The 72,089-nt window shown below is 36.5% G+C and overlaps 1 long non-coding RNA gene across 1 annotated transcript; it reads right to left on the bottom strand.

The window, feature by feature from the left end:
* Nucleotides 1-36,836: 36,836 nt before the first annotated feature.
* LOC122225816 lies at nt 36,837-49,264 on the bottom strand. Its single transcript, XR_006205372.1, has 4 exons — nt 48,925-49,264; nt 43,477-43,624; nt 37,301-37,440; nt 36,837-37,019 (listed from the first exon to the last, which is right to left on the bottom strand). It is a non-coding gene; the product is annotated as an uncharacterized LOC122225816 (long non-coding RNA).
* Between the last annotated feature and the right edge of the window lie 22,825 nt (nt 49,265-72,089).

Below are 72,089 nucleotides of genomic sequence, written 5' to 3'. Positions count from 1 at the left end.
TAAATGTATTGTTGAATTCAATTTACTAAAATTTTTTTGAGCATTTTTGCATCTATGTTCATTGGGGATATTGGCCTGTAGTGTGTGTGTGTGTGTGTGTGTGTGTGTGTGTGTGTGTGTGTGTGTGGTCTGCATTTTCGTCTGGTTTGTCTGGAATAAATCCCACTTAATCACTGTGTATGATCCTTTAAATGTATTGTTGAATTCAATTTACTAAAATTTTTTTGAGCATTTTTGCATCTATGTTCATTGGGGATATTGGCCTGTAGTGTGTGTGTGTGTGTGTGTGTGTGTGTGTGTGTGTGTGTGGTCTGCATTTTCGTCTGGTTTGTCTGGTATCAGGGTAATTCTGACTTTGTAAATGAGTTTGGAAGACTTCCCTTCTCTTCAGATTTTTGGAAGAATTTGAAAAGGATGTGTTAAATCTTTGAATATTCACTAGAATTCACCACTGAAACTGTCTCCTCATGGAATTTTGTGTGTTGAAAGGTATTTGATTCCTGATTCAATCTCCTTACTGGTAATTTGTATATTCAGATTTTCCATTTCTTCCTGATTAAGTCCTTGAAGATGGTAAATTTTAAGACATTATTCCATTTTTCTAGGTTGTGCAATTTGTTGGTTACAATTATTCGTAGTAGTCTCATGATCCTTTGTATTTTGATATCCCTATGTCTTATGATCCCTTTGTATTTTTGTGGTATCAGTTGTAATTTCTCCTTTTTCATATCTGATTTTAATTATTGGAGCCCTCCTTTTTTTTTCTTGGTGAGTCTGACTAAAGGGTTATTTTAGTTTATCTTTTTGAGAACTTGCTCTTAGCTATTTTGATACTTTCTATTTTCTTTTTCGTCTCTATTTCATTTATCTCCACACTAATCTTTACTATTCTCTTTCTTATGCTAACTTTGGGCTGTGTTTTTCTTTTTCTTGTCCCTTCAGGTATAAAGTTAAATTGTTTATTTGATCTTTTTCTTCTTTCTTGGGAAAGACCTGTATTACTATGATCTTGCCTCTTATTGTGGTCAGAAGAAATGCTTGACATAATTTCAGTCTTTTTGATTTATTGAGACTCATTTTGTGGCCTTACATGATCTATGCTGAGGAATGTTTCCATGCACTTGAGAAGAATGTGTATTCTGCTGATTTCGGATGAAATGTTCTGTGTATGCCTATTAAGTGCAACTGGTCTAATGTGTCATTTAAGGCAGATGTTTCCTTGTTGATTTTCTGTCTGGATGATCTATCTATTCATTGATGTAAGTGGGGTGTTAAAGACTCCTACTATTATTGTATTGCTGTCAATTTCTCCCTTACTCTGTTAATATTTGCTTTATATATTTTGGTGTTCTATGTTGTGTCCATATACGTATACAAATGTGTCTTGCTGGATTGACCCCTTTATCATTATTTTGTGCCCTCTTTGTCTTTTATTTTACTCTTTGTTTTAAAGTCTACTTTGTCTTGTATGTGTATTGCTATTACAGTTTTCATTCCCATTTGCATGGAGTATCTATTTCTATCCCTTTACTTTCAGTCTGCATGTGTCCTTACTTTTGAACTGAATCTCTTATAGGCAGAATATAGATGGGTATGTATGTATGTATTTATCCACTGAGCTACTCTACATCTTTTGATTAGAGAATTTAGTCCATTTAAAGTAACAGTTGATAGGTATGTACTTATTGCCGTTTTGTTAATTGTCTTGTGTCTGATTTTAAAATTTCTCTCTGTTCCTTTCTTTCTCTCTTCCCTTGTGGTTTGATGGTTTTATTTAGTGTTATATTTAGATTTCTTTTCCATCTTTTGTACATTTACTATAAGTTTTTGCTTTGTGGTTACTGTAAAGTTTACACATAGTATCTTATGTATGTAACAGCCTATTTTTAAGTTGATAGCAAATTAATTTGAACACACACCAAGACCTAACTCTTTTACTACACATTTTATGCTTGTAATATTATATTTTACATCTTTTTATTTTATGTATCCTTTGACTCATTGTACTTTTAATTTTTTTACATTTATCTTTTAAGCCTCTTAGTAGCTTTATAAGTGATTAATTCACCACCTTTACTAAGTATTTGCCTTTTCCAGTGAGATTTTTATGTTTGTATGCTTTCTTGTTATTACTTAGTGCCATTTCTTTTCAGCTTAAAGAAGTCCCTTTAATATTTTTTGTAAATCTGGTTTGGTAATGATGAACTTCTTTAGTTTTTGCTTGTCTGGAAAACTCTTTATTTCTTTCAAATCTAAATGATAACCTTGCTAAATAGAGTATTTTTAGTTGGAAGTTTTTGTTTGTTTTTGTTTGTGTTTGTTTTCTTTTAGCACTTTTAATGTGTCATGCCATTCACTTCTGGCTTGCAAACTTTCTACTGAAAATTATGCTGCTAGTCTTAAGGGGTTTCCCTTGTATGTAACAATTTGTTTTTTTTCTTGTTGCTTCTAATGTTCTCTTTTTATTTTTAACTTCTGAAATTTTAATTATAATATATCTTGGTGTGGCTCTCTTTGAGTTCATTTTATGTGGAACTCTCTGAGGTTCCTGGATCTGGATGTCTGTTTATTTCCCCAGGTTAGGGAACTTTTCACCCATTATTTCTTCACATGAGCTTTCTTCCCCTTTCTCTCTCTCTTTTCTCCTTCTAGTACCCCTATAATGCAAATGTTACTCCACTTGATGTTTTCCCAGATGTCCTTTAAGTTATCTCAATTTTTAAAAACTCATTTTTTGGGTTTTTTTTTCTTTTGCTGCTCTGTCTGGGTGAGTTCCATTGCTTTAACTTCCCAGTCATCAATCTATACTTCATCTAGTCTGATGTTGAAACCCTCTAGTGTATTTTTCAGTTGAGTTATTGTATTCTTTTTCTCTGTCTACTGTTTGCTACTTTCTTACATTTTCTATCTCCTTGTTGAAGTTCTTATTGTTTTTATCCATTCTTATCCCAAGTTGGTGAGCATCTTTATGGCCATTACTTTGCATTCTTTGTCAGACAGATTACTTAACTTTGTATCATTAAGATATTTTTCTGAGGTTTTTGTCTTATTCCTTCATTTGGAATATACTTCTCTGTTTCTTTATTTGGCTTGAATCTCTTTGTTTTTATGTATGAGGTGAAACAGCTACCTCTTTCAGTCTTGAAGACATGGCCTTGTGTAGGTGATAATCCTTCTTGTTCAACCTTTCCCTAGTGCTTGCTTGTCTCTCAAACATTTGTGATTATGTGAACCACCTGATTTATTCTTGATTATGTTCTCATTGTTAGGGGTGTGCCAAGGTCTTTCAATGATCAAAGGGGAGGAATCTCATTTAATACCTAGTTTTAGGCTGATTGGAAGACAGACCCTCAGGTAGAAGCTTTTAAAGTTATAAATATATACAGTACTGTGGGTTTGCAGTCATAATCCCTGTGGGCCTTTGAACCAAGGGGATTGGAGATAGTGCCTGGTCAACAGTTAAAAACATCAGGGCTCTAGAGCAGTATATAAGCTCCTTCCTGAAAAGTCTGGTTAAGCTGTAGTGATGTCAAGGGGGTGTGCAAGGATATGTCTTTTCAATTATTTTCCCTGAATATGCCTCCTTAGCCTCGGGATGTGGGGGAAACCTGAAGCCTGTCCTTCAGGCTGAAGTTTCAGGCTAAGGAAATAGGCACTTTTCACAGGAAGACTAGGCTGATGTTTAAGTCTGCTATTTGTGTAGTGCTTGGGGGTTGATGGAATGCCCAGATCTGTCTTTCTATTTGTTACAGTCCCATAGAGCTCTGGAACTTGAGTCCTCTTGGCTGCCACAACCATGCAGTTAAGGGGTGTTCTCTATGTAGATTTCACATGCCTTCTGGCTTTAGCAAGGCAATGGACAGTGTAGTGGGTTGGGCATCTCATTGGCTTCAGAAAGGCAGCATGAAAATGCCTTGTGTATGGACACCTGTGAGCTTCAGTACTACAGCAACAGATAGCCTTGTCGGTGCATGCACACTTGATTTAGGCTGCAAGTGGCAGCCACAACCAGGTGACAGAGGAGGGTACAGTTACCCACACCCACAGATTTTAGCTAGGGAACAGAACTCTAGGACTATTTACATTCACCCACACAAGCCAGGGAGTGGGGGAGCACTGCAATCACCCATTCTCTCCAGTTTCAGCAAGTGCTGCTGCCATAAGGTGGTGGGAGGATGCCAGATTTGAGCTAACCCATATGTGCTAGCAGGCTTTGTAGAGAATACAAGAATTGTGTCTTCCAGGGCTTTGTCTCCAGAGAACATCTCAAATATCTCCCACCCCTCCAGCCAATGCACCCAGATGAACAAATGAATCTTCCTCACAAAAAATCTAGGTACTTTTCAAACTGCTCCCTCCTCCACCCCAGGTCTCAGAACAAGTAGGACCACATGTGAGCCCTCTCACAGGGAAATCTCAGTTTCTTATATAGTACTGTGGGATCCCTGGACGTCAGCCCCATTGACTTTGCAAGCCAGATGTTCTGGGAGGCTTATTCTTAAGGTGTAGATCCCAAAGAGGCTGGGGTCCCCTTTGTGGGGTATCAACCCTTTTCTCCTCTAGGAGACATGTCTTTCTGTTGAGATACCTCCACATTGTGTATCACCAGGCCAGGTTTGAGTTTTCTGCAAGACTATGTCTATGCCCCTTCCTTGCCTTGATATGGCCCTTTTATCCTTTGTTACGGAAAGCAGTTCATCTAGTTTTAAAATCTTTTCAGAGGGAAATGATATATATGTACCTATAGATTTGGGTCTTCCTCCTTGGGTTCTTAATATATTTACTTGATTTATTTTTGAGAATATCAAGTTATTGCCTTTATAATTGAGTAACATTGGTGATTATCATTCTGTCAAAATTTTATGATTTTTTTTTCCTTAAAGGGTTGCCCCATACTTCTTGGTAAAATAATTGTATAGCTTTGTTTATTGGTTTCCAGACACTTTGTGATTATTACCTTTTAATTGCACTTTCACAATAATCCTTTATGGGACATACTGTCATCCTTATTTCATTGATCAAGAAGTTGAGATTAAGAGGGGTTAATAATTCTCAGGGTCACAGACGAATAGTGGAGATATGATGTATATAGGTCTGTTTCCAGGGTCTCCTCTCTTTATCCCCTGCCATACTGTCTTCTCCTAGCTGTGGAGAGTCTGGGGATGTGGTAGACATGGAGCAATGTGAGGTGTGGTCAGTTTGGTGAATGGGAAGGAAAAGAAAGATGATTTGCCTTCTAAATTCTGTTACTAGATATGCAAAGAAAATTGTACTTCCAAGAATCCCGAAGTTGAAAGTAAATAATGTTAGTGAAATTGGAGAATATTTCTTAGCTCTGTGCTCTTTGGAAGATTTCTTTTCAGGTTGACAGTTTCTTGGAATTCTAGCGGCCTGGCATAATGTACTTTGCTCTATCATGTTACCATAAAAAATGTCTCCTGTTTAGGAAAATTAAAGATATTATATCAAATCCATATTCCCATGTCAGCTCCATTATCTTGAGTCACATTTAATAGCTGTAATATTTGATATCTGTTGTTATAAACTCTCCTTTGGGGTCGGTATTTAAAATATTCCTTATGCCTAATCAATTCGTGTGATTCTATTCCTGACACAAGCAGGCACCTTCAGTCAAATGGCAAAGTGGTGAGCATCTATGAGCAGAGTTCAGAATAGCTATGACAAAGCTCATATTTACATATATAAAATCTCATAAGATTTAATGGTTTGTATATCACAAATGGGATACATGATTCTGGTAGATTGGGGCCATTTCCTTATTTACAGTTTAGGGGGAAAGTATAGATATTAAACTCTATGATGTACAAAACCCAAAAGGATCTCTTTCATGTAGGAAACTAAATTTGCAAATTATGAGTTTCCACTCAACACAATCATAAAGGTTGTCTGTGTCTTCAGGATGAACTTAAGGACAACCTGACAATGATGAATGCTCTCCTCTTCCCTCTATGACCTCCCACAGCACTCATCCTCTCTATTACCTCTTGGCACCTCATCAATTCATAGCATTAATTTTTTAAATGATTAGTTTCTTATTAACATCCACCACTAGATGTTAGCTCTGGAAGGAACCATGTATACCCTCCACCTTGTATAGTTCTTGGCACATAATAGGCATTCAATACATATTTGTTAAATATTGTATTTCCTGTAAGTCTTGTCTTCTGAACTAAATTATAAACTGCCAAAGGACAGAGTTCACAGTTTATACTCTGAATGGTCCACTGTACCCAATAATGCAGAGGGGACAGCGGGATCTTGACAATTTGTTATACTGGGTTGAATTAATCAGATGGACTATGAAAGGCTGCCTTCCTGGCTTCTGGCTCTGTACTTCCATGGTAAGTTTGTACATGCTTGTTTTATAGCCTCTAATCAACCCTCCTTTAACTTTTTATTTTAACATCTGGCTATCTCTTCATTTTGTATTCTCTAAAAAAGTATTCATTTCTCATTCTTCTTTGAATAATTTTGCACATAACAAATGATGTGTAAAGAAGAACTAACATTCTATTATTTAGCTACTATGCCAAGCATGTGACTGTTCCATGTGCTTTACAGACATTAATTCAATTAATTTTCACAAATGCTATGAAGTTGGCAGGTTAATTTCATTTTGTAGCTGGAAACACTAAAACTTGATTGCCCTACATCATGCATGTGGCAAGATCAAGACCAGAAATAAGCAATCGGATCATTACAACTCTAAAACCCTTACTCATTCTTCTATTGTGCTGACTCACTTTTGCATTATTTAATGAGCTAACTAATGGAAATAGCCATGGTAGGCTACAAGTAGAGCTCTTCTGCCTACCTCACAATAAAATCTGAATATTTGGGATGTTCTCACAGGGAATCATTTTCATATCAAACTCTTAAGTTTAAGCAATACTTCTTACTCCTCTTTATCAATATTGCTTTATTTAAGTATAACATTCCTCATGTTAGTAAAATTAGAATAAGATACTACACTAGAAAAAATTTATGTTTTCATTTTTTTTCTAGTGAGATATATGCCAGAAATCTTAATTTGAAATCAATAAAGATAGCCATGTCCTTTCACCAGCTTTCAGTCCCAAAGATTAAGTGTAGACAACTTGTAATGACTTGGGCTGCCTCCCTTAGAAAGATAAATCACTTTGAGTTACAAGGATGACTTCCCTAAAAAGAGTAGGGATAAGCCTCCTGGAGTCTCTGATGACAGCTCCCCTTGGCAGGATTAGTGAGTAGCTCCATTGTCAAAAAAAAAAAAAAAAAAAAAAAAGGCAATGTCATAAGACCCTTGAATTAAGGAGTTCAAAAAGAAGTTGTACCCCAGGGAAGGATCTTGAGGGGTTATTCTGGGTCTGTCAAGTGATGAGTACTCAAATAACGCAGTTTTTAAACTTGCTTAGAGCTACTTATGAACATGGCTTTAAGGATATCAATTTCCAGATTCTTAATTTCTAGATGTGTATATACATTTTTCCTAAAGCTTATCTGCCTGAAGAACTTGCCTATGCTTAAAATAATGCTGCTTTCACTTTATTTTAAAAAGGCCTATCCCTGGGGCCCCTGGGGGGATAAGCATCCAGCTCTTGATTTCGGCCCAGGTCATAATCTTGCAGTTTGTGAAGAGCCCTGTGATGGGCTGTGTGCTGATAGCATAGAGCCTTCTTGAGATTCTTAATCTCTCTCTCTCTCTCTCTCTCTCTCTCTCTCTCTCAATAAATAAATACACTTAAAAAAATGTTAGGTTGATAGACTTGTTAGATAGAAAATATTTGGGGCTGTATTGCGGTTTCTGATTTCAGGTACATGGTAAAGCAGGACAGTGGGACTAATTACAATATTCATATAGTGATTTTACCTTGTGTACCCTTTACATATTGTCAAAGAATGCATTTGTCTTAAAGCAGCAAAGCAAAGAAACTATCACTACGAAGCACTGAACACGAAAACTGGCTTTTCTTCCCATGTTTTTAGAAGCAAGCATTTCTTTTCAGCTCTTATCAACACTTATTGTTATGATCTGCAATGTGTAGAAAGAAAAACACCTTTAAACACCCAAAGAACTAGAGATTATTTTAAATGATTTGAAATATGTTCAAGAATTGCAAAAAATTCAGGTTATATTCAATAAAATCCACCAACTAAAAAGAAATAACATGATTTCTTTCATGTAGTTTTTTTAAAATCAAATTACAACATTAATATTTCTTTTAATTGCAGGCATTCTTGATTATATTTAAATTTTCTATGTCCTATTATCAAGATATAAATATGTACTAGGCTTTAGTAGTTTTAAATGGCATATACTTTATTACAAACTATGTCCCAAAACTTAGATTTAAGAATCTTAAAAACAGATTGAGTTATTTCTGGTCTATAGATGCCACATAGTATTTATATTTAATTATTATTACTTTTAAATGTTTATTTATTTTTGAAAGAAAAAGGGCATTAGTGGGAGAGGGGAAGAGAGAGAGGAAGTAGAGGATCTGAAGCAGACTCCGTACTGATGGCAGAGACCCCAATGCAGGGCTTGAACTCATGAACTAATGTGAGATCGTGACCTGAGCTAGTCTGATGCTTAACTGACTGAGCCACCCAGGCACCCCTATATTTAATTTTTTTTAAATCCGTGCAATAGAGTTAAATATAAAGTATTTTAGATTTACATAATTTTAATCAGATTCATTTTGTTTATATTTCATAATGTGATCTGCAATTTATCTCAGTAGTTTTTATGATGTTTCTTTCAACTATTATAACATTTTTGCTATTTTGGTAGGAATTGGATTAAATGTGTAGATTGAATTGGGTAGTGTAGACATTTTAACAACGTTTGTTCTTCAAATCCATGAGCATGGAATACTTTTCCATTTGTGTGTGTCCTTTTCAATTTTTTCATAACTGTTGTATAGTTTTCAGGGTATAGATCATTTTCCTCTTTCATTAGGTTTATTCCTAGGTATCTTATTGTTTTTGGTGCAATTGCAAATGGGATCCATTCTTTGATTTCTTTTTCTGTTGCTTCATTATCGGTGTATAGAAATGCAATAGATTTCTACATGTTGGCTTTATATCTTGCAACTTTGCTGAATTCATGTATTAGTTCTAGCAATGTTTTGGTGGAGTCATTCTAGTTTTCTACATATCATGTCATCTGCAAATAGTGAAAGTTTGGCTTCTTCCTTGCCTATTCAGATGTCTTTGATTTGTTAATGCAATCCCTACCAAAATAACTCTGGCATTTTTTGCACAGCTAGAACAAACAATTATAAAATTTGTATGGAACCACAAAAAACCCAAATAGCCAAAGCAATCCTGAAAAAGAAAAACAAAACAAAACTGGCATCACAATCCATATTTCAAGCTGTATTATAAAGCTGTAGTCAACAAGACAGTATGGTACTTGCATAAAACAGACACACAGATCAATGGAACAGAATATAAAACCCAAATATGGATCCACAACTGTATGGTCAACTCATATTCTACAAATCAGGAAAAAATATCCAATGGGGGGTGGGAAACAGTCTCTTCAACATTGTTGGAAAAACTAACTGGGTGGCGACATGCAGAAGAATGAAACTGGACCACTATCCTGCACTATACATAAAAATAAGTTCAAAATAGGTGAAAGACCTAAATGTGAGATAGGAAACCATCAAAATACTATAAGAGAACAAAGACAGAAACTTCTTTGGCCTTGGCTGGAGCAACTTCTCATTAGACACATTGCTGAAGGCAAGAGAAACAAAAGCAAACATGAACTACTGGGACTTCATCAAGATAAAATCTTATGCACAGAGAAGGAAACAATCAACAAAACACAAAGGCAGCCTACAGAATGGGAGAAGTTATTTGCAAATGACATATCTGATAAAGAGGTAGTATCCAAAGTCTATAAAGAACTTATCAAACTCAACACCCAAAAAAAAAAAAAATAACCCAGCTAGTTAATGGGCAGAAGACATGAATAGACAATTTTCCAAAGAAGACATCCAATTGCTAACAGATACATGAAAAGATGCTCAGCACCACTCATTTTGAGGGAAATTTAAATCAAAACCATGATGAGATACCACCTCACACCTGCCAGAATGGCTAAAATTAAGAACACAAGATAGAAAAGGTGTTGGTGAGGGTGCAGAGAAAAGGGAATCCTTTTTCACTGTTGATAGGGATGCAAACTGGTGCAGGCACTCTGGAAAACAGTATGGAGGTTCCTTAAATAAAAATAAAACTACCCTGTGATCCAGGAATTGTACTGTTAGGTATTTACCCCCAAATTACCTAGATTCATAGGATACATGCACCCTAATGTTGATAGCAGCATTACTAACAATAGCCAAACTGTGGAGAAAGCTCAAATGTCCATCAACTGATGGATGAATAAAGAAGATGTAATTAATATATATATATATATATATATATATATATATATATATATATATATGTATATATATATGTGTGTATATGTATGTATATGTATGTGTGTATATGTATATACACAAACACATATACACACAATGGAATATTAATCAGCCATCAAAAAGAATGATATATTGCCATTTGCAATGACATAGATGGAGCTAGAATGTATTGTGCTAAGTGAAATGAGTCAATCAGAGAAAGACCAATACAATATGATTTCACTTATATATGGAATTTAAGAAACAAAACAGATGAACATATAGGAAGCAGGGGGGAAGAGAAGAGATGGAAACAAACCATAAGAGACTCTTAATGATAACAAATTGTGTTGATGGACAGAGGTGGGAGTTGCGCTAGATGGGTGATAGGTACTAAGGAGGGCACTTGTTGGGATGAGCGCTGGGTATTCTATATGATAAATCACTGAATTCTCCTGAAACCAATATTGCACTGGTTTAAGTCAAGTCAATTTAAACTAAAATTTAAATTAAAAAAGGAAAAAAACAAGTAATCAAAACATTTTTTGAACTAAAAATTTTAGTCTGGTTTGTGGATTGGCTTGAAAATGAGAACTAGCTTAGTGAAACTCAGTTACATGTTATTCAATATTGTTAGGACATACTAATTTATTTCCATGCAATGGCTGAGCTGAATCAGCAGAACCACAATTTAGATGAAAATATTCTTTTTTTTAAATGTATTTTATTTAAAAATGTTTTAAGCTTATTTATGTATTTTTGGGAGAGAGCAAGCAGGGTAGGGGTAGAGAGAGAGGGAAGAGTGAGAATCCCAAACAGCCTCTGCTCCATCAACACAGAACCGGATTCGGAGCCTGAACTCACACACCGTGAGATAATGACCTGAGCCGAAGTTACCAGTCAGAAGTTTAACAAACTAAGCCACTCAGGCACTCCTAGATGAAAATATTCTTAAGACATCTGAAAACATAAAATATTGTGCCAAAAATAATGTTTGAAATAATTAATGAAACTAATCATCTTCCCCAAACCTTTCTCAGAATGTTAGGTTATACAGGTGACTCTAAAAGAATAAAAGGTATAAATAACAAATCTTGGTAGAATTGGATAATCAATAAAATGAGTAGATAGCAAGTCCTTTTGCTAGCCACATGGTTTTTCTAATTTGTTTTCAACAACCAGAGAGTGGGATATTGAACCTTTCTCCCCTGAGGCAGTGGATTAATTAGGAAAATGAGAGATTTGGTTGTGTCCACACCCTGAGTTAGCAGAGTGGTAAGGATTCAGTTACATAAACAGATAAAGAATTGTCAGTTAATTAATCCACTGGCTCCATGGAATAAGTGGTGTCTAAATCTGCTGTTTTGACATCTGATAAGTGCCTAATTAACATAGTAAAAAACTTCTAACATTTACCCCATAAATATCTTGAAAGTTCACTACATAGAAGTTGTCCCAGGGTTTTGTGGTGTTGCAGTATACGTCAGAGAAAACGTCAGTCCACAGGGACTCCTGTTGAGTGGGCAGAGTTAGACAATAACAGAAAAGTAAATAAATAAGATTCTTTACGATTATGGTATTCATGAGGAAGAAAATAATACAAGGGAATATGGTAAGGAATGACTAGGTGCGAATGGAGAAATTCCCTTAGCATGGGCAGTCAGAACAGTTGGAAACAAGGCTGAGTCCTTTATGACATGAAGTAGCAGCCAAGTGAGAACTTCTCAGTAAAGGGAACAGCAAGTGCAAAGTCTTGGGGTGGGGAAAAGCTTGACGCTTGCTCAGACTTACATCTCAGCTGCTAAGAACTGCCTTCATTTTAACAGCTCTTTATGGTGTCTACAGACTTCCCACTCTTGATTTTTCTAACTTCCGTACCTTGACTTAACTTCTTATTCTGCAAGAAGATTCTGGAATCCTCACGGCCCATAGACTCTGAAACTGGAATTTTTCCCCTGTCAGCTCTCAAAATTAGATGTTAAAGAAATGCAACTTTTATTTTTGTCTGATCATCAAATAATGTATATCTATTGTGAAAATATTGGAAGCATGAAAGACAAAGAAAACCATAATTAAACAAAGAGTGAAAACTTTGGTGAAAATACTAAAATATGTTGAAAAAATTCTAAAGAAAATATAATGAAAAGTATAAGGCCAAAAGGGAAAAGCAATAGAATCCCCATTCGTGTAATGAGTCACTATCAACACTTGCATGAATTTCTTTTCTTTATTTCTAATCTTTTTTTTTTTCAGAAGCAAACATGCACATATATATAATTATATGTATATATTCATAATAGTACATTTTATTCCTTTAATTTTAGTCAAATACATGTCTCTATCATATATCTCTATATCTGTCTATCTATCTATACACACACCTGTCTGTCTACCTAGTTATTATTATACATAGAAGCAGGGAAGGTAGTGACTAACTTAGCCAACAAGGGTGTAGTTTAGTTTATTCAGTATTGTTAGGGTACTACTTTAATGCATTATAAATCACTCTGTCTTTACCCAGAATTACCTCTTCATATTGGTCTGTTGGTATAATCCTGCCAAAATACTATTTATGTGAACAAGGAATAGAGAGATTTAGGTAATGTGTAAGATATGAAGGCTTTATTTTCTGTCACTACACCTTCCTTTTTCCCTAGTAAAATTGACTATTTCTTCCTTTTTGTCCCTGCATGTTACTTTTATAGTGCACATTCCTTATTGCATTTATTTGAGCAGGAGAAGTGAGCTTCCTATATGAGACAGGAGCAAAAAATATCAAATTCTTAATTTTTCTAAGTCAAGTCAATCTAGATCCAAGCTCTTGCATAAGTATAAACTAATTACAATTTCAATCCTAAGTTTCCTACAATAATACAGCAATACATTGATTACCTGAGAAAGGTGGAAAAACTTCTGTCCTGACAACTGGTCACCCATGTGCTCATTTCCCAATCCCTTTCAAAGACATGTGATCTCATTCCCAGAAAGGGAACCCCATTTTCTTGGTGACTTGTGCGGACCTGTAAATCATTCATTAAGGCTCTCAATTTATGATTTTATCATTTTCCACTAATGTTTACTCTTCTGGTAAGAGGAACATTGAGTATCATTCACAGAAAATTCCCGCTTCCAAATCCTTGTTTATTTCTAAGGTCTTCAGGTGTCCCTCCTTTCCAAACTCTGATTTCTCACTTTCTCATTGATTCTGGACTCCCAAGGAAAAATCACTCCAAAGGATGTTCACTTGCCCTGCAGCTTCTGCTTCTGTCCCACACACCAGGATTTATGTTTTCTCAAGATTAGAAAGGCAGAAATATGGAGGAAATTATTTCAACTTAATTTCCACAATGAGAAAACAGCAAGAATTTAGCATCACAATAAACTAGCATGATTATATACATGTTTATGTCACTCTACAGTTCTGGATGTTCTCTAGCTCTGCATCACTCAGACTCACATAGTGCTTGGCACATGGTAATAAGTCCAACAAATGGTAGTTGAATAAATACACTCATCATTACTTCTGACTTATTTGCATAATAAGACAAAACATTTTGTATTTCCATGTTTTTCCATTACCCACAATTTGGAGATTAAGGTCCTTTTTCTGGCCACTCTATATTTTTCCAACTCTATGGAGATACTGGATAATAAAACAGATCTTTAAACAGTGTTACTTTGACTGGGAAGATTCTTGGAAGAAGGATCTGAGAGCCTGACACAAAGAACGACATATTTGGGTGGTTGATTCTTTCCTTTGAGAAAGACCTCTTAGAATGAAATATTTTGTATTTACTCTATTGCATCTTTCCCCTTACTTGAGGAATTAACTATAAATTGTTGCTGTGGATCTACCATAAGGCAAGCTGAGACTTTGTGATGGGCTGGTGTGGAGTGAGCATCAGCAGCATATGGGCTGGGAGAATTTTCAGTGCTTTGTGTTGAGCCCTTGCATAAGCATGGCGAGGGGTAATTAGCAATCCACCTTAGTGTTTAAATGTCTGAGAAAACTCAGGATCACTCTGGGTTCACATCAGTCAGACTACTGGGCAAGCTGATCTGGTGGGTAGAGTGTTGTGGCAGGAATTTCTAGTTGTCACAAGGGCTATCTGACTTATTTTTAATGCCATAGAAAGGTGATTTTACAGAGATAAAGGACTATTTAATAGATTTCAATTTAGTATTCAAATTATCAATGGTATAAAATTCAAACCTATATTTAAAAAACTGTGAGTATACATATAATTTCTTAACTTCTTTGAATATATAACAAAATCTGAGTGGAATACTTTCTTTAAGAATTCCAACATAAACCTTGGATTGCAGAGTAATAAGGAAGTGCTAAAGTCATCTAAGATGGCAAAGATAGCAAAACTGGTCCTGGGATTCTCATTCCCATTGTCTTCTTCCATCCATGTTAAAAGAGGAAAAAGCACTATAGAAAGACAGAATGGAGGGAATTCCTAGGGGTATGGAGCCTTTAGAATTTTCCTTCCTCCCTCTTATTTATCTGTCCATATAAGGTATCTCAAAGAGTCTGCTCATGAAGATTAAAATTGCCTGAAAAAATGGGGCATTGACATTTTACTCCTGGACTGGAAGTTGGTTGAACTGCAAAGAGCCACTGTGTCAGATGTGGTGAAAGAGCTCTTAGGATAACTTGACGTATGTGTTTAGAAATTTAGAGGAATTCTGAAGAAGGGAGGTAAGCTACAGGAATCCATGAGGACAGAATACAGGGAGATGGCAGAAGTAGGGGAAAACCTGTATTTCCACAGTTTGGCAAGGCAATGATGCATGTGATTCCTCATGCAGAACAAATATTCAGGAAGAAACTAGGCTGAGGCCAAATTGAAAGACTGTCTACCCAAGAGTGCTGCCTGTGTCAGAATCCAGCATTTGTGCTGAGGTTGAAAGTAATTTACTTCACTGCTTGAGGTTTTTTTTGTTGTTGTTTTTTTTTAGATACTTTCTTTATTGACTGGATTTTGCATTCCCTCCCAAAATAACTATACAATTTCATGGTCATCTTCCTGATATGAGTCACAAAGGAGACCTGTAATACATTTTCAGATGCCCTTTAGTTTGCTCAGCTGCTGGATTAATAATCTGCTTCAGAGAAACCAACCCACAACAGGGAGGGCATGAGAAGAGTTAGGGTTGTAAACCTGGTGAGCCTCAGAGAAGGAGGCTGAATTTTCTGGAAGAAAAGAGTAGATCTAAGGTTCTGGTATAAAGTTATACATAGGAAAGTTATGGTCTTCAAGACTCTTTTTTTCCAAACTTATTCCAATGTTCTGCTCTTAAATATGTCTTTTTTAACTGTAGATTTATTAATTTTTTGGATTGAGATAGCTATGATTTTAGAAGCTCCTCCTCTTCATCAGATTTATGTTGTTTATCAAGAGCCATGTCAACTATTTCTCAGTTTAGTGATGAAAATGCACTTTTTGTAATAAGTCACCACCTCTGTGGATATAGTCTGCAAATGATCAAACATTGCTGGGTTCTGATTGGCTAGACATGGAGTATGGTCCAATTGTTCTAAATATCCTCTCAATGATAAAAATCATAGGTATATAAGCTGATGACACTACTCATGACATAAAGTGATTTTGTGTTATGATTTATTAGTACATAAACATATTTTTTCCTCAAAAGATCTGATAATACCCTCTTCAACAGATTCTTTTCTAAAAATTTCTTCCTCTAGAAGAAGCTAAAAATATATATGCATGTATGTTGTATAGCTTATACCAATCACAGTTATGTGAACAAATGTGGATAGTTTCAAATGCAATAGTGTTTTGCATTCTTCTTTAAAATGTTTATTTATTTATTTTGAGAGGGGTTGGGGGGAGGGGCAGACAGAGAGGGAGACTGAGAATCTCAAGCAGGCTCCATGCTGTCAACATTGAGCCGAAAACAGGGCTCAAACTCACAAACAATATCATGCCCTGATCCAAAATCAAGAGTCTGGCACTCAATCAACTGAGTCACCCAGATGCCCCTGTTTTGTATTTGTATGTTAAATTTGGGAGTAGGGAAAGGGAGGTGGAAATATTTTTCATAGTTTGTTATGGACTGATCCATGGATAACTTAACGTAGACCTGTTTGTGGGACATTAAGGGAGAAGACTGCACAGTCAGCAGGTTTTTGGAAATAAGGTTGGGCAAGAAGGTTAATTCTTGTTGGTAGACACTTAGAGAAATAAATGACGTAAGGAAACCAGACTAATTTCATGGTCTGTACACTGGTTCATCCTGGCGTTTTTACATATTGCCAAGCATACCTTGGATTGGAAAAGGGTCTGGACACAGATGACCTTGTATATGTCATTCCTTTGTGCTGGCAGTCAGGATTGGAAAGAGAGAAACTTTTGGACATAAAAATTAATTGAAACAAACATGTAGAATGAGTGAGAAAGTGACAAAGAAGCTAGAATTATAAAAGCAAATAGAATTATAAAATTTATCCTGAATTTATTGTCTACTTTATCAGTATAAGTGGATTGGTACCCTTTCCCAGGATAGAGGAGGGAAGTGAGAATTTCCTCAGTTGTGGATGATAACTAGGTTTTGTATACTTAGCTTTTTATGTTTTTCATTAATAAATATTTACAGCATGGAATCTTTGGTTTAAAATTTTGTTATTTTATTAAACTTAAAGCCATTGTATTAATCAGAAATCTGTTCAACTGCAAAATACAAAAAACCTGATTAGCTGTATTTGAACAGCCTACAGACATATTTGCCAAACATGAAAAATCTGGCATTAATAGTCCAGAGCAGGTGGGTTTAATAATGACTTAGAGACGTAGGCTTCTCTCATGTTTCTGTTCCACTGTTCTTAGTGTACTGGCATTTATGTTTGCACGTATTGCTTCATGAGCAAAAGAGAGCTCCAGGCTTCATGACTACATTACACATGTAGAGCAGGCCTTTATAATACTTAAGCAAGGGCAGGGAAAGAGTATTGAAGGTGCAGGTTGCATTAGTCAACCCATAGTGTTGGCCTACAGCCCTTTTACAGATAAATACATGAGCAATTATTAGATAACACAATATGTTCTAAATTGTTAATATTTATCATCCCTATCTCCCTAATACAGTAATATGAGAGCTGGTGGTTTTACTTGTTTTTAGACTAATTTTTCTTAGATTCAGCCCAGTGTCTACTATACCTGGGCCTATTGGTCTGTGAAAAAATGGAAGGCAGAATTATACTCAGGTATGGCAGTTGAGCTCTGTTGTAATGCTAACTCCTCCCAATTGGAAGGGTTGCCAAGACTTCCAGGTAGAAATAGATTTTGAGGTTTTCCTAAGGGGTGGCAGGAAAGTGGGCCTTGATATTTGCCATGAGAGAAATGGAGAAAATATTTGCTCATGGGCTGAGTATCTGTTCTCCCTTTCTATAAAATTCAGCTACAGTATTAACCCTTCCATGGAAATTGTACTAATTTTTCCTCTCTCCCCGTGTAACTCTTTACTGACAATAGGTATTAAGTAGGGAAAACTGATGGCTTTGTAAATAAAAATGAGTTAATTTGAGAAGCTCTTATAGAAAGGAAAGTCAGGTATACAGTCAACTAAACTTGTTTCTTTGAAAATTAAGGAATTCAACTAGTCTTTGGGATATCACCATTAGTTGCATATTCTAAGTTATGTGCAAAAGAGTGACAGGTGCCACATTAATTATGTTGGAGTTTATGCTCTCATTCTTGTAAGTAGTTATCATTTGGAACAATGCTTTATGCCCAGAATAGCATCTTTATATTTTTCTGCTCAAAGATAGTTCTCAAAATTTTCTGTTCTGTCTCTCTCTCTCTCTCTCTCTCAAAAAAAAATAAACATTACAAAAAATATTTAAAAAATTTTTTTTCTGTTCATATAAATGAACACTCATATTCCCTTATATTAGTTTACTCGGGCTACTGTAACAAAGTGCCATAGACTAGTATAGTTTCAATGCCAGAAATTTATTTTCTTATAGTTTTGGAGGCTGGGAAGTTCAAGATCAAGGTCTTAGCAAAGTAGATTTCATTCTGAGTCCTTTTCTCTTAGCCTGCAGGCAGCATCCATCTTACTGTGTGCCCACATGACCTCTGTGTTCATGTACAGAGAGAGAGAGAGCACATGCACAAGATTTCTGGTGTCTCTTCTTATAAGGACACTAATCTTACAGTATCAGAGCTCCACCCTTACAATCTCATTTAACCTTAAGTAACTCTTTATAGGCCTTGTCTCCAAATTAGGAAGTTGGAGCTTCAAAATACAAATTCAGGGAGAATACAATTCAGTCTTTAACATCCCCATAAGACATAAATATAAGGAAATTTTAATCCTAAAACAGATGTTTTTTCATTCTAGGTTTAATAAACTATTTTTTATTCTAACGTGTATCAGAAGTCATGATAGCCTCAATCCACAGAATGTTCAAGGTCTTTAGGAAGATTTGTTAGGAAGCATAAAAAGCAACCCAAATACGCTTTTCATTACAGTCCTTTTTTTGGCTAGAATTATTCAGCCTGAGAGGTCACCAAAGATGATAAACACCAGCAGTACAAAGGTTAAGTTATTTTCTTCAAGGTTATTTTCTTTCACATAAAATTTAATCAGTTTTATTATTTTTAATTCTTGTTTTAATTAGACATCAAAGAATATTGAAAAATTCTCTCTAATGAGCTTTTTTTTCCCCCTTTCCATGAGAGATGACTTAAGTAATAGGGCTTGCCAAGTGTATATCAGCTCTTGATTAGGGAAATGGTTCTGGGCTATTTAATAAAACATTTTTTTAAGTTCACTTATTTTTGACAGAGAGAGAGAGAGAGCACATAAGTGGGGGAGGAGCAGAGAGAAGGAGACACACCTGATTCTCAGTCGGACACTTAACCAACTGTGCCACCCAAGCGCCCCTTTAATAAAACATTTTAAACCAACGACATAAACAAGCCACATTGATAATCTGATCACTGTGATTTGGCAGAAAAAAATACTGTACTAGAAATTAGGGAAAAAATAAAAAAAATAGTTTAACTTTTGATTGTCTCTGGTCTCCTGAAATGAATTCTGAGAAGAAAGTCAGCACACAAGTGGCAAGAGCCCTTGGATTGGAAGGTAGGAGATCTGAGTGTGAATGTATCACTACTAACTTTTCTGAATCTTGATTTCCTTGTGAAATAAGATTATTCATTCCTATCTAAAAGTGGGGGGATGTGAGTATGAATATACTTAGAATTGTGTCAGTCATATTATTGGTATGAAATAAATTTGTACTAGATGATTAGTCCTGTGTGGACAGATACACATTGAACTCATAGTTGTAACTCCAGAACACTTTTAATTTTTGATTAAATAGACACTCAAAGAATGTTTGCTGAATGAATGAGAGACCGTGTCATAGACAAGTGACTCCACCTAATTTCCTTCCCTCCAGTATTCAGAGTTTGCCCTCTGTGATCGTCTAGCTCATCCAGTTTATAATATTTCAGTTCAGAATAGGATTCAAATGCACAATATTTAAGGGTGGAAGGACAAGTGAAAATCCCATTTTAGGCAAGACAAAGAGCGTGCTAATGGATCAGCTAAAAACTCTCCAGAGCCTGGACAGAAATTTTCTCTTGTTGGATTAAAATAGTCGTGCATATTTGTTGAAAGTATGAGCAAATCTAGTCCTATATATAATTTTTTTTAAAATAAAGTCTTGCTTTTCCCCATCCTTAGCTTCCTTCATGTACTACTTCTTAGGAATAAGTGATGACAAAGGTTTGATGCATTTTTTTTTTCAGATCTCTCTCTCTCTCTCTCAGATATTCAGATGAATGAATAGATGGATAGAGTACTTTTTAATGAATTATGCCAGAAAGTAGGTACATCTATAGTTTATAAAGAAAGGAACAGAGAGAAAATCTCCAAAGAATGACATTGCTTTGTACAATTTGCTATACTTTGAAACCTGAGTGGTGTCTAGTATTGGACATGGTAAATAATAGTTTTTGCCCAAAATGGCTTCTCTTGGCACATTATAATTATATCTCATAAAAGACAATCTTTTTTACATCTATCCTGGGATGGTTTGATAATGATTGGGCTAGTTGAGGTTCCTTTCTCCTTTTTAAATCCAAGTCTGACATTAAATAATTAAACTGTTCAACTGATCAATATGATGGGTTGGGTACTCGTTGGCTCAGGCATTGGGCATAGTTACTGAAATAGCTGAGATATGATTTCAGAAGATGTAGACTTTAATGGATAAAAATCCAATTATGTTTCATTATTTTAACACATTGCTTTTTTTTTTTTTTTTTTTAGAGGTAGATGGATTGCTTGTGTAACTGTACTTATGGTTTGCCTAAAACTTACCACTTTGAGAAGTGTATATTCCAGAATTACCAGAAGCTGGGGGTGTTTTTGTTTGTTTGGTTGTTTTTTTTTTTAAGTTTTCATTATGACATTTTGTGCCTCTGTCTTCTGCTTCTGTTTGCTTTTGGTCATGTGGGCCTTAGCACTTAGCTGCGGGTACTCAGATTGGAAATGGAGACCTGGGATATAGCTGTACATCTTGCATATTCCTTAGAAGATATATTTTTTAATATCATTAATTGTTGTTTCTACAAACCATAACCATGTCCTAGTAAAATCTTGGGGTCTGAGATCCTCTGCAAGGCTGTTTGCACTAAGAACTGGCACAGAGTCTCCTAAGTTCTGATTTTGCTTCTGAACTTATCACTGTGCATTCCACATTCCTTATTTATACCACAATTTCTGCCACTTTTTATAAATGGAAATTCTTATTAGGGTTGGGAAACAGGGCAATTCTTAGTATGGGTAGGGAAAGAATAAATGAAGACCAACCCCCTGACATGCCCACCCAGGGTATCATGTACCTGAGTCCCTAACTCCCTAAGGTCTTTGGAAGTCCCATAATCTCATTCCATTCTGAGGACCTTGCTTGGTCTAGGGATTGTATGGTATAAAAAGAACTTCAGCTTCTGTTAAAAGAAAGTGGACAAGTGATACACTCTTAAGAAGGTCAGGTTTGGAAAAAGGGGGAGTAGTGAAAAAGGAAAAGGAAGCACAGAACAGACTACCTGGATAGGAGCATTCTGTATCCAATTTTGGGAGAGACAGAACTAATATTCAGCCATTGTGCACCATAATGAGTTTCCTAATATTTTTTAAGTTATTTATTTTGAGAAAGAAAGAGCGTGAATGGGGGAGGGGCAGAGAGCAAGGGAGACAGAGAATCCTAAGTAGGCTCCGCACCACCCTCACAGAGTCTGATGCAGAGCTGGAACTCACGAAACTGTGAGATCATAACCTGAGCTGAAACTGACAGTCCGAAACTTAACTGACTGAGCCACCCAAGCACCCCTGAGTTTTCTAATACTGAAATACTTCTCTAACGGAAGGATATTTCCCCATGGCTTTGCCCCCAGTGATCACACATGTCTGGATGGGAAGAGGTCCTAGGATGGCAGAGATAGCACCTGGTTGGTACTGTAGACAAAAGGGAAGAGACCTTAAAACCATAATTAAAAATTTGGACTGTTTCCTACTTGAAAGGGGAAAAACATTCCAGCATAGGAGATGAGACAATAGACGCAAGAGGACTTAAAGGAAGAGTAAGAGAAAATCCCAAAGGCTGACAGAGGGATCAGGACAAATTGCTACTGTGAATGTCAGGGTTGCAGAGACTTCTCTGTGCTAGGAGACAGTGCAGGGATTAAGTTTTGTAGATTAAAGTGCTTTGGAACATTCAGCCCATGCTCACTCTGCATTATGTCTATACTTGTCAGATGAGTTGCAAACACCACAGCCAGATCTGTTTTAAAACTTTGCAACCCATCAACAATGCTGGTTGAGTAGCCATGACATTGCTCATATTTATTTATTGGTAGCAGATTATCAAGTTAAAAGCACCATTATCTGCTGCCTTAAAAAGACATATGAGACAAAGTGCAGAATACCTGCCAGGGTGACTGGTTCAGTGCCTTAACCAGGTGGACTAGTGTTCAACTTAAACCATTCACAGGAAACTCAGAGTTTTCACTCAGTGGTATTGCTACTCTCTTCTGCTACTTCCATGTTCTGAGCCACTTCTCAACATCTGAGCCTCTGCAGGATGTTAACCTAGTCATTCATTCTATCAATATTCATTGGCCTTTTATTAAATGTCAGCCACCAGGCAATGGTGAAACGTAGGTAATGCTGGGAGGTTCACTCTGATTTGCTATTCACTGATAGAAGAGCCTGAGTAATGGAGATGGTTTTGGTTTCAAGTGGACCTGGGTTTCAGTATTGACTCCAGTGTTTAGTAGCTCTGATGTTTATTAACCCTCAGGCAAATTAACCTGAGTCTCAATTTCTTTATTTGTACTCTAAGGGAAGTTTAACTTGACACATGTTGTGTGGTTAGCTATGAGAACAAGTAACATGTAAAACGTGTGGGAGGAGAGACTCATTCATAGCAGTGATACCATAAAGGTTTATTTCATTTCCTTCTGTCTTCTAATCAATACAGGACTCCACATCTGGATATTAAAACAGTGTGAAGGATGGACTCACCAGCTGTAAAGTTATTAGTGTTGCTCAGAGAGAAGTTCAAAGATTTGAAATAATTTCTGTAGTTCCTTTAAGATCTCAATTACCTTGTCATTTGAACAAATTTCCACGGGGTTAGGGGTGGGCTGGCAAACAGGCAAGTGGAGGAGCAAAGAAAAACCGATAGCCTGGGAATGTTGCCAGAGAAAGAGTGCAAGAGAGAGAGAGAAAGTGTCTTCTAGACTTTGCCTCCCTTCCTTGGCGTTATTTAATCATCGTAGCATTACTGGAGTTCTCTGGGAGGCATTTATTATTGATATTAGGGCTGTTCTTTTTACTTTGCAGTTCCCAGTGACACAGAACAGCTGAAAATCTGATCGCAACATGCCGTTTTGAGTTCACTTAATGTTCTCTATCTCCTAGGCCCCATAAATAAAGAATCAGTGTGTTTGGAGATTTACTTTGGAGCCTCGTTCATCTTCTGTGTCTCTACGTATAGGAGAGCTGAACTGCAGAGTCTGACTCAATTCTGCAGTCCCGGGGCCTGCAAGCCAAAGACAGTGAAAAGATTATCCCTGAATCTCAGGCTTCTCTTAACTCTGGATAGGTCTTGGGTACAGATTTTAATTACTGTGTATCATTGGCTGTTAAGTGCCACGCCTCCTTGTGGATGAAGATAAAGCTTTTAGGTGATACCAGTATACATCTGTCTACAGTCTTATGGTACTTTGTGTGTGTGTAAGACTCCTGTGTTTGAGAAGTGTCTACCATATCAGAACCATTTACATTTGTAAGGGTTTGAGTCCCCATAAACCAGGAATGAGAGAGCCACATCCCATTTGACTCCCTTGGCATTTTCTACCACATGTAACATAATGCTTCAGAAATAACTTTAAGAAACAGTAAATATTAGTATATAATGGGGACTACATCATTACTGACATTTCAGCCATATCCTAATCAAAATTATTTCCTACCTTATGTCACCTGAGTCGCTAACCCAGCTGTTTCTTTTTCCATTCCTTACCATGTTTTTCTCTTTTCGATTTCTATTGATTTGACACTCTTTCTTAGTTCTTTGCTAATTGACTGCTCCTTTCTTTCTGACTCCTAAAGAACACTGTGGGGTTTTTCTAGGAAAACCTCTCCTTTCCTCTTTAGTATAAATACTGCTTTTACCTTCTCTTTCTAAAATTACAATGAGCTAGCAGAACATTTCTGCAATTTTCTTTTTTCTATAGAGTTTCTCCTCTGGGGTCTTAGTGTACTTTCACTGTCTCCTACTAAAATCACCAGGTGGGTGGTGGTGGGGGAGCACCTGAAAAAATAATACCTTTCCATGGGCCCCACCTGAGACCAAGCGACTAAGACATTTTTGATAAGTGGCTTCTCAGATGATTTTAACCTTTAGCTAGTTTGGCAACAATGGGGTCATGCTTTCATTTCTTAATTTAATAATTATGAAGACTTTTTATTGTGTTAGAAAACCCTGAATAACTCTGCAATATCTAGTTTTTCAGGGACAGTGACAACTACATTTTTGTTTCTGATTACAAGTGTCTGATGTAATCTCTCAAGTTGTCACCTGTAGGCATGCATATTGGTTTGTGCAGTGCCCTGTGCCTTAGCTGCTGCTTTCATCTGGCAAATGTCAGGGCTATGTGTTCTGTCTCCTGGTGACACCCACTCCGAGGTTGTCCTTCAAACCAAGGGGCTCTGCAAGTGTGCATGTTTGTCCTCATGCATGGATTGCAAGTAATAAAAGCCCATTAAAAGTAGATAAAGTTGGGGCACCTGGGTGGCTCAGTTGGCTAAGTCCAACTCTTGACTTCAGCTCAGGTAATGATCTCATGGTTTGTGGGATCAAGCCCCATGTTGTGCTCTGTGCTGACAGCACAGATCCTGCTTGGGATTCTCTCTCTCCCTCTATTTCTATCCCTCCCTAACTCATGTGCACACACACTCCCTCTTAAAATCAATAAACAAACATTTTAAAAAAGTAGATAGGGATGCCTGGATGACTCAATCGGTTAAGTGTCGGACTTCGACTGAGGTTGTGATCTCATGGTTTTTGAGTTTGAGCCCTGCATCAGGCTCTGTGCTGACAGCTTAGAACATGCAACCTGCTTCCAATTCCGTCTCTCTCTCTCTCTCTCTCTCTCTCTCTGCTCCTCTCCCGATAGCACTCTGCCTCTCTTTCTCTCAAAAAAAAATTTTTTTTGAATTTTTTAAAAAAAGTATAAAAAGTAAAATTAACAAATCAAAGAGAACCTTAGGAAACCAAAAGAAACATTATTGGGACTCACCGGGTCCTGGAACCAGGAATTGGGGAGTTGGAAGCCAGACTACTCCTCTGTTTCTCTGTGTATCTTGTCTTTTCTGCTGCTACTGTTCACATTTTCTTGGGTTTGGCAAGTATAACCCAGATGTGGTTGCCTTGGCCTCAACTCCAACAATTCAATTTTTCTGGTTTAAATTCCCAATAGACACTGGCTGGTTTTTCTTTCCTTTTTTTTTTTTTTTTTTTTTTTTTTAATTCCAAATCCCAGAAGGGGAATTTTGTGTGTCATAATCTGGTCAGTCTTCTTAGCTGTCACCATGAGGAATGGGTTCCTAGAGTCTGTTTACTCCTTGTTAGAGGTTGTGAGAACAAGTTTGTCTTTGTTTGTTTCTTAGCCATCTCTAGTACAATTCTATATACACACATACACACATATTTGTACATATACAATATCCATGCATAAAAATGATATATAGATTGGAAAACTGAAATTGTAAAGATAGCATAAAACACAAGAAAAAGCCATGAGCTGAGAGGAGAGAAACATGGACTCCTCAACTGGCATCATCTTGGGCAGCTGCCTTACTATCTCTGAACTTTATTTTTCTCATCTGTAAGGGAGAGGACTGGACTAGTGATTGGCTATGCACTTCCATAACAACTGTTAATAATAATAATAATAAAACAACTATTAAAACATTGTGGCCTCCATATTCAATTTCCTCCTTACCTTAAACTAGTGGTTCTCAAACATTTTGGTTTTGGGTACTCTTAGATTTTTTTTTTTTTTTTAAGCAATTGAGAAACCCAAAGAGCTATTGTTTATATGGGTCATATCTCTTGATATTAACTGTATTTTAAATTTAAACTGAAAATTTTTAAAAGTATTTATTAATTAAGAATCACAATCACATACCTATTATATAACAACATAAGTAACATGTTTTTATGAAAAGTAACTATAATTTTGAATCAAAACAAAATGTCTTTAATGTCTGCCTTAAGAGAAAATAGATGGATTTTCATACCTAGGTCTGCATTCAGTGTGTTGCAATTTGTTATTTTGGTTAAAGTACATACAGGCAATTGAGTTCACATAGAAATGTGGTTAGAAAATAGAGGAGTATGTTAATAGATTTTTCAGATAATTGTGGGTCTTTTCTTTGATACCTCACCAAACCTCTACTAATAGTAGTTTCTTAAAGGTTAGTTGCAATGTGGAATCTGAAACCATAACAACTAAGTTTTCACTGTAGAAAGATTATTGTACTGTTTGTACTTTGAATCTTACCCATATGAGATTCTTTAACATCATGCTTTGGTCATTTAGAAAATATTGGTTTACTGACTTAATTGTTCCAAATGTTGACAAATTGCATTATGTAATATTAAAAATATCAAATTTGTTAATATCATCACCAATCTCATCAGAAAAGTCTTTATATTGGGAAGATGGTAATCTCACATGACAGACATGGTTTCTTAAATTCTAATTTTGGCTTGATAGGTCAGATTTTATTGTTGGTAACAGTGTCAATTGTTTTCCTAGTCATAGACTTAGGTTGTTCATCTTAGAGAAAATATCTGCTAAATATCCAACCGTGAATAACCATAGTTTGTCAGTCATTTGTTTTTTCTTTTTATTTTCTTTATAATTTTTTAATGTTTATTTATTTTGAGAGAGAGAGACAGAGTGTGAGCAGGGGAGGGGCAGAGAGAGAGAGGGAAGAACAGAATCCGAAGCAGGCTCCAGACTGAGCTGTCAGCACAGAGCCACATGAGGGACTCGAACTCACGAGCTGTGAGATCATGACCTGAGCCAAACTCGAAAGCTTAACTGATTGAACAACTCAGGTGACCCTATCATTTGTTTTTTCAAGTAAAAATTCTATTCTTCTGAAAAACAGCCAACTTACAGCTTAATTGCATAATCATTGTACTTTGGTTAATAGTAGTGCTTTTTGCAATTTTAAGAAGTCTTTTGATGAATGTATAATACAAAAGCATTATAAGAAAGAATAAGTGAGAGGTATATATTTTGTGATTTATGTATCTGAAGATACCTTTGTTCGATCTTCCTACTTGATTAATAGATTGACTAGTTGTAGAGTTCTGTGTTAGACATAATTTTCCTTAAGTGTGTTGTTCCACTTGGCCTATTAGTTTCCAAAATTACTGTTGAGAAACTCATGGATACTTTGATCTTTGATTCCTCATCATTTATGTAAAACACTTTGATTTTTACTCCATGGAATCTCTTAGCAACTTTGTTCAATATATTCTAAAATTTCACATTGATTTTGTTTTTGCTTTTTTCTTTTTATTTTTTTTGAATTAGGCACTCAGTGGGTACTTTCAATATGAATATATGATCCTTCCATTTCTAGAATATTTCAAAATTATTTGGTTGATCATTTCTTCCTTACTGTTCTGTTCCCTTTCTAGAATTCCCAGAATTTATGTATCAGACCACTGCAAAGAGGTCTTCTAATTTTTTCTTTCCTATCTCCAAAAATGCTGTTTATGTGTGTTTTCCTAAGTTTATATTACATTAATTTTAAATTCTAATATCATTGTCATGTTTTTGATTTTTTAAGAGTTTTTTTCCCCTTGAATGCTCCTCTAATTTTTTAAATGAGTTTTCTGTTTTGTTTCATGGATATAATACCTTCTCTCATCACTCTTAATGATAGTGTCTTTTGTACTTATATTTTTTCTCTTCATCAAATTTATTTCTTCTAACTTGGTTTTTCCCCTATTTATTTCATTTAATTTTGTCTCTTAGAGGTAGAGAATTTTCTCAAATGTCTAATAATCCTTAGTTTTCTACTCATGATATAGAATAAGAGATCAAAATGTGATTAAACCTCTGAACACATGGTCAGGGCTCACAGAGTTTGATCTTCTTTATAGGGTGATCAGGGTGGGTTGTTAGGGCTCTTAATGTCAGTGTGTTTTGGCTTTTCCTTGGGCTTCCCAGTCTCTTACCTGGAAAATATAGACCTGCCTACCAGAGTCTGGACATGAAGAAAGGAGGAAAGAAGTTTGGTCAACACTCCACATGTGCTTGGTATTCACTCTTATTGATTTTCGGAGAGCATCTAGCTTTTCAAATGCATCTGGTGTTCCCTTGTGCTAATACTCTATGCTTGAACTTAGCCAAAAGACAGAGGAGCAATTGCTAAAACCCTCTGTTTATAGTCACAGAGTTGAACTCTTCAGAAATTCACAGATAAACCTCCATATAGTCACCTAGAGGCATAGAGTAGGGAAGGGTTCTGGAGATGTAATAATTTCTAAAAAAAAAACAACTTTAAATCAATTATCATTTTGCTCTTCATCTAAACTCCCCTTCACTACCAGTTCTAAATGTATCTGGGGCTGTCCCTTCTTGGACATTTCAATAGTTCTAATGTACAAATAGGTTCTCAGTCTTCCATGGTACCTGCTTTAGGCTTCCACTGCTTTCAGTCTGGTAGATCACTTAATGCTTATCTTTCAACGTTCCAAATTTTGTTGTAATTGAAACCTCTTTTTTGCTTGACATCCTTGTAAGTTTATATCTTTAAAGGTAAAAATATGTCTTTACTCATCCGGTGGTTTTTTTAGAGGGAGCAAAGTTAGATGCATATATTCAACTTGGTATCCTTCTCTGCATTTGCCCTTTTTCATATTTTAAAGTAGAACTGAAATGACTTAACCACCACAGTGAATAGTGTGGCCAGTTCAGGAAATAGTGGAGTAAGAACTTGGGACTCTGGTGATTTTTAGCCTGTGCAATGCAGGGTGCTGGTCCTCTACCAAGCTTGCCCTGATATACTTGTAAACCACTCTTTGTCATTACTGCTGTGGCCTTTTCAGCTAGACTCTTACTTCTCTAGCACACCTTTTGTTTATCTTTGATTTAACTGTGCACAATTCTTCTCAGTAAGTAGGTGTTTATGCCTTTTATGACTTTCCTCTAGCCCAGTCCTCCACTCATTCATCCCCATAAGCCAGTGCTAACTCAAATATGTTTATTTTCTCACCGTTATTCACCCTTTGACCCATTGAAATCTGATGTCTCTTTTATAATTCCATCAAAAATGCTCTGAGAAATATAACTTATTTTTTAAATTCTTTCTCCCTTTATTTACATTTTTAACCACCCCTGCCACACACGCGCGCGCGCGCAAACACACACACACACACACACACACACACACACACACACACACACCATTGGGTGGTCATATAGTCACAGCTATTGCGAGGTTGATGTGCTTTTGCACTGTCGAAATGTGACTTATTTTTGCTGGACTTGATAAACAGGTTTTATTTGATAATAATACATGCAACCATTGATCTATGTACATAGTAGGCACTAAACCATTTCATGGTGTATGAAGGATTTTGACCCATAACTTTATCTCTCAAAACACTTATGGGAAATTTAGTAAATATAGCAGTAATACAAAACCCAGTTACTAAAATCAGAATGTGATTAATATCATAAAAGAGACAAAGATAAAACATGAGAAGGAAGAAATTAGTTTTATTTGGAGAAATACAAAAGAAAATTTGATGGAAGAACTTAGATTTTAAACAACCATGCAAAGATGTGCAGTGATTGGGCATGGCAGGGAGGGAATAACATTAGCACTTTTCCAGTCTTTTTGCACAAGTTCAGAAGTAATTCTTTTAACTTTGGTTTTAGGATCTTCCTGGAACGGCACAATAGCTAGCCTGTGAGAGGAGGGGATAGTTTGAGTCAGGGTCCTTTGATTGCACTTCACAAAGGTTATAAATGTTTGATTTGTTTCAAGATTTCTCCCTGGATTTTCATTCCACAAGACTGGATGTGTGGTTTTAATGTTGTTGAGATAGAAGAAAATTTCCAAATAAACATTTTATTCTCTTATAAAAAGTACACAATACTAAATAAAAATACTTATAAAAAGTACACAATACAAATCACACCTGCTGTGATACCTCTTTATTTCTACAATCATAGAAGTTAGTCCTTTGAGTTGGACACTATCTGAAGATAGGGATATATGCTTGCTATCTGTTTATTGTAAAATAGAGGGGACTAGGTTCTAGAAATACATGATTCCTCTACTGATTAGGAAGTATGGGTTGTGCAGTGGGATCCAGGTCTGAATGCCTGCCAAAGCTCTCCAAATGACAGTAGTGATTGCTTTTTTGGGTTTATTAATTACCTACCTTAAATGTGAACTTCATGCAGATCATAAATGTTGGGATAGCCCTCAGAACAGAAAGGATTGAGACCAGGAGGAATGGGTGACCAGGGACCTATAGTCAAAGTTCCTAATAGTTGGATCCTGGAACTTTAGAATTGTGTAAGGTGGCTTGGGGGACTACTATCACTAATAGCTGAACTGGATGAAGTAAAGTCTGTTCCTGGGTGTTGAGGGAACTATAATGCAGTGGATTTTATGTGTGCATTTCTGTCTTCACAGTGATTTATTACTTTGGCCATAGAGAGAATTTATTGAAGGCATTTGTCAGCAATTGCAGAGCAGAAATTGTTTTTGCTTACATGAGGAGTTACCACCAATGTTTATTTCTGTGTATTCTGTGTATTCATGGACGCATCTCTATGTAGAACTGGACATTTCTATAGCACTTTTGGGGGTCCTGTTTGTTGAATTATTTCAGCTGGAGAACTACAGGTTAGGAGAGCTCCAAAAATTTCTCGTGATGGAATAATGGCTATCTATTTTGGTGTTCTATGAATTTAGGGTTTTAATCACATTTTCAGTTGACGGTTTTGCAAAGAGAACTATTCTACAAAACATAAATGTCACCATTAAAAATGAAAGCATAAGACTGAATGACATTAGCAGAGATAATGTGGTGTCTTTCTGTTAGTGTGGAATGCCACTTTGGGTAAGAAATAATTTCTGAGGTGTTGATATTTGATTCTGGTTGATGAAAAACAGGGGAAAGTGAAACCTGTCAGGGATGTCAGTCAACTGATCTGTGATGGCTAGGCGCTCTGTATATACCCTGTATTATACATATATAATATATACTCAGTAATTGGAGGAAAGTAATCATCAGGATAGGTGCAAATTATAATCATGAAGGGAAGTCAGGGATCAGCCAAACATCCAGCCTAAGGAGTTTGTGGTAATGGCTAAGAGATGAAACAAGGAAAGAAGAGTGAAAATATAATCAGAAAGCCAAATCCAATAAAAACAGATATAGAGACAGACAATTCATACTCATTAATGGCTGTTGGATTGGTTCTTAATGGATGTGGAAATGGGGAGTCAGTTTGAGAGTTTAATTGTCACAAGCTAGACAATTTCCCGTATCAATTCTAATCCCTCCTTGTATGTATTTGGCTTTTGGCAACACCTTGTGAGTGAGGATAATAAAATGCCTTATTATTTAAATTGGAAGGTAAATTGAAAATGTAAAGCAAATTCTCCCCAGATGATATTGACTTATATCCATATATTTATAAATCATCATCTTCATGATTCCTTAAACATATTTTTAGTTGCAATATATGTGACAGGATTGTACAGAGGTAGGTTGTAGACAGTGAGTCATACAGAAGTTGACCACCTAAAATAAAAGTGAATTTAGATATTTATTTTTTCCTCATAAACTTGCATTTGTTGCTACCTGAGAGTTCATAGTACTATCTTTAGGATCTTTAAAGCACTCGTTGAAATGGTTCCTACTGAAAGAATGAAAATTGTGACTTCTACCTTTTGTTGTGTTAGTGAAATTAGAATGCTTAGAAGGATAAAAGAATCTTTCACTGGTATAGCACAGTGGTTAAGAGTATATAACCTGGATGTTGTCATACCTTACTTCTCTGCCACCAGCCAAAGTCCTCAGCCTTTGTTGAGTTATATATACCAGCAGGGGGAAAACCTACACCATTAGCTTACATTCAACTCTGTTATTTTCCTGCAAACAAGAATTGTTACAGGTCTATGTCCTACCCCTTATTATCCCAGGAAAATATACTATGAAAACCCTGTTGACTACAGGACACATAGGATAAGGAAGTTCTGTCTTCCTTCCTTCCTTCCTTCCTTCCTTCCTTCCTTCCTTCCTTCCTTCCTATCCTCTATCTATCTATCTATCTATCTATCTATCTATCTATCTATCTAATCTCTTCTAAATGAACTTGTCATAGGCTGCAGAGGCTTAGATTTGAACATGCTGGCATTTTGAGGCAGACTGGAATAGAGAGGCATATGGATCTGCAGTATAGAAAAAAAGGAACAACAGGGTTGTGGTTTTTAGGGCTGTTTACTACTATTCTGATTCCTTTTCCTCTTTGTGCACAAAATGGAAGTCACTTCCTTATTACCTAAATTTGGTTGTGACCATTAACTGGCTTTGGCCAATGGAATGCAAATAGAGGTGGGATATACCATTACTGAGCAGAAGACTTTAAATGAGAGGATGGTTTTCTTCCCTCTGCCATGCTGATTGTGGAAGTTTATATCAAGATGGAGTGTTCATCAGTCTGAGTTCTCTTAGATAGGAAGAATCTCTCTGCTAACCTAGTACTGACATATAGCATTACAAGAAATAAACCTTCATTATTTTAAGCCACTGAGATTTTGAGGTTATTTATTATTGTAGCATAACCTTGTGTGATTTGATGGATATATGTTGTTTCTAGGAAAGATAAATTCTTAAAGAGAGCGTAGCAATTAGAATTATGCCAGTGACATCCACCTGGATTAAATCAGAAACAGTCTGAATCTGAGCAGTTACCAAAGCAGATGCCATTTATGGAGAAAGAGGTAGAAGGCAGGGGTTAGGATGATTTGAAACTACATTCCAGTTTTAATGAGAAATGCAAAGGACTTGGTGGGTAGGACAAGCAGAAGACCATGACATACACAGTGGGTGTTAAGAGGAGGAGGTGGTTTCCTCTATGCTTATGTGGAACTTGGATTCTCTATAATGGACTCCAAATATCAAAGAAAAAGTGTAATAGCTTTGCAGCTAGTATCCTAATTGACTAAGGCAGACGGCTTTCCTAAGCTTGTAATCGGTAGATCACCATTGTGGCCAGCTGGTTAGGGCTAGAGCATACAGGGCCTGAATCACAGAGAAAGCAATTTATAGTAGAGTCTACCTGACAATGTGACAATGTTTTTTCTAAAGAAATATTTTCATTAAGCTAATTTTAGCTCTCTATTTCCCAGATCCAACAATAGTTGTTCAAGTAACCTTCTGAATTATATTTTCTAAAATTAGCACCACCTTCCTTATCTTTTTGTGAGGAGGCTGGAAGTGGTCATTCCTAATTTTCTGCAAACAGAGGACCCTGAAAATAACATTTTTATATGACTTTTACTACTGTTGGTTAAATATAAAATTGGTTCTTTGGATTAAATTGTCTAAAATTTTGGGGTGCCCATGTGGCTTAGTCGGTTAAGCGTCTGACTTCAGCTTAGGTCATGATCTCACCATTCCTGAGTTCAAGCTTCACATCGGGCTCTGTGCTGACAGCTCAGAGCCTGGAGCCTGTTTAGGATTCTGTCTGTCTGTCTGTCTGTCTGTCTCTCTCTCTCTCTGTCCCTTCCCGGCTTGTGCTCTCTCTCTCTCAAAAATAAATAAACATTAAATATTTTTTTTAAATAAAAAAATGTCGGGCACCGTTTGGAATGAGCACTGGGTGTTGTATGGAAACCAATGTGACAATAAATTTCATATATTGAAAAAAAGATACATTTTGTGAAAAAAAAAAATAAATAAATAAATGTCTAAAATTTCTAGTTCACTATGATTCACTGTATAGTGTTTCCTGAGTAGATCTAAACATTTAAAAAAATCTTACCATGTGAAAAACTATGATGGAATTTTGCAGCTGTTTTCACACTAAACATACTGAACCAAATATATCCCAATTAGAATAATTGTATATGAATGTATCCTTCTTAAACAGTATTTATATTTTTTTTAGCATTTCACTAAAGTCTTTAGATCTCTATCTTTTCTGGTTGTACATTCAATTGAACATATTAAGACACAGCAGATTTCAAAAATTATGAAAAATCTGTATGTTTGAAATAGAAATGTTAAAATTGCTATGGTTTTAATTTTCTTGATTCATGAGATGATAATGTGGCAGGGAAAATATAAAAAATGAGATTTGGGTGGTACATTTTATTTTGAACAATTGATTTTTCTTGACTGTGGGATGTGGAAAGAGAGTATATGGTGTAGACTAGTCATCCTTTTCTCTTAATGTACATTCTCTCCTTTTTATTTGTAAAATTCAACATTGGGCAAGGATTTTAGGTGGATTTTTGTCATTTACCTATAGATAGTATGCCAGTGGTGTTTGTTCCTTCGTTTGTTTGTTTGTTTGTTTGTTTGTTTGTTTTGGCATCCTCTCTGCCTTCCAAGTGGGGATAGAAGAGAGTTTTGAAGAATTTTGGAAAAGGAATGAATTCTCATGTGACCACCGTGATTGCAATCTAGCTGCCCATGCCCTCTTTGTGTAAGGCATGTAAATATTGGCTCTCATACTAGTTGTACCTTCCATACTGTATGATATGGGTGAGAAATTCTATCTTAAGTTTTGTACCCTTTCCCTCTGGACACCCCCAACCCCTGCCATTATTCCTGGACTGCCCAGATAATTTAGTTTGGAGATTCCTCAGATATCTGCTACTAAGAAATATCTAAGGAAGAAGAGCTGAGTCAACCTTACTGGTATAGGATATTTATTTCTTTAGAGATATCATGCTGTTCAGTATATGTTATATGGTTCATGGGCTTGTTCACTGGGTCATATGCTTTGAATTTTTTTTTTACGTTATTAATTTTTTTCCATTCTTGTTATATTTGTTCCCTTGTATCTTGAGTTTGTTTTACCATTCTTTTTATTACTTCTTAAGATCAACATGTGGCTTATTAATTATTAATTTTATGCCTTTCTGCATTTCTAATATGTATGTTTAAATACATACATTTTCTCTAAATACTGATTTAGCTGGATCTCACATAAGATGCAATTTTCATGATTTTCAGATACAGGTTTTTAAATTTCTAATATAAAATATTCTTCATTTTATGGATTATTCAAATTATCATATGCAATAAAAATATAATGTAGGCCACAGTGTCAACCATATTTGTGGTTTAAAATCTTAACCCTTGAGTCACCAGATTTCTTGGTCCTCTGGTTTACTCAATATATCGTTATGATGCTGCTACCCAGATTCTTGGAAATAGCTTTTGCCTGTTTTTTATTGGCTCCATGAACTTCTCATGATTTCCTTGATTACTCCAGTACTCTGCCGTTAACCTTTCTGTTTTCAGAATGCTTGATCTTGCTACTGCCTAATCCTTACCTCTACTGTGCTGCCAGAACTATTACCCTTGGAAACTCAGCGATTCACAAACATTTGGTGAAGAATGTTTAGATCCCTTTCCTATTTCAGAACAGGAAAAATTTCTTAAGAATAACACATAAATTTAATCATGTCACCAAACTTATTAGTTTATTTCTTCTCACACTAATGTTAATTAGTATTGTTTTTGGCCCCTCATAAAGCTTCCTGAGAGCTTCGTGCAGTTCAATCTTATAAACTTGGCATTTCACCAGCAAGATATATGTCTGATGAGTAAAAAGGGTTAGTCTTCAAAAATACATGAGACATACACACTCAGCTTAGGCCGCATTCAATACTTTATAATAAATATTGGGAAATCATATACTACATTAAGTCAAGCCTACTGGATCTCTTATTTCCAACTAGGATATTTTCATACTAGTTGGTGCTAATGTGACCACAGGGAGTGGTTACTCTGTAGAAACCTTATTCATAACCATTTATGACTTATTTTGCAAAAATGAATGTCATTTGGGGCAGAGAGGTAACTACGTGGGAAGTTGGACTGGCATGAGCTAGATACTAGTTTGTCCCAGGGAATTTTTTTTTAAAAATGACCTCAAGGAAAGAGATGGTTAAAATTTGAAAAAAAAAAAATGTTTGGTGCAACGTCTAGTAACTATTATGTTTGAAAACTTTTTTATATATCATAAGCTTTCTCACAGCTTACAGAATAAGAATAGTCAGTATCTTAGCCGGCTGTCACTGTAGAATTTCTTACATATCCATAGAAGATGTAAATCCTTTACCATACTTATGTTAAAACCTACAATGTTAAATCAGGCAACAGGTCTTTTCCCAGCATTTACTGCTGTTTTGACTGCAAAAACTACCTAGGAAGAAAAAAATTTAGTATCAGAATGAGAATGAATTATAGTAAAAAAAATGTGAGCAGAGAGGGAGAGAGAGGCAGATTTCTTTTGCACTGGGAAAAAAAAAAAAAGTATAAAGTGGTTAGAATCCGGGAGTTGAGAGTATCCCTTTAAACTGTGGTACTGCAATTGATCTCTGTATGTTTTCTGGTATCCGTCTCTTTGAAAGGAGAATGAGAGCCAAGATCATTGGCTGTACTCTAAAGCTGTCACATCTCAGTACTGAAAAGGTACAGTACAAGTGAATTGCAACAGTCTGTAGCTTTCTTTTCCATATCGTCAAGAGCTTTGAGACTGATGAACCAAATGAATGCTTTATTTAGGGCTGAGATACAGATCCCTCCAATCTGACAGCGTTTCAGCCTCCGGAGTGAGAAAGCAGCAGCAGCAGAAGAAGCAGAAGCAACAGCAGTAGCAACAGCAACAGCAGCAGCCCCTGCTCAAGTCCAGTAGAGGAGACTTGATCACCAATTCACCCTGGAAGTCCACCTGGGATCGTGCGCTGTCCAGGGTCCTGAAAAATGAACCAAACGGCCAGCGTGTCCCATCACATCAAGTGTCAACCCTCGAAAACTGTCAAGGTAGGAACCCAGGTTTCCTTCTTCCCTCTGTTTCTGCATATGTATCTTCATTCATCTACTGAACACGTGAATGTTGGTCTGGCAGGGCACTGACAGTGAAGACAGCTAGTTGCTCTGAGTTTAAATGAAAGATTGGATCTAAATAAAGAGTTTAGTTCTGTTTGTATGTGTGTATAGACTGGAGAGAGTAGTTTTCACTTAACAATTCATTTACCTTGATGACTTTTGCTTTTTTGATTGAGACTCTATCAGTGGTATATTTTAGGAAGAAAGTTTAGTGAGCTTTGAGCTTCCAGAGGAGTTTTTATTCCATGTCCGTTTTCTTGATGAAATTGGTGAAGAATTTGCAAACTGCTGAAAACAGATAATATTAAACTGAATACAAATTTTATAATAGCATTTCATTGTTATATGGATTTGGGACTTCTTATCCTTTTCATAGAAAAACATATTCATCATTGTGAGTGTTGAACTGTTGGTTATACTAAAGCCACTATAGTGATGGAGTATGAAAGTCTATAGAGGGAGTATACAAACATATGCTATTATCTAAGCCATCATGTAAGGGAGGTGATTGGGGATGCCTTTTAATACAAGTGCTTGTTTTAAATTTGAGGCTTATTTGACATGGCTAAAAGAAAAGGATCAAACTTGGAATTTGACTGTTCTGTTTTAGTTTTAAGTAATGTTTATGCTATCCTCTTTGCTGTTATTTTGGTGTTCTTACTTAAAAGGAGACTTCTTAAAAACAGATTTCAAATGAAGCATTTATTTTGTCTTGCAATTTATCTGTGTGGATATTTTGCATCCTGGGAGAAAGTGATGGGCTCCTTTGGAACTCTTTCATGGAAAAAAAACTGATAACCTGATAGATCATTTTTAGTAACTACAATCTCTAATTCACAAACAGTTGTATGTCTTTTATTGAGATTCCAAAATTCGACATGACTGGCTTTTTGTGCTTATGTTACTTTTGGTTTATATCTCAGGTCTTTGAAAATACTGCATAGACTGTCATTAGAAAATATAATTTTCAGCAGTAAGTTTTTTTCTTGTGAACTTACCTACCCTTTGTCAGTCTTTGAGTTATAAATGTACCATACACTGAACTCCATTTATATGCAATTATTTTTAAAAGCAATGAAGTCTCCAGGATGTATCAAGTGATATATAGTTAGACTCTCAGCATATATAAACATATAAAGTTAATTGTAACCATAAAGAACTAAAATTCAGATAATTTTCACCATCTCTAATGGCAAAAGCAGTGCCTTTCTCAGCACTGAATTTTTTGTATGGTGTCCAAGTTTAGAAAGAAAATACTATGCTTTAGTATATAAGTTTTCCTCTGCATGTCACATTCCCATATATGTCATTTATGTAAGCATACCATCACTGAACAATGATTAAACAGTACATATATGACACTCCACATTGTGATATATAAACTCTGGTGGGAAATATGTGTTGTAGCCTAAAGTGGGATAGAATTATGAACTGGCTATCTACCTTTGAGTATGTTTGGAAACCCATAAAATGACCAGCAGCTTTCTGTTTAAGTGTTTGAGGTCACAAGAATCAAATGTTTTATTTGCCCTTTTATTTATTGGATAAGGACAAATGAATGCTACTTTCTGGACTTAAAATTACTTTCCTTATTGGTCCTCTGGCATTGACTGCCCTCAGACAAACTGTGAAGGCAGAAAAAAAAAAAAAAAAACGTTTCTAGTCTAAGGGTTTTGCATCATCTTGCTGATCTTGCAGATGCTCTTTTTTTTTTTTTTCATTCTAACTGCAGCCATTGAAATGAAAGGCATCATAAAAATTGGACAACCCACCACTTAACAATGTATTACATTAATGGCTTAATGAAGAAATCTTGAATCAAAGCACTGGATGATTTGGTTAATTATACAAGTTAAGTTCTTTTGTGTTGTCCCCACCCCCCATATTGCTCTGGGGAGCAAAAGATGCTTGTGATGTTCATAAAGTATATAAAGTTGCAAGCATTGAACTATTAAGGGAGTAATTACTTGAGTATTTTCCAATTTGCAACAGTAAAAGGGGATGAGTGGAAAAGCTCTCTTACTTCAAATTATGTGCTCAATTATGAAACATTTATGGCTTTTGGAATTTATACTAAAAATGGCTATCTATATTTAGGTAATGCATTAGCCTATGAACACAATGCGGCAACAACCTAAGGAAAAACCCTGAGATGAGAGGTTTTTGGAAAGCTATTAGATACTGGAGCTCAAAAGACATTTTGGATTTTTGGAATATATTTTCTTTTTTTTCAAGCATGATTTTTTTTTTTTAGAGTTAATTTTCCCCTCACTCTTAAAGTTACTATCTGAAAACTTTAAGCAAAACTCCCTTATGGAATCTGATTGGCCTGCAGGTAATGATAAGTGACCCACTTTGGGGCTCCAGAAATATCCAGATACTTAATAACTTGTAAATTGCTCCATTTTGGAAATTCTAAAACCTCTAGGGACTCCCCCCACCCCCTCACAGTTCAGAGTAATAATCCTCTAGGGAATTGTTCCCCCTTTTGTCAATGTAGTAAATGCTGACTGTTCCTTCTCTTGACAGTTTAACTACTGCTAAAAAAGAATGCAATGGGAATGAACAAAAATGAATTGCTTTGGCTAAAAATAGCTTTAAGGGCCAAAATGTGTGGGAGGAGAAAGAACAGGTGTGTTTATATGTCGTTTCTCCAGCTGAAGTTTAAAAAGTGATGATATCTGCAGTGAGTCAAATTTAGCGGCTGCTGCCAGTGAAAGCTGTTTGTGGTCAGAGTGGTGGCAGAGCTGAAGAAGGAGGCGTTGGGAGGAGTCATGATGTAATAAAATGGTCAACATTATTCAGGTTGCTTGACATTTGTTTTTGTCATTCTGGCCATTCTCCAGCTGTACCAGTCCCTGACACATTTGTCCTGATGTACTTGAGCAGGTATGTTCCTGTAGTCAAAACTGATAAGAGAACAGAGCAGAGGAAGTCAAATTAAGGTGTCAGATCTCTTTGGACAAAATGTTGAATGCAATGCACTCATAAAACCCTCTCTCATTTTAGAGCTTGAAAAGCAATAAAGCTTTTCCTGAAATGATTACAAATCTTACCGTCAAGGTAGCAGCACTCTAAAAAAAGAATCTTTGAGATCTGTAATGGAAAGTTTTAGGGACAATCTGGGAATGCTAAATACAGATCTAATCTTGGCTTATTATAAACTTCATTTCTGAAAAATTGTCCCCACTTTAGGCAACAAACTTGGTTTTTTCTTCCCTGTCTTAGCTTCTCTTGGTTAAACTGAAAGCAAATTAAATCTTCCAGTCAAATCTCTGAACTTCGTTTACTTTTTCTTTCAGCAGAATTTCAAATTTAGAACTTTGCCTTAAAAAAAGTGAGAGTTTTTTTTTCTTTTTTCATATTTTAATAGAAATCATTCACCCATGTATTTCTAAGGGTAGTAGAATGGTCCATCTTTTCTCTGAAGTTAGAAGTTGTGTGTGAATCCTCAGGGTGCGTGATTCCTCGATCAGGAATCATACCTATTTTATTTTATTATCGAACTTCAAAATATAGTGCACAATATTTCTTTACTTTTCTCATCTAGTGACTCTTTCATATCAATGTCTTTTCTTTTTTTAAGACAGACATGGGTTATTCTATCACTACCTTCACACTCAGGTTCCCAGGTTCTCAGATCTGTGTAAATGGATCCCAAAAGCTTCTTTTTAAAAATTTATTATTTATTTATTTATGTATGTAGGTATGTATGTACGTACGTACAAATTCCTGGACAAATAGCTACACATTTTTACAAAGTGTATTTAAAAGTGTATTTAGGATTTTCATTTTCTTCAGAGTAGAACATCTCTGAGCAGACAAATACTTTTCATGACAATTTGATTGTCTTTATATTATAATATTGAAGTGTTAGGCAAATACAGACATTTTCTCTTTACCACCTCTAATCCACAGCTCCATCCAAAACTGTTGTGTGTGAAACAGGAGATAAAATTAGGTAGTAAAAGAGGATGAAAATCTTCTCATATGTACATTTTTTATTAAATCTGTGTGCCTGAGGGCATGGTCATTAGAAAATAATTTGTGTCTTTAGCCATTGGTATTTTGGAGTGTAACATTGTGATAAGTTGGCATGGTGAGAATAATTTGGAAATGTACCAATTGACACCACTTTTTACTGATTGGTAATTCCACACTCCAAGTTTAAAGGATGGATACCACATCCATATTTCCATGGCACTTCAGCTGGTGTTGCATTTTGTCTTAAAGAGTATTTCATAATTGCATCCACAAAAATTTGGAAATATAAAGAGTATATAAGAGAAAATTCCACCTCTTTATGTCATTGCAATATGCAAAATGTACCTCTCAAATATCACTATTACATGAAATTCCAGAAGAGTATAATATGCTTCTATAGTGTATTTTGACTTAGGGATTCTTCTTGGTCTTTATCCTAAGGACTTTAGTCATAAGGAAAAAAATAAAAAGAAACTTTATTACATTATGATCTCAACACAGACTCAGAAGCACTAAAGAAAGAGTTATCATCGTTATTCAGTGAACCCTATGGTTCCATTTGGCAAGGTACAGATTTTTCTTCAGCATTAGGAGAATGGGCCATTCTCTTAAGTGGTGATATTTGAAGCCGAAAAAGTAGACTTACAAAAAATTAGAATGGAAGACATTGTATGTGAGAAAAATTTTTTCTCCCTCTTCGAAATGGTCTACATCTTTTTAATTATTCGGAAACAACTTTCTCATATGCTTAAGGCAAAAATCACAGCCTGTGATAACCATGAATAGGACCACAAGTTAGAAATTCTGCTAATGACCAATTTATAGTCATTTATAGTTTGCATTTATGCTAAGTATTTAAATTTAAATACTTATTCTATAGTCATTAGAATAATGACTGTAGATCCTACTCTTTAAAGGAAGGATTAAATGTTTTTATATTTTTAGTAAAGAGTAACAGTGTTATAAAGATGGGCTAGTTTTCTATTTTATTCATTTTTTCTTAATAAAATATAAAGTTTCTTTCTTATTCAACATTTAAAGTGTTTGAATTGGCAACTTTTACTTTGAAGAAGTATTATAATATAACATATTTTTAGTTAAATTTGAACTTTGAGAAAATATTTAGTAGTATTTCATTTGTTTCTTGGAAAAATAGGTGTTAATAATTTCCTAGAAACTCATGTTTTGCTCAGGTAGCAAAGACATTTTTAGTGACAAATTTGTGATGACAAATCACTAATTTTCACTGAAAATACATAGTTCAACAAATGTAGCATGGAATAAATAAGCTAAGGTAGCGCTTTCAAAATGTGGTCCCTGGGCCAACAACATCAGCATCCCCTATGAACTTATTAGAAATGCAAATTCCTGGGCCCTACCCAGATCTAATCTACTAGAAATTCTGGGGATAGGAAACAGCAATCTGTTTTTGACAAGCCTTCTGGGTGATTTAATGCACATTAAAGTTTCAGAAATCCTGTGCTAAAGAACTACAAAATAAGACAAACATGTTCTATAGTCCCCCTGTAAGAATTGTCTGTGTTTGAGTATCACAGGTGGAGTCTGAACAATTTCAGAATGATACTTAGGATTATGTAATAATGTGAATTGTATGAGAGCTGAGATCTCTTCAGGTATATATCTCTTTTATCCCTTATAGGGCTTTCTTGATACAAAGCACTTCACACAATAGACTTTGAATATATATTTGTTGATTATTAAGTGACTGTTAAGGTCTATCATCTCTAAAATGAGCTAAATAAAATTTTAAGACCTTGTTTAATTGGTAACCTAGTGGGAAACCTTGTTCTGTCTTTTAAATTCACAGCACATTTCTTTAAAAAAAAAAAAAAAACTATTGAGATTTTGTTTGGCTTTCAATGGTTCTGTTATCTGATTTGGTTTGAGGGCATTTGGTAATAAACACCTTTTGGTAACTATGGAGATAGTCACACTAAGCAGAAAGTATGTTAGGCAGTTTTCTCCCTTCTTGCCATCTTCATCTGAAACTTGGCAAAAGAGTCTTAGACAGGAATATCACCATAACCTTTCTCCTTTCATTTAGCTATTGGATATGTGCCAGGTTGGTAGGATAGCACTGGAAGCAGTATACCACAACTGAAACAAACAGTTTATCATTTGTAAACCTGACCTCCTCTGGACAGACCCAGCATGGTATTACATTAGCAGAACCAATTTAACTTAGGTGATAAGCCTTGAAATAAAAGAAGTTTACATTCTGAACAACTTTATCTCTTGGAAATTTTTTATAGGACTCAGGTTTTTGTTTGTTTTTTACAGTTAGGATTGGGAAGAAAGATCCATTGCATGCAGTCTTACCTGATATGTACAAATGGAGTGTAGGGCAGATTGGATAGGTTTTCCTTTAGAGGGTCATCCTTAATTTGAATTCTCATTCTCTCTGTATCACAATGGATCATGTAGCCTTGGGGGAAGGCTATTAACCCTGTTCAGGCTTTTCTTCTCACTAGCAGAAGGGCGATAAACTTAAATTATCTACCCAAACAAAAATGCTATGTAAGTGCTTTGTATTATAATTTGTTCTAGTAGCAATTTTTAAGGGATATGACATTTTCATAGAGAACTGTATAGTAAGAATCAATTTTTATGACATAAAAGCTAAGAATTTTATTTGCAATTATTATTAACTATAATGATGATAAAAACTCATTTTGAAGTCACCAGGGAGCTGAAAAGTATCTTCTAATATTGTAGTAACATCTGCAAGATCTCATCATGGATCCGTACCAGGAAGGTAGGGAAAGAAGAATATTGAGTTTAAATGCTATCTAAAGGACTGATTAATTCAATAAAAAGTGCAGCTACTCATCCTGGTGCTTAACTACAAAAATGGAAGATACCTAGCTGCATGGATTGTACATGTGATTGAGTTGAGGAGAAATATATCAGGCTGTGTATATAGCCTTCCTACTATCTCTACACCCATTGTTTCCTTTGCTTGTTCTACGCTTCCACCAAATGGTCCTTTTAATAAACCCTATTTTTACTTCAAATCTCAAACAGAATGTTCCCAGTTCTCTAATTCCCTTAGGCAGTAGTCATGGTCTCAACTAATCACCTATGTTTTCACGTAATCTCATTGCCTGCTTCATAACAGGTAGTCTTTTTAGGTATAATTGTTTGTTTCCATGTAAGTCTTTCTACTACTACTCTTCCCTCTACTGCTCTTCAAGGGTCTTTGTCTTTATTTTTGGCAACTTTAGTGCCTAGTGCTAATCCAGGGTATAACAGGTCCTCAATTAAGATTCTTTGAATGAAGGAACAAAGAGGGCTATGAACTCATTTGTCTTCCTAAGAAATGCAGTCTGACTTTTGAGTTCAGAAACATATTAGTCTTCCTTAACCTAAGCTGAACTGAACATTTTACTTTAAAGTATGTAGGCAACATTTGGAGAGATGACAAAGGGACCTCAAGGATTGTCACAATAGATATGCTAATTCTCTTGAGAAAGAGTGGTTTCTGTAAGTCAAAAATAGGTTTCACATTACAAGTATCTTTTACATTAGGGTTGAGGAAAGTCTGTCCAAATAGAGACAATCTTTGCCCCTCTGTTTTGGAACCTGAGTTAGCATAGCAGATACAAGTTGCTGTTGATTTTAATGGATGGGGCCTTGTAGGGGAACTATTAGCTTTGGCCCTGTAGTGAGACTCTTTCTCATCATAAACCTTAATTTTCAAGATGAATCACTGCTGCTGGGTTTAAAAACACCACTTCTCACAACTCTGGTTTCTAGGATTTTCCCTTAAAAAAAATGGACTCCACTCTATTTTAATGGAAAATAAATAGCATAAAAGTACTTATTGTATTTAGCATATGGGCCCTTTACTTGAATAATTTTTTTCAGACAATAAAGGAATTAGGGTAGGGAAACTATGCCAGGCAGGTATTCTTGATCAAGGAAGGGCAGCTGTAGTAAAATTGTATAAAGGTATAATGGATAGAAGCTTGGACTTACTTTTTCATTATTTTAGTCATTTCACATTTACTGGAAAAAGACTCAAATAGAACAGCACTGCTTGTTTTTAAGGAGCACAGCCCAGGATGCAAACTAATACTATTATAATATAAAATTCGGGGCGCCTGGGTGGCTCCGTCGGTTGAGCAGCCGACTTCGGCTCAGGTCACGATCTTGCTGTCTGCGAGCTCGAGCCCTGCATCGGGCTCTGTGCTGACAGCTCAGAGCCTGGAGCCTGTTTCAGATTCTGTGTCTCCCTCTCTCTGACCCTCCCCCGTTCATGCTCTGTCTCTCTCTGTCTCAAAAATGAATAAACGTTAAAAAAAATTAAGAAAAAACATTAAAAAAAATAAAATGATAAGTGCTAGGAGGGGTAAATATAAGGTTTGAGTGGCATTTACAAAGCCCAAACCAGATACTGTATAGGAGTTAAATTAATTCTTTTTTAATTAAGAAGAGGGGAAGAAAATGTTTCAGACACAGACAAACCTGTGCAAAACATGAAGAAACAAGGCACTGTAACTGTCCTGAAAGCATTTATTAGTTGAGTGTGACTATGTTATATAATATAAGTGATCAGGATCAGTGAAGAATGAGGTTTCAAATACATGAAAGGGCCTAGACTTTGTGTTATCTCGAGAATTTGACTCTACTCTGAAGGAAAAGCTTAAAACCAAATATTTCAAAGACAAGATCTAAATTTGGGACCCAGTTTTCTGACCTTGGGAAGCACTCCTAAGGTTTGTGTCTTTAGGTAGAAAGTGAAAATGGTCACACATTGCTGGTCTATCTTCAGGATGATCCAGGTACTAAGATATTATTAGCCAGACAGGTGTTACTAAAGGTATATCTTAATAAGAACAAAAGGTTTTTTAACACCTTGATTTTATACCACCCACTTTCATGAATGCTAATAATAGCTGGTCTTTAAAGGCTTTAATTTAGTGGTACCTTTTTAACCCAGAAGAATTTTTTCTGACTAATGACAATCATTGGACTGTACCAAAATATTTCTCTTTAGTATTTGGAGATAACATACAGATAATCATTTTCCTGGCATATTGGTAAGTAATGGTCTTTTGAGTAGTACCAATGCCTCATTACTGACCTCTGTTAGTGGCATTGGATTTAAGCATACAATATGCCTGGGAATTTCAGATGCAGAGGTGAGAAAGCTCTTTCCTTCTTAGTCTCCTGATTACATAAGCCATATGTTGTCTGATACAGACACCTTGGGTTTCTTGAAGGATTAGTTCCAATGGTCTCCCTCAATAGTTCAGAGCATTTTTCAGAGGAGACAGAAAATACTAAAGTACACTTGATGTGCAACAGTTCTACAACCATAAAATTTTAAGTGTTTCTTAGTGATACCAGATGAGAAAGCTGAGGATTAAAAAGGGAAAGGGGGAGGGGGCACTGGGTGGCTTAGTAGTTTAAGTGTCCAACTCTTGATTTCAGCTCAGATCTTGATCTCAAGGTTGTGACTTCAAGTCCTGCATTGGGATCCACACCAGAGTGAAGCCTTGTTAAACAAAGGAGGGGGAGAAAAGTAGGGGTGCCTGGCAGGCTCAGTCAGAAGAGCATTTGACTCTTAATCTCAGGGTTATGGGTTTGTGATCCACTTTGAGTGTAGAGATTACTAAAAAAAACCTTTTATTTATTTTTTAATGTTTGTTTATTTTTGAGAGAGAGAGAGAGAGAGAGAGAGAGAACGCAAGGTGGGTTGGGGCAGAGAGAAGGGACTGGAAGATCCAAAGCAGGCCTGGACTGACAGCAGTGAGCCCAATGTGTGGCCAGAACTCACGAACTGAGAGATCATGATCTGAGCCAAAGTTGGATGCTCAGCTGACTGAGCCACCCAGGAGCCCCAAAATAAATAAACACTAAAAAGGGAAGGTAGGTGAGGTGCATCCTTTTAAACAAGAACTACCCTGCCCCCTACCACACAAACATCACAAAATAACAGAAAACTCTAAATGAAATGGTTAAAGGAATCAGAAAAAAAATAAGTTCACAAAATGAAAAGACCATTTGAGGAGTCTGTTAATTCAGTGCCAAAATAACATGACCTAGGACCCAGATAATTCGCACCATTCTGTGTTGTCTTTCTCAGACTAGCTTCTGTCATGGTCAGTACGTGGCTGTTCCAGTTAGATAATTGGGCTGCAGACATGGCAACTGAAAATATTGTGTGGGCAAAGAGAAATTTCTTTCTTGAGTTTTTTTTTTTTTAAAGAAAGAATTCCACACAGATTTCTCCTCAACTCTTGTTGCCTAGAGTTAAATCTTACACCATTTTTTTTTATTCAGTGTACTTGAAGACACACATGCACATGGTTTAGTACAGGAATGAGGAGGGGGTTATCCAAATAAAAATGGGTTCCTTTAGAAACAATGAAGAAGGTTGCATGGTTTGGACAGAAAAGCCAAAAATATGTACCACAGTGATGAGCAAGAAAGATTTTAGAATTTGATGGATAAGTAATACATACCATACTGTGAAAGACAGGTGATGCAATGATATAAGCACTGTCTTGACATGATGTAATAGACTCAAATATCATATTGTCTCTGATTGCTTCATAGCAGAGACCTCCTCTGTGACTTTAGAACAAAAGGATGGGAAGAGAGAATCACAATATTATCTTATTCGGGTAGCCTTTTCTCCTTTTACACTAGATGATTCCATGTTCAATCAATTTGCTTTGTATTGTCAAATGTTTGTTCGTTTGTTTGTTTGTTTGTTTGTTTTATATGTCTTTGGGATCTTTTCGCTTTGCAGGTGATGAGTTTGGGATGATGAGGGGAAATTATTATATTCTTCATCCAATAAATAAGGTTGCTCAAGGCCTATCATAGTGACTTCTTCTCTGGTTTCTCTAGGGACTTGGTATTCTGAAGTCCTCAGGAGTATTTATTTAAACACTAAATGCCTCCAAGGTTAACAGGTAGCATATATATTATGGTTAGATGCAAATTGGAAGTATGGTAACTGGAGAGGGCATGCCTTACCTAAAGGCATATCAGAACAAGGCTCACTCCCCTTTCCAAAGAAATATCTTGGAGGGGTGTTTTTGAGGAAGTGATAGATTATATGGGATCACCAAAAATATTTTCAGGGAGGGTTGGGACATCTGGTTTGTAACTTCCAGCTGAGTGGTGTTATAAATACCATGGGTTTGTTTATTTATTTATTTATTATTATTATTATTATTATTATTATTATTACTACTATTTTATCTGAGAAAGAGAGAGAGAGAGAGAAAGTATAGAAAGGGACAGAGGGAGAGAGAGTCTTAAGCAGGCTCCATGCTGAGGTTCCAACCCATGACCTTCGGATGATGACCTGAGCCAAAATCAAGAGTCATTCAGGTGCCCCCCAATCCCATGGATTTAATTACTAAATGCTGAACACCAGCAGACTGTGTCTCCCACCCAGACCTCTTCCTTCTCCTCTATTCTTGGATGCTGCTCTGTACTCAGGATTCTCACTTAGATGTCTAATAGAAACCATAAACTTTTTTTATGTTTCCTGTTTTCATGTTTCCATCACTAATAAACCATAAACCATCAAGACTTTTGATTGCTACTGCCTACCCCTTTCTCACATCATGTCAGAGCATCTTTTCAGAGACTCAGACTAGAAGTTGGTTTCTGCTAAGATTCACCTTTCTTCTCTTCATCACCTAGTCCATCAGAGAGTTCTGCCTATTCTACCTCCTAAATGTATCTTTAGTCTTGCCACTCTGTCCACCTCCACCACCATCACCAAACTCCTTGCACATTTACCTGAATTATGGCAATGACTTCAGTGGGCTCCTGGCTTCCAAAATACTTTATCACAATTCCCTACTTAATAACCAAGTGGGTATTTAAATTTTTCCTCCAATCACCTTGTACACCTGGTTTAAACTTTAGCATTTCTTTTAGAAAACAACCCCAGAGCCTTCACTTTATCCTGACCACCCTGCATTATTTGGCACCTGTTCTTCTTTCTGACCATATTGTTTCCCATTGTCTGTCCTCCTGCTTCACCTCATGACCATTCTCCAACCAGGCTGGTCCCTTTCTGACTCTGAAACAAGCCAAGTTCTTTGCCAGACGAGAGCCTCTGTGCTTGATATTCCCATTGCCTGGGTACTCTTTTTTTCTGTCATGTCTCATAGCACCTTTTTAGTTTCAACCTAGGCCTTTGTGATGAACTTGGCTCAACTAGGTGTGGTCACCTGTATGTCAGTGCTGCAGAGGCTGATAGCCAGCCATGGTAATTACCTTGCTTTATGGGGATAGCGCTCCTCTCAAAGTTTCAAGATCTTAAATACACGAGGCTCTCTTCCCTACCTAGAGGCTTTAATCTTTGTTATATTTCCTATCAGAACCCTGACTGTTCAGGGTTTTATTTTATAAAAGCATTCTGTATTCTAGTTTCTAATTCTTTTCTCGATAATATGTTATTTCAACAAATACTTACTGAATATTCAATAAATGCTAGGTTGCGTGGATGAGGATACCAAAAGGCATAAGACACACAGAGCCATTCTTTAAGAAGCATACAGTCTGGCTTCTTTTCTTTTCTCCCTTTGCCTGGAATGAAGGAGGAAGACATGGAAAACTAAGTCATTGGTGAAAATAGAGTGTAAATGTGCTCTGAGAGATCAATGAAGGTGTACCTAACTCCGATTTGTAGAAAGGAGTGAAATTTGAACTGAGACTTGATGGGCAAGCAAAAGTAATTTTGGTAGAGAATTTGGGGGTAAAGGCCATTCCAGATGATGAAATGCATAAAAGTATCCAGGTAAGAAAGAGCAGCGGCAACAGCACCACCCCGACCATCATCATCACCATCATCATCACTATCTCTTCATTACCATTGTTAAGTGCCCACACCACAATATGCATATTTCTAGGTATTTTGTGGGATATCTCTAATTTACACAAAGGCTTATCAGAGAACTAGTTATTATTTTTTAGGTAAGGATATTAACTTGCCCAAGGTCTCAGACTGAAAGAGACAGAGCTCATGCTTAAACCTAGACAACTTGCTATAAAACGTCAAGATGATAGCTAGGATTTCCTGGCTCCTGTTTTCATGTTTCCAGCTGCTCTGAGGAACTGTTCATTGTTGTTACAGGGTCTTTTGCTGTTTTGAGCCTGCAACCCTGTTTTCTCCTATAGGAATGCCCCGTGCCCCTCCCTTTTGCCTTCCTGGTTGATAGTGCTTATCATTTTGGATTCACTTCATAGGAATTTACCTCTTCTCTGAAGCTGTGTCTCTTCCTTATTCCCTTCTTTCCAGATCCATTAAGACTCTTTGTCTTGTGCTTTACTGGACTTGCAACACATACTTTCAACACACACACACACACACACACACACACACACATACATATATACATACATTTATCTTTTTATCCTCTTTCTCCACCCTCTTCTATATCCTATCCACTTTCCACTGTACATGCTACCCGTAGCTAGACTATAGGCTCCTTGAGGCACAGGCAGTATCTCACTTGTCATTGCAACTTTAGTGTGTAGTTCTGGCATTACTCTGGAATGCATGCTTACAAAGGGCTTGCTGAATAAATGAATAAGTAAGTGAAGGCCATCCTATGTGGGGAGTAATATGTTCTTTCTTCAGAATGTATGCGAAAGAAAGCCAGATACGTTCTTATTTTTCCCCCCCAAAGTATTTTCTTCCCTCATTGTGTGTGTGTGTGTATGTGTGTGTGATAGGCAATATGAAAGTTGGGTTTTAAAAATGTAAATATAACTGCAGTTGACTTATTGCTAAATTCTTTCATTAGATTTTAACTGAAAAGGCATTGAAGTAATTTCAAATGTGAAGAGTTTATTATTTTTAAGAATGAAAAATTCACATAAGAAGAAAATATCTGTGCCAGAAATGCTTATACCAACAAACTCATTTATTTATTTATTTTTTTACCATTTCCCTACTAAGGAAAGAAGTTGAAACTGGCATTTTAAATAGTTGATCTTGGTGAGGCTATCTGCATTTAGTGTCTCTATCTCTCTCTTTTTTTTTAATATTTATTTTTGAGAGCAAGACAGAGTGTGAGTGGGGGAGAAGGGCAGGAAGAGACACACAGAATCTGAAGCAGGCTCTAGGCTCGAAGCTATCAGCACAGAGCTTGATGCGGGGCTTGAACTCACAAACTGTGAATCATGACCTGAGCCGAAGTCAGATGCTTAACCAACTGAGCCACCCAGGCACCCCTAGTATCTCTTTTAACATTGTAGACACAATCCTCATTCGACCACAAAATATTAAGGGCCTAATGGTTTGAGGAAGGAGGAGAAACATCTGGGTCTCCTACCCTGTCCTATGTTGACTCCACAGTTGAAGTCCCTTCCATTATACCACAAGGAAAATATTCACTTAAGGGGCCTTCTTTCTAAAATACTCAGGCATTTGATTCTCATGGCATTTGTTGTATGCTGACAGATTTGCCTTTGTAAACTCTCACATTTGCACATGTATTACTAATTGATGGGGCCAGCCTAGAAATATCAGACCAGAAACCCAGGGTTTGGTGAAGCAGGAGAAACAATAGAGTCCACAAAGTACATCTGAAAGGAATACCCAGTGGGACATAACACTATAAGCTAATTTCAAAGGATAGTTTAGGGTCTGTTAGATGAAAATTCAGGAGTAAGAACAAGTTCACACAGGTATGGATGAACAGTAATTTTAAATCAATTTGGACTAGTGACTTCTTAATGTTAGAGGCCCAGGCAGAGGAATCTATAGCAGTTTGGGACTAGCTAGAGCTAGAGTAAGTATATTTATAGCAGCCACAACAGAAGCATGTTTGTGTTCCAAGTATTTGCAAGACCATTTTAGATAGCTTCTTATTGAATGTCAACTACAATCTTGTGAAATGTATATACTTATTATTGATAGGATATGACAAAATGAAGAAGGAAATGTGTGGGGTTGGAATAAGAATAATAGCAGTTTATGAGGAAGTATGCTTACATCATGTAGTTTTGTAAACTGTAATCAGTTTTGAAAAGTCAACTGCCAAAGAATGTGATTGTGATTATCTGGACAAATACTTCAAACATTTAAAGTACTGGGTTGAATTTTTGCTGGTCAGCAAAATAGGGCAAAGGAGACAGCTTACATTCTAGATACCATTTAAGTGCAACGGGCTAAGAGACCATATAAAGCTGAGACCAAGTGAGGCAAAGACAGCAATACATATCACACCACTGTGTGTGTACTCTATACCTGGTCAGCATGATTATAGAGTCTGAGTTCTGTTATTGATGACACACTAAGAAAGCCCTGGACGAATGTAGACACAGTAGGTAAGTGGAACTCTGCACATACCTAACTAGCTTTATCTTGGAGGAAGATCTGAGAAAGAATTTGAAATGAGTTTATGGAATAGGCCAATAGTAAGATCTAGGAGGGTTGTCTTGGGTAAAGAAATAAAAACTTAATATTCAGATGATATCACATACAATGTGTCTGTTGTATCTTCCACTGAGACTGTCAGTCAATAAAAATAAATAAAATTCCCTGTATCCATTTGGTCTCACTTGGTATAACCCAGAATTTCTCAGCCTTCATACAGGGACACTTTGGGCCAGATTGTTCTTTGTTATGAGAGCTGTCCTGTGCATTGTAGGTTGTTTAGTACCATCCAAGGCCTCTGTCAGAGACTCTGTGCCCAGTTGTGTCTGGTCTCCAGACATTTCCAAATGTTTTTTGGGAAGCAAAATGGCCCCTGGTTGAGAACCACTGACCTAGCTGGTGGTGATTGCTACAGGTGAGTGAAGCCTGGGGCTGGGAATAAATGTGGTTCATTCTTATTTTGTGGCTTTTTTGAATTGAGGGTCACCATGACAGTTTGTCCCTAGGCGTTCCTGATACTGAGGAAGGTTGAGCCACTTAATGGCACTCAGAGTATTGAACAATTATCACCTAGGTTTTATAGATGAAGGAATCCAGACAGAGAGCTGGGGGTCTGGCACTAAATCACATGATAGAACTGATACTTGAACCCCAATGGTAACACTCAATACTCCATCTCTTTTCTGTACAAATGTTTTTTATCCTTTTATTTTCAGAATTCCAAGCCTTAAGTATTGAGGGAAAGCCAAATAGGTAGGACTTCGGCCCTCCTACATTTCCACTCCATCCCTACTCTTTGGCCAAAGGAGCAACACTATCCCCATCATAAGCTGATAATGGTTACTATTCCTATTAAAATAATAACAGATAAAATCCTCTGCATTATCTCTTTATGCCTTTTAGACTTGAAGAAAACAGCACCAGGCTTAACTCTGAGAGAAGCTCAACAATATTCCTGTTGGAAATCTGGTTTCAAGCATGAGACAGGCTGACGCTGCAGGGGTATTAAGTTTGCTAATGTGCAAGGTAGAGAGTTACAGGAACTGGGACCCAAGAAGGACATTTTGTTATCCATTCCTGGTCTTTTCTCCAGAAAGAGTCATCTTGCCTCCATATATCACTCCTCCAAGGTACCCTGAGTTGTTCTGCCAGAGCTGTCTTCTGGCAGAACGTTGACAAGTTGTACCCCATTCCCGAGAACCTACATTGTCATTGTGGTAGCATCTTGCTTGGCAATCTTCAAATTTATAACTCTTCAATTTTTCATGAAATAGGGATTATTTTGGGGTGGGAGAAACAGTTTGACCATTCACATCTCCCCTCTCTGCCTGTTATGATAATCTGAAATTTTACATTTTGAGATTGACTTTGTTAAATAAAGAGATTGACTTCCTTAGTTATCATTTTCTTAAAAGCAGATGAACTTAAAATTTTGACATATGTATATTTTGTCAGCCAAAGGCAAGCCATCTATTTCAGGAGGCAATATTGCATACTTGTTAATTGTGTGCTTTGGAATGTGTGCTTTTGAATAAAACTTCCTCAGTTCTTATTCCAGGTTGCCACTTTTAGCAATATTATCTCAGACAAGTTTTTAAAAATTTTATGAACCTCATTTCCTCATCTACAGGATGGAGGTGATAATGCTATCCATTAGAGTCATGGGGATTAAATAACATGATACATTTAAAGCAGTTTTAAAAATGCCCAATAAATAATAGCCAGGTCCAATATTATTAGTACTTCATTCTTAAGGGCCATCCTGCATGCATATTTTACATTAAAGAGATCATTGATAAAAATAAATGCAGTATTGGAGATTATCTTGGCAATTTCACAATCATTTCTGTGTTATTGGAAAATGGGGATATAATGAATAGATTAATAAAAATATAACTACAGCAAGGAAAAAGGATGTTAAATGAGTTATACTAAATCATCCTGATAAGAATCAAATTCTTACTGTAATAAGCCAGTAGAGTCCATATATTAGACATTAAAAAGTGTGATATACTGGTCTTTCTATTATAAATCCAGGGCTAAGTGGAATTGTAGGCTTCTAGTGGAATTTCCATCCTCTTTGTTGACTGATATTTCCAGAGGACCAAGGATTTCTCAAAGAGTGAATCTTGCCTTATGCATTAGAAGTCTCAAAAAGAAGTGTTAATGTGGCTGAAAGTTATATCAAATGTTTGCTGTTCCAGACATAGGAAGAGTTTTATAAAAACCTGTATGTAGCACAGTTACCTAAATAAGTGTCTTGTCACCAATATTATATTCTTCATCCTGGGCTTAGAGGGGAATACTATAGTCAAGTTGCTACTACCTTTACTAATTGGGTAGATTCTAGAAATGTTAAGGAACTTACTGTGTAGAAGCTAAGTAAATGTTTACAGAATGAATGTTGAAGACATTTGGTTCTTAAGGGTTACCATTCTCTATACCAGACATGGTCTTACTGTTGCTATGACTGGGTTCTGTCAGCCAACTACACATTGTTACACAGCATGTAACATGTATCATTGGGTGATGTAACTAGTGACGTGGTTATTATGCCAGGATTTTGTTCTAGGGACCTAGATTGTTAATACCCATATCACTGATTTTATTACCCAGTAGCATTTACTACACACTACTGTGTCAGGGGTGAGAACCACTCATTTCTGTGAGTAGATCTTACACAGAACTAGAAAGACTCACATCTTTGTAAAGTCTGCTTGCAGAGACTGGTCAAAAAGTTCTGAGACTTGAGAAATTATATAGTCTTTACTTTTACCTGGACTCCCGCTGCCCCCATTTACTAATGCATGCAAAGCCGATAGAGTCTGCTTGGGATTGCAAAGGGAATGATCTCTTCCATATTATAAGAGGTCTCAAAGTAAGCTATATTTTACTCCAAAAGGATAAAAGCAATTTAAATTAAATAGCAATGGATAATCATTTAGTTTATTGTAAGGCATTGCCCTTCTCATTACATTTTCACTGTAAAATCTTTATGTTAATAGTTATTTTCTCATTTTATATGTCACAGTGCAAAAACATACTGTTGCTTTAATGAGATTGTCTCTTTCTTTTTTCTCTTCTCTTTCTTTTTGTTCTTCTTGTACTTCTTCCCTTCCCCCTTCCCTCTCCCCCTCCCTCCCCCTCCCTTTCCTTCTCCTCCCCCTTACCCCTTCCTCCTCCTTCAGGGTCCTCCTCCTCCTTCTCTTCCTCCTTCTTCTCCTTTTTCTTCTCCTTCTTCTGATTTTGACTTACAGTAAGGAGAATTACATCCTACTGTTATCATGGTTCACCCCTCCCATTCATTCCTGAGAAAACTGCTTGGCTGTCATGGCCTGTGTAGTGACAGGTTATTCTTTGGTGGGCTTAAAGTACAATGGATAGAGGCCATTCAGTCTCCTGAAATCCTCTTACAAACCATCTACCAAGATGTGTTAAACCAAGGAAAATGTCTCTGATTCCTTCCCGCTAATGATAAGTAGCAATATGATAGGATGATAATAGGGCTGGATATGAAAACAGAGTATCTTATTTTCTGAAAATCATTCCATTGCAATCAAATACATTTGAAATGATTCTTTTTATATTTTTTTTTGTTAATTTTAAGAGTACATGGTTGCACTGAAATTTTTGTTGCTGCTGATTTTTTTGAACTCTTGTTAAAAATTTTTTTAAAAATGTTTATTTAATTTTGAGAGAGAGAGAGAGAGAATGTGAGAGCAGGGGAGGGGAAGACAGGGAGGGAGACACAGAATCTGAAACAGGCTCATGGCTTTGCAATGTCAGCACAGAGTCTGATGGCACCAGCTGAGCCATGAGATCATGACCTGAGCTGAAGTCGGACGCTTAACACACTGAACCTTCCAGGCACCCCCAACCCTTTTGAAAACATACAAACAAAAAGTTCAATGGTAGTCAACCTCAGTCCTTTCTTATATTTTGAGATACTACTGATGTTGTACAACCTATAGACATTTTGTGTATAATTTAATATTACTTTATATATCTAAATTTAATTAAGCTGTACACTTCCTACTAAAAAAAAAAACCCTCATTACTCTGAACTGCAGTAATTCTGAGTATAATGGTTTAGATGGGCCCATTATAATTGCATAGTTAAAAAGAAAGGTACTGCTGAGCCAATTCAAAGTTTGTACAGGATAACACAGAGTGTACATTTAAACTATTTGTGTAACAAACTTTTTCAAGCTCTTTATTTTATGGAAAATATAAAGCTCTGAGTATTCTTGTCTATTCATTAAAAACTAATTCTCTTTTGGGTCCTTCTATGGTAGGTTTTATGGTTTGGTTTGTGTTACTTTTTGTACATGGAACTAACACTGTTTCGTATTTTAGTAGACATCAACCTTTTAATAATTTGGAGTGTCTATTCCTTTAATTAATCTAAATTAGAGATTATGTTTCTCCCCAAACAAAATACATCCTTACATCAATTAAATGAGAGTTTTTTATGAAATGTTCCCTAACAGAGAGTAAGTAATTGAGATATAATTGTTTGTAGATGAAAAATAACTGCCACTTTTATGGCAAATGTGAGTTTAATGCAGATGATTTCCATGATTATGGTGTGTTTTATGTGGCTTTTTATACCACTGTTTTGGAAGCATTCATAGTACCCGTCGACGCACAAGCATCTTAATGTTTGTTTTAGCGTTTGGCAACAAATACAGTCTATAAAAAATGTAGTGGTTAATATTAAAAGCTCATGCCAGATTGTAACATAAAGAGTTTATTCAGTGTCTTTAAATGCATCAATTTAAAGCTTCATCTGAATTGGTTCTTAGTTAGCATTTGGGTTTAAGATTTTCAGCAGGTGAGCTCTGGTGAAGTTGGGAGGTATGTTCTTTCCCCCCAGATTGGCACATCCTGTAAATGGAGGACTCTTAACAAACCTGAAGTGCTCCCTCTTTTAGGAGAACCCCTGGCTGCAAGCACCTACAGTGCCCGTAGGGTTTCTGAGTGAGCAGAGCATAAATAATGCTCTATGTGGGAGGCGAGGATGACTAGAAATGCCAGGCTTACTCTTTTCTTCTCCCTTTGGGCCACCAGGAGAGAGCAATTTTCTTTATTATGGTTGCATTTTCTCAAGGTTGCCTTTACTTTGGATTTAATTACTTGCCTCCCCTACCCACTCCCTCTCCCATACGGTCCCTCACTGCCAATAATGATTAGGTTCCTTTTCAAAGTTTTTATCATGTTACATTACATGCTTGAAGCAAGTGAATCTAAAATGCTTTAAGAAAGACACACAGCATCTTGCTGACATGGGACCTGTGCATGGGGTGACAAATGGTAGCTTTTTAATTGGGTCAGATACCTGCACTTATAAGCCACTTAGCCTTGGGCAAGTTATTGAAACACTCCAGGACTCAGTTTCATCATCTCTAAATTAGAGGATTAGAAACAGTACCCAGGATATACTGAATATGAGAGAAGATAGCTTTAGCATTTAGATCAAGAATGGAAAGAGGGAAGAAAGAGGGAGAGAGATGGGAGCTGTGCGTCGAAGCTGGAGGAGCTGGTTAGGAGATAATGAGACTTGGACCATCTAAGACACAGGGGTCCTCCTCATGAATGGAAAGGGAGAGGAACTGTGGGATTCATCCAGATGCAGCACAGTTGAGAAATAATGGCAACAGATTGCACCGATGTCAGAATAAAGGCAGGAGCAGAATGATCAAAGCAAATACATGTGGAGCTTTGCTAGAACACAACATTATCATGTACTACAAGGTAATTTTCTTTTTTTAAAAACACATTTTTATTTTAGAACACTTTCATATTTACAGACAAGTTGCAAAGATAGTACAGAGAGCTCCCTTTATTCAGTTTCCCCCATTGTTAACATTTTACATTTGGTACCTTTATCACAACCACAGAACCAACACTGATATGTTTTATTAACTAAATTTCATACTTCATCCAATTTCATTAGTTTTTTCCCCTAATTTTCTGTTCCAGGATCCCACTAATGATAGCACATGATCAGAATTTAGTCACATGTCTTCTCTGGTCTCTGATGACTTTTCTTGGTTTTGATGACTTTGGCATTTTGAGAAATCTGTTATTTTCTAGAATGTCAAGTTGGGTTTGTCCAATGTCTTTTTCATAGAAGTTGTGGATTTGGGGAAGAAAATCTCAGGAGTGATTTGGTATTCAATTGATATTATATTCAATATCAATTGAATCAATTATATTCAATATCAATTTGGTATAATTGATATTATACCAAAGGCATATGCTATCAACATGTCTTATTACTGATGATGTTAATTTTGATTACCTGGCAAAGGTAGTGCTTCAGTTTTCTTCATGGAAAAATTCTCCCCTCCACCCATCCCCTTCCAAGGTCTTACTCTTGGCACAAAGTAACTAAGCACAGCCTAGATTTATTTATTTATTATTTTAATGTTTGTTTATTTTTGAGAGAGAGAGAGACAGACAGAGTGTGAGTGGGAGAGGGACAGAGAGAGGGAGACACAGAATCTGAAGCAGGCTTCAGGCTTCGAGCTGTCAGCACAGAGCCCCACACGGGGCTCAAACTCATGAACTGGGAGATCATGACCTGAGCTGAAGTCGGACACTTAACCAACTGAGCCACCTGGGCACCCCAAGCACAGCCTAGATTTAAGAAATGGGTGTTGTGGGGCTCCTGGGTGGCTCAGGTGGCTAAGCGTCCAACTCTTGGTTTCAGCTCAGATCATGATCTCATGGCTGGTGAGTTCAAGCCCCACATAGGGCTCTGGGTTGACAGTGTGGAGCGTGCTTGGGATTTTCTCTCCCTCTCTCTGCCCTCCCCCACTCGCTCTGTCTCTGTCTATCTCAAAATAAATAAATAAACTTAAAACAAAAAGGAAAGGGCAGTTGTGTTCCATCTCTTTGAGGGGGAAATATCCGTATAAATTATGTGAATTTCTTCTTTCCAGAGATTTGTCTCTTTTCCTTTGTTTACATATTTATTCAATCATTTATCTCTATTTGTATGCACTCTTGAAGATTTATACATTGGATTGTAATCTAGTAAAACTGATTTTGTGACTCAAATTGTTCTAGTTTTTGACAGTGGGACATCTTTCATGTCAGCTCCTGTGTCCCTTTGACATACTCCTATCATTTTTGCTCCTTTAGCATTTTCTTACTTTGTGACAAGGCAAGGTGCTTCAGGCTTATCTTGTTTATTCCCTGCCCTGGCCCCAGCTTTCCATTTCTCCAAGGAGCCCTGGTTCCTTTTACTGGAGAATGGTATAAAAAATCAAGATCTAGGTGCCAAGCGTGCTCGTTGTTACTGGGGTGTTTCTGCTGCTAGGCAGATGGAGTTAGGATACACATGCGTATATAGTATATATACTCATATACATTGGTGTGTGTGTGTGTGTGTGTGTGTGTGTGTGTGTGTGTGTGTAGTATATACTCATGTGTGTCCTAATTCCTTCTCTGCTTATATGCATCTGTATTTTTTTAATGTTTTTATTTATTTTTGAGACAGAGAGAGACAGAGCATGAGCAAGAGAGGGGCAGAGAGAGAGGGATACACAGAATCTGAAGCAGGCTCCAGGCTCTGAGCTGTCAGCACAGAGCCTGACGCGGGGCTCAGACTCACAGAGTGTGAGATCATGACCTGAGCTGAAGTGGGATGCTTAACTGACTAAGCCACCCAGGCGCCCCTAAGCATCTGTATTAAACTTGAATTTATACTGATGTTTCCAATCCTAATACTATACCGCATAGATTATTGTAGCCTTTTTCCTTGTCCATAATCTTTCACTCCAACATTGAAAAACCTGAGTTCTGCACTTGGTCATCCATTTACTTACTTTTTGAGTCCAGGTTTACATGTACAGCGGTTTCAGAATTTTTACCTTGCATGCTTCTGAAAAATGTTCTTGTCAATTAGAATACTCTACCAATTAAAGTGTAGTATATATATGGTTGCTTTTATCTCTAGTTTTATACTTCCTAGTCATTTCCAAAGTTACTTAAGTCACTACCTTTTAAACCCATTCTCTTCTGTGAGGTTATATTTTTATAATACTTTTAGACTCTTTTGTCATGATACACATTCCATCTTGGGAACCACACAGAATATTTTCACCACCCTTAAAAATTCCCTGTCACCTAGTCACTGGTCTTCCTCTCCAATGCCTTGCAGTCACAGATCAGTTTTTATCTATATTTTTGCCTTTTCTAGAACATAGTCTTTTCAGATAGGCTTCTTTTACTTTGTAATATGCACTTAAAATCCATCCATGTTGTGGGATGCATTACTAGTTTATTCCATTTATTGCTGAATAACATTCACTGTGGATATGTCACAGTGTGTTTATCCCTTTACCTTTTGGAGAGCATCTTGGTGATTTTGAATAAAACTGCTATAAACATTCACATGACAGTTCTTAAGGGGACATAAATTGAAATTACTTGGGAAAATTCCTAGGAATGGATCTGGTAGGACATACAGTAAGTCTATATCTAGCTTTATAAGAAACTGAAAAACTGTCTCCCAAAGTTCCTATACCATTTTTGGAATTTTGAGTAGCACTTAATGAGAATGCTTTACCAGCAGTACCGGCATTGACACTTTTTTGTTTGTTTGTTTTAGATTTTAGTCATTCTAATATGCATGTAGGCATATCTTGTTTCTTTAATGTGCAATTGCCTGATAAATGATATTGAACATTTTTTTCATATACTTATATGTTATCTGTCTATCTTCTTTGGTGAGGTGTCTGTTCAGTTATTTTACCTATTTTTAATTGGGTTGTTTTCTTGGTGAGATTTAATAAATATTTTTATGAATATTTTAGATACAAACCTTTATTAGATATGTTATGGGTAAATATTCCATTCTGTGGCTTGTCTTTTCTTTTTCTTGGCTCCTTCTCAGAGCAAAAGTTTGTTTTCAATTTTATTTTTATTTTATTTTATTTATTTATTTTTTTAATTTATTTTTGAGACAGGGAGAGACAGAGCATGAATGGGGGAGGGGCAGAGAGAGAAGGAGACACAGAATCGGAAGCAGGCTCCAGGCTCTGAGCCATCAGCCCAGAGCCCGATGCGGGGCTCGAACCCACAGACCGTGAGATCATGACCTGAGCTGAAGTCGGACGCTTAACCGACTGAGCCACCCAGGCGCCCCTTCAATTTTATTTTTATTCATAACTATATCCTCTACTAATGGAACTGCTCAAAGTGTTTTTAGAATAAATTACATTAATTTTTGTTATTCTGCATAATTGCCTATTGTATTCAAGAGAACTGCTCTTTATGGAGTGGTACAACTGGTAATCTTAGTGTTTCCCATTTTGCATATAATGACAGCTGTGTCTGTAAGAGCTGCCACACAGGACATCTCTCATCATTGACAAACCAGGGACTAAGGCGTGGGAATGGAAGAAACCTGTTACATTCCTACAACAAGCATAGACATTGCATTGAGGGACCTTTGCTCAAATTCTACTCTTAACATTTTCTTGTTATGTGAAAGTGAGGAAATTATTTAATTTTTCTGAACTTGGCTTCTCATCTGTTAAATGAGGACAGTATCACTCACCTGTTTTTAGATGCTATTAGATGACTATACATTTGACCCTTAAACAGTATGGGTGTGAACTTTGTGGGTCTACTTCTACGTGGATTTTCTTACAGTACAGTACTGTAAGTGTATTTTTTTCTTTCTTATGATTTCCTCAGTAACATTTTCTTTTCCATAGCTCATGGTAAAAAAGCAGTATATAATACTGACAACATGTAAAATTTGTGTTAATCTACCATTTGTTTTCAGTAAGCTCTCTGTTCAACAGTAGGCTCTTAGTAGTTAAGTTTTTGAAAGTCAAAAGTTATATATGGATTTTTGACTATGTGGAGGTTGACACCCTTAACCTCAATGTTGCTCAAGGGTCACTTGTATGTTAGTGCAGGACCTGGCGCAGAGCAAGCACTCAGTAAATGGTAGTTCACAATGTTGCTGTCCGGTGTTCCACGTTTTCTTTCAGCCTGTCTTGATTTTCTCTGGTAGAATTCCTTACTCTACTGCTAGCTTTCACCCACCATTTCTATTAGAGTGCAGGGTATGCCACTTTGAGGTGCTTTTCTATTCCATTCTACACTGCAAATGGCTCCCAATGAAGATGATTTCCCTATTCCAGTGCTTCCTAATATCTACATCACAGTTCATGAACAGATCAGTGGAGTATTTGTTAAAAAGAAACACAGCTGCAAGCTCTCCTTTCTCTGTCCCTCATTTCCAATTTTTCACCAAACCCTGTCAGTTCAATTGCGTAAAGATCTTTCAATCAGCCTACCCTGTGATTTGATAGAAAGACAGTATTATTAAGATATAATTGTCTCAAAATTAATTATAAATTTAATATAATGCCAATTAAAATCCCAGTATGATTTTATTTTCTTTTGCTCTGACAAATTTGTTCTATAATTTATTTGGAGAAGAAAATGTTTGGGATTAGCCAAAAAAATGTATCAAAACATTCTATAAAGCCACAATCACTAAAGCAGTCTGATACTGGCTATATGTATTTTATCAATAGAAAATAATAGCATAACCATGCATTTATATGTGTATGTAGTGTGTGTGTATGTATGTATGTATATACATTGTGTGTGTATAAAATATGTAAATTTAAGCACATTATAATGGTAGTATATCAAATTATCAGGCAAAGAATGGAGCACATCAAAGTTCTGTATTTCATGATAGTTATGAGCGTTAGTCCTCGGACCAGATTTCCTGGTTTGAGTTCTGGCTCTATCATTTGCCAACTGTGTTACCTTAGGCAGATCATTTAATATCTTGGGGTATTACTTCAGTTTCCTTTTGTGCTAAATAGGAAAAAAAAAAAAACCTAGTACCTATCTCAGAAAGTAATTGTGAGGGTTAAATAAATTAATGTAGGTAAAAGCTTAGAACAGATGTTGGCCCTAAGTACTTGCAAATGTGAATTATTATTATTATTATTATTATTGTTATTATTACTATTGAAATAGAGAGTTTAAACAGTTGTTTAACCATTTTGAAGAACAACCCTTTAACTGCCTGGTTTAGAGTTCCACATGGATAGGTGCCCATCATCTAATTGTTGACTTTTATGATATAGATACATTTTGACTTTCTAAAATAAATAGATAATTTTAAACTTTCTTACGAAGGTAGTAAGTGGTAAAATATTCTTTAACAGATATCTTTTTAAATTTTATTTATTTTGAGAGACAGAGCGAGAGCAAGTGCATGTGCACATGTGCGACAGAGGAGCAGAGAGAGGGAAAGAATCCCAAGCGGGCTCCCCGCTGCCATTGCAGAGTCTGACATGGAGTTTGACCTCACAAACCATGAGATCGAGACATGAGCCAAAATCAAGAGTCTGATGCCCAACTGACTGAGCCACCCAGGTGCCCCTAGAGATACCTTTTTAAATACATTATGCACAACAAGGGTTGCAAACTCGGTTACTTAGTGAGGCCAGTGAGTAATTCATGGAAGTAGCTAGGTGAGGAAGGTGATGAGATGGACACCCCATAGCCTACATACAACTGCTTTTCAACTCCACCTGATTATTGACAGGCAGAAATGGGAGTGCATATCTTTCAAGAAAATCTGGAAATTTCATGTAAATTTTTCATGCAAATTTTCTGTTTGTAAATATTGATTTGAATTCAAATTTTCAAACATTGTGAGGAACAAACAAACGTGTGTCTGCAGGTCATAGTTGGCTCATATTGTTTGTTTGCCATCTGGGACTTAGAATCGTTAGTCTACACCACCCTGTCTGCCAGCCTGTGTATCCCCAGTGAAGCTCTCACAGTGCTGTCTACATAATAACAGCTCAATACTTGTTCTTTTGGTGAATCAATTTGATTTTCTTCCTGAGTCTTTCTGATGCCGATCAATACTTTGAATCATTAATAATACCTCCATTTGTTAGCCATTTATTTTAAATTTAGGGTGCTGTTAGGACCTCCATACATACTCCTCTGATTGTTACAATACTCCATCAGGGTTTTTTTTTTGTCAATTTGTAGATAAAAAATAGAAAACTAATTTACTTTTGTAAAGTCTAAGACCTGTGGCCATGACGGCTTTGATACCACACTGTTGAGGTCTGCCCTTTTGAGGGAGTTAGAGTTCCAAAGAAGTAATGAGAGGTTCTTAGGTCCCCAGGGTGTAACATTGTCCGGGCACCAGCTAACTGAAGGTGCTGACCACATCTTGTTCATCTAGAAAAACTTGTCCTAAGATCATTCTATTGGATGACCTTGTCAAGCTTACCCGCTTAGAATGCAGAAAATACAGGATGAAAGAAGTCTTCCACTTACAAATGGGTAGCTTTCCAAATGTTCATTTGTAAATCAGTTGTTTGGAACTCAGAATTCATTTCCCTGCAGAAACAGTTACAAATGGCAGTTATGTTTCCCCTGAGGCTTGTCCACAAAAGACTATTTAGCCTTAATGTATCTGAAATAGTGTACGTTTGCCATGAGAAATGTGTAGAAAATAGAACTCTTGTAATTCTAGTAATTAAATAAAAGAAAAAAAAAAAGTGAAATTGAATGAGAACTTTAAAATGTATTCTGAATGCTGATGCAAAGGAAAGGAAAATTCACCCAGAGGAGGATGTAGAATTTGGAAAATAATTTTGTTGGGATTTTAAGGGGGTTTTTAGACACTGTCAGAACACTTGAAAAATTAATGGAAACTTATCCTTAACTTATCTGATTTCATTTCATGACTTGTGGATTCTCCATGATTACTCTCCCCATGATTAAATGCTGTTTCTAGTCTCCATTTTAGATAAAGATGAAAAATAGGAAAGAGAGTAGAAAAAAGGTAAATGGAGGTGGATTTTTTAGTGATGCAAAAGTTGAGAAAGTTGATCTCTGTGTTTTCATAACCATGACAGAGGTGGAAATAGCTCTAAACGATGAGTAGTGAAAAGGGAGAAACATAATTCTTGATTCCTCATGAAATCTTTCTCTGAAAAATCCCAGAGGCTGTTACTGTCCTTAGCCCATCAGCTCAGGTATCTTGATGATAATCGATGGCAAATGTAGGATTGGTACACAGTTGAGTTCAAGAGTACAAAACACTTTTCAAAGGCACTAAATATTTAGAATTCTGAATATTTATTTAAAAAGGGAGGGCTTGGACATCGAATAAAAATCAATTTAATATTTTACAGCTTAGGTTTTATGTTCCATTTTGTTTAACTTCTAGCCAGGAGAGTGAAAGGCAGAGATTTTCTATATCTTTGAAATGGTCAAATGGTTAAATGGGAAGTTGAATGTGAAGAACGAACCATGTTGTGACACTTCATATTGTGTATTAAACAGTCACCTGAACAACAATGTAAACAACAGTATAAAGTATGTCAACACAGCACAGGCCCTTCCTGGAAAGCACAGCTTTGCCTAGAAGTCAAGAAGAGAGGAGTGGTAATGGTCTTAGGACAAAAACAAAACAGGGTGAAGAAACTGACCAAACAAATGGGACCAAACAAATGGGCACCATGTAGTGACACGGGTAGACATGCATGTGGTATTTCCCTTTTTGGTTCTTTCAAGAATCAGATGGAGTTCTTCCCCCCACCCTACAACCCTCCCTGTCAATACATCTTCCTGGGTTAGCTGGCCAGTGTGACTGAATTGCTCCTAAATCACCATTCTGCACTAACAGAAACACATAAACATCAAAAGCATTATTGTGTTCTTGCAACACCTGAAGAGTGTTGTTGACAGAGCTTTGTTATGTGAGAATTAAAAAAAAATTTTTTTTAGCATTTATTTTTGAGAGACAGAGCATGAGCAGGGGAGGGGTAGAGAGAAAGGGAGATACAGAATCTGAAGCAGGCTCCAAGTTCTGAGCTGTCAGCACAGAGTGTGATGGAGGGCTCAAACCCATGAACCGGGAGATCATGACCTGAGACAGAGTTGGACTCTTAACCTACTGAGACACCCAGGCACCCCTAAGTGGGAATTTTTAACCCAGCTGTGAGTAGTTCATCTTTTTGTTGTTCTTAATCATTTGGAGTTGACATTCTGGTTCCCACTGTGATTTGCTATTAAAATTATCATTAATGATAAAAAGAACCAAAAGTTTGTTGCCTTTGAGAGTTCCCATCCACAATCAACTGAAAGATTGTGTTCTTTTTGGCAAGTGAAATTAAAATCCATTTTTTCATGTCTCATTTAAAGTTATAATTTTAAGTCCCCCTTTAACCTTTTAAGGTAGTTAAAACATATATTTGCTTGCATTTTGGTAATTAGAATCAAGTGAATTAAAAACTGGCAAGATTAAGGTTCTTTCCTTTAATTATAGCAGACATTTATATATTCACTTTGCATTTGGGTAATTAAAATCATGTGAATTAAAAATTTGAAAGAGTAGGATTTTTATTCCTTTAATAATAGAAAGAATTTCTGTCATATATGAGAAATTTTGTCTTAGTGGTAGTTTTGGTTGAGATATCCACTTATCCTTGTCTAAAGAATTGTAGACTCATCAAGTGGTAGAATTTCTAGAATCTAAGGCGTTTACCTCTTGAGTCCATTCTTACTGGTTTCACACTGATCATTATTGTGGGATTGCAAATTATTTAATCATCTTTCTCTAAACAGGCTTAGGTTACCAAAAGAGAAGTCAGTCTCAGATATCATGTCTTGTTTTAGATGCACTCGTATAAGGATCATCTATGTAGGACAGGTCTAGGAAAGAGCAAGTGGCCTGAGGCAGAATAATCCCCCACCAGCCGGTAAGGTGTTGGGTTGATTCTTCTCTAGAATTTCATTTGTTGTAAACAACCAATGTAGACTTATCAGGCATTTAAAACAGTGTTAAATACATAACTTTTATTGTTATCAGGCATGTAAAACAGTTTTAAATATATATCTCTATTGTACAGAATTTCCACATAAAGCTGTTGGGACCTGAGAAATTTCATGATTTACTTGACAAATGCTGGCTGTATATATACTATCTTTTTCTTTCTCTAATTAAATTCTGAGCTCCTTTAACTAAGGGACATGTGTTCTATTTCTCATATTTTTCTTTTCCCACATCTACAGGAGCCAGGATATCTCACTTCCACACACTTAAAATTGGAGTATAAAACGTTGCATACAATTTTCACTTAGTATACACTGCTTTATTTGCTAATTGCTTTACACATGCAAGTTTTATCTTATCATCTAGGTTTTAAATACCTCATTGTTGGGGGTCTTGTTTTACAGTAATGGTATGACAGTTTGGATCTCTTATTACTGTTTAGCCCATTATAGGGACCGAGTATCTTCTCAAAAAATTGTTGTCAATTAGTCAAATATGGATGAGACTAAGAGAGAAAGGGAAAGGCAAGAGATTTTGGATTAACCTCTATGACCTCTAAAATCCATACCATTATTCCACAGCTAATTATATGTCCTTTTAAACACATAGCATATCACTGACTTCATAAATAATGCTTCCTCAATACTCTTTTTAAGTGATGAGTAATAAAAACATGATGTTGGCAATACAAGCATTCTGTTGTTGCCTCCTTGCCTCCTATAAATTCAAAATGAGAACTAGTTTAAATTTGAGAGATTTGGATCATTATCCTGGTTAAGTCAAGAGATATTTGTTTCCTTTAGGCAGGAGACACTTAAAAGGTGTTAAAGGTTTAAAGCAGAGAAAATCCCAGCATTGCCATGCTATAAGGTGGATTCCTAGACAATCAGCTGAAGCTGGGGACAAGATTGAACAACCTATTTCCTCACAGTTTCCGCTTCATTTCACACTCATAACCTCTCCATTTTAAAAATTTTCAAGAACCAATAGAAATAAACAGGGATGAAAAATATTCTCTGGAAGATAAATACTATAAATTTTTAAAATTTGAATGTGATAAGGATGGATATAAATGAAAGACTAATGTATTCATTAAAGAAGTGTTCCTTTTTTATAGGATGTAACTATATCATTTTATTCTTATCCTTTTAGGCATAAGAATTAGAGATGAATTCTTACCTATTTTGGTATCTTAGGTGTCCCCTGTTGTCTGTTTAAATGGTTCTACACACAACTTATGCATTGCCAGACCTTGAGAAGAAATAGAGTAAAATATATCAGGGTGCCTGGGTGGCTCAGAGGATTAAGCATTTGACTCTTGATTTCAGCTCAGGTCATGTCTTCACAGTTCTTGAGTTTGAGCTGCACATCAGGCTCTGCAATGGCAGTGTGGGGCCTGCTTGGGATTCTCTCTCTCCCTCTCTCTCTGCCCCTCCCCGCTCATGCTGTCTCTGTCTCTCTCAAAATAAATAAACTTAAAAAAAAAAAAGAAAAAAGCAACGGTCATCTTTCAAGACCAGGAAGGCTAAGAAATTAGAGGATCCAGCAGGTAAAAAACCACTAGAAATCAAGTGATTAGTGGAGATAAGAACTATCAGGAGAACAAGAATCCTGTTAGATAGACTCACAGAGTATCCAATAGTATAGATCAGGATTGGTGAATTCTGAAACTTTCACACCATAAACAATCAGTAGCATCAAAAGAAGCAAAGTCAGATACCTGTTAAAGGTGGTAAAGTCAGATTTCATTCAGTCATAACTGCTGCAACAGAGGAGAGACCTCAGTCTGACCTGAGTTCATCTTCACTGAAAGAAAAGGTAGGACTGTTGAAATTCTGGGTGTTCAGATGAAAGGCACTGAATGGTGTTATGGCGGGGGAGGGGGGTGGGGATTTGGTCCATATGACTAGATCATCTAGGTTTGCTAATTGGCACTTACCCACACAGAGACGCATGTATCATATCACTATGACAGAGTTGGTGGTGGGGGTTGGAGCAAGGTACTCACTTAGGCCATGACCCTCCTGCAGGGACTGGGAGCAATGGCTATTTCCTTGAATGTTTGTATTTAAAAGAGGTGGATCTCAGGTCCTTGAAGAGAGAGTTCTGGGTGGTAGAAGAATTATACCTTAAAGGGACAGAGAAAAGTTTTAGAATTGCAAGATTTCTATAGTAACTGTTCTAAGAGGGGGTTCAGGGGCTGATTGGCCTATTGCCAGGTTTTGGATGCAATAAGCAATAAATTCTCCTGGCAGCATTGTGCTTTTCTGGCAGACATTTTAAGGGAGCTGGGGTCATCATAGGCACAGGGCTTTAAGTTGTTAGAAGGAAATGCTAAAGTTGGGTCAAGTCTCTTAGGGAAGGGGTTTTGACAGAGTCATTTCTTTAGGTTAGGGTCAAGGCCTAGTTGAAAAGAAGAGCTCAGGGGAGCCTGTGTTGGGTCAAAGATAGAGTCTTTGTTGGTATATCTTGGTGAAACCTGTCTCAGAGGCAGATTTCTCTGTCATACTTAAAGAGGCTAGGGAAGAGAAGTGTTGAGGGATGGGTAAAATAATTGGTGTGAGTGAGACTGAACAACCTGTCATCCTATTACTCTTCCCACATTGGATTTAAACTGGTTCTCCACAGGGGCACCTGGGTGGCTCAGTCAGTTAAGCATCTGACTCTTGGTTTCAGCTCAGGTCATGATCTCACGGCTCGTGTGTTCAAGCCTCACATCAGGCTCTGCGCTGAAAGCACAGAGCCTGCCTGAAATTCTCTCTGTCCTTCTCTCTCCCTTTCTCTCTGCCCCTTCTCCTCTCTCTCTGCCTCTCAAAATAAAGAAACTTAAAAAAAGAAAACCGGTTCCCCATCCAATATTCATCCTCATGTTGTTTCAGAAGAGTCGTAGCCAGGAAGAGAAAAAAAAAATGGTTGTCAGATTTTTATCTCCCCCAACCTCTAGTCATTTCCTGTCCCTGTAGGGGACAGAACCTTTAACATATTGTATTAGCCTTGTGATGTGTTCCACCATTATGGAAGGAAGTAAAGGGAAATGTCAAAACCAACTCACAAAAATAAGTTGGCGCAAAATTATATACGGTCCAGATTTACCACAGTAATACAATGCTCTTAATACTCTTCTGCCTTAAATGATGCCCTCCTGTTACCATAGAAACCACTTTCCCATAATATGCCATTCCAACTCACAGAATGACTCAGCACTCTCCTTTCCACATGTGGGTCGAAAAAGATGGAAGATACTGATGTAGGCAGTCTGGCCAAATTTTTGGGTGGTGTATGTCCTACTAGCTGAGACCCATGTCAATCCATGAACACTTTCTGCCAATTGTACTGATTCTTTTTCTTTCTTTGGCTTTTTTATTCATCTAAGAGTCTCCTGTTCTGAGTCTAAACAGATTTGCCCCAATTGTATAGCCCCAGTTTTCTTCTTTTTATGTGTAGTGGTGAGCAATAAAAACAATATAAGAATATGGATTTAATAAAATAATTGCAGTGTTAGGTGTATAGCAGTCACTGTTATTCTAATTATTTACTTTTCTATGACTAATAAAATTGCAATTATCAATAATAATAGCTGCCCTGGAAAAAATGCTTATGTTTGCAAGAAGAACCAATTCCTACTTTTTGGATAAATGGCATTAATTTGGAAACTTCGTTTAAGCTAATATTATGCTTTTGGGTGCCTGGATGGCTCAGTTGATTTAGTGCCTCACTCTTGAATTTGGCTCAGGTCATGATCTCATAGTTCCTGAGTTCGAGCCCTGTATCAGGCTCTGTTCTGACAGCGAGGAGCCTGCTTGGGATTCTCTGTCTCCCTCTTTCTCTGCCCCTCCTGGCTTGTGCTTGCTCTCTCTCAAAAGTAAAGAAACATTAAAAAAGAAAAAAAAAAAGAATTAAACTAATATGATGCTTCAAGATACTTATTTGACCCCAGTTATGGTCATGTCTATTCTGCTGGAGTGGCTTTTCCTTTAATGTTAATGTAAACATTTAATTATTTTAACTAAGGTAAAAAGCTGTCATTTTTACTATAGTAACTTAATGAAATGATTGAACAGATTCACAGATGTAGGTAAAAGTGAATTCATCACAGGCACTCAGAAGGTCTTCAAAATGTATAGGATTGTGGGGCACCTGGGTGATTCAGTTAGTTAAGCATTCACCTTTGTCTCAGGTCATGATCGCATGGTTCGTGAATTCGAACCCTGTGTCTGACTCTGTGCTGACAGCTCAGAGCCTGGAGCCTGTTTCAGATTCTGTGTCTCCTTCTCTCTCTGACCCTCCCCCATTCATGCTCTGTTATTCTCTGTCCCAAAAATACATAAACTTAAACAAAATTTTAATTAAAAAAATAATAAATAAAAAAAATTAAAAGATATAGGATTGTTTATGCCAGAGAAAAATTGTGAACAGATCCAGATATTAAATATTGGAGAATTTGTTAAAATATGATAAATCTGTGCAATGGAGACAATGCAATCTTACCAGTGATGGTAGCTTGGTAACTTTTTTGAAATGGAAAGGTGTCATGGTACATAGTTAAGTGACATAAGCAGTTTTCAAATTAATATGAACATTGAAATTTAGTTAAAATATACATATAATAAAACACATGCAGATGCATAAATACGTGCACATGCACATTCAGATGAATACTCATACATGTGTTCATTGGCCTACACAAGATCCTGGCAGAATGATTTGTGATTTTGTGTG

This window comes from Panthera leo, chromosome C1, assembly GCF_018350215.1.
Source record: "Panthera leo isolate Ple1 chromosome C1, P.leo_Ple1_pat1.1, whole genome shotgun sequence".
Taxonomy (NCBI): domain Eukaryota; kingdom Metazoa; phylum Chordata; class Mammalia; order Carnivora; family Felidae; genus Panthera; species Panthera leo.
The sequence above is the reverse complement of the archived record's forward strand: the minus strand, read 5'-3'. Positions and strand labels throughout refer to the sequence as shown.